Source organism: Wyeomyia smithii, chromosome 3 (genome assembly GCF_029784165.1).
Source record: "Wyeomyia smithii strain HCP4-BCI-WySm-NY-G18 chromosome 3, ASM2978416v1, whole genome shotgun sequence".
Lineage (NCBI taxonomy): Eukaryota > Metazoa > Arthropoda > Insecta > Diptera > Culicidae > Wyeomyia > Wyeomyia smithii.
In genome coordinates, this window is record NC_073696.1 from 135,112,925 (window position 1) to 135,185,013 (window position 72,089).

At 36.4% G+C, this 72,089-nt stretch overlaps 1 protein-coding gene across 1 annotated transcript; it reads right to left on the minus strand.

The window, feature by feature from the left end:
* Positions 1-8,956: 8,956 nt before the first annotated feature.
* Positions 8,957-56,471, minus strand: LOC129732085 (uncharacterized). Its single transcript, XM_055692591.1, has 4 exons — positions 56,114-56,471; positions 27,315-27,437; positions 9,573-9,834; positions 8,957-9,508 (listed from the first exon to the last, which is right to left on the minus strand). The coding sequence occupies exons 1-4, from the start codon at positions 56,214-56,216 to the stop codon at positions 9,358-9,360; spliced, it is 639 nt and encodes a 212-aa protein (XP_055548566.1). The 5' UTR covers positions 56,217-56,471; the 3' UTR covers positions 8,957-9,357.
* Between the last annotated feature and the right edge of the window lie 15,618 nt (positions 56,472-72,089).

A 72,089-nucleotide genomic window follows, 5' to 3' on the forward strand; every position in this document is an offset into this window, starting at 1 on the left:
CTGTTGATTATAGTTTCAATGCCGCTTCACAAAGTCAGTTTCAGTGTTATCTATTTGCCTCCTGACTGCAAAGCTGATGTTACTGCCATGGAAAATCATGTCCAATCCATTGGATCTGTTTTGTCTTCTATAAACCGAGACGATCTCGTGCTGCTTTTTGATGACTACAACCAGTCTGGATTGGTTTGGAGCCGTATGAATAATTACATGCCAGTCATTGACTACATCCAATCGCAAATTTCAGCTGGGAGTTCTACCTTGTTGGATGGATCCAGCCTCCACCACCTGTCGCAAATAAATTATGTGACTAATAGTAATGACCTAGATCTACTAGATTTGGCTCTGACTAATAATGATACCCTGTGTAAACTTTCTGAGGCAGATGAGCCGTTAGTACCCCTAGACTCCAACCACCCTGCGCTGGCTATCACTGTCCAGCAAATGTTACCTGTTCAATTCGAGGATTGTGCAACCGAACAAAGTTTAGATTTCCGCAGAGCTGACTTCGACACTTTTAGCCCTTTGATCTCCCAAATTGATTGGCAGTTTCTGGAAAGCGGGCCTTCCCTCGATGATGCAATCAGTTATTTTAACGACACGATCAAGAACTCACTCGTTCACTGTGTCCCTCCTCGCCGGTCGGTACCAAAACCTCCATGGTCCAACACTCGCTTGCGGCAGCTCAAATGACAGCGGTCGTCGGCACTGCGCAAGTATTGCAAAATGTGAAACCCGTAAATGAAACAGGAATTTAATCGTGATAGTAATTCTTATCGAATTTATAATCGCTAGAGGGAGGGGAGGTGATACCGTTACGTAACTGTGATGTTCGCTTGAAATTGCAAATTCGGAGGGGGGGGCAGCCCTAGTAACAATATTGGTTTTATCAAAGTTTTATAGCGCTTAATACAGCCAAAACAGCGCTATAAAACTTTCATAAAACCTGTTTTGTTACTTGGGAGGTCACGTAACTTTGGGGGGGGAGGGAGTCGCATCGAACGTTACTTATCGGTACATAGGGGGGGGAGGGAGTCTGAAATCTGGGTTTTTAGCGTTACGTAATTTGTATACGATGCCTCACCACTTCTCAACCTTGCTCAACACTTTCAACAGATTTTTCGTAGCTCTACGGCTACAGCAGCAGAGATTGGCTCAGTTTTAGATGGTATCCCCAGAGACGTCATTGACTTTAGCTCATTCATAATAACTAACCGCTAAGTGGAAGCTGCAATCGACAAAATGAATCTCTCTTTCGCTCCTGGGCCTGATGATTCCTTCTTGCATCCTGAAAAAATGTAAAGCGGTGTTCGTACGCCCACTATGTTTACTACTTAACTTGTCGCTTCGAAAATGTGTTTTCCCAACCAGTTGGAAAATATCGACCATGTTTCCGGTGCACAAAAAAGGTGACAAACGCAACACGCAGAATTACAGAGGCATAACTTCTCTTTGCGCATGTTTAAAAGTATTCGAAATCGTTTTTTATGATTCACTTTTCGCTAGCTGTAAACACTATATCTCGATCGATCAACATTGTTTTAATCCAAAACGTTCTACCGCTACTAACCTCGTTCAATTCACTGCAATGGGCCTACAGAATATGACCGAAGGAGCCCAAACTGATGCGGTTTATAATGATTTAAAAGCTGCATTTGACTGCGTCGACCATGGTATCCTGCTCGCTAAGATGGAGAAACTTGGAATGGCTCCCGCTCTGGTGCAATGGCTGAGGTCCTATTTGGTAAATCGTACACTCTACGTGATGATTGGATCACAACATTCTGCTCATTTTTCAAATGTACCAGGCGTTCCGCTGGGCAGTAATTTAGGACCACTGCTCTTTGCCTCGTTCATAAACGATGTATCTTTAGTGTTGCCAGAAAATTGCCGAATGTTGTTCGCCGACGATGTCAAGTTATTCAAGACAATAAGAAATACTGCAGACTGTCTCGAACTCCAGCGACTAGTCGACGTTTTTCTAAAGTGGTGCTCCATTAACCGGTTGACAGTTAGTATCCTGAAATGCTGTGTGATTTCACTCCATTAGAAAAATGTTCGGAAATATTCAGCTATACTATGCTTGGTCAAACTCTGACAAGGGTTAACCAGGTCCGAGATTTGGGTGTTACGTTGAATTCAGCCCTGTCCTTCAGGCCACACTATAATGAGATCATAGCAAAAGTGAACCGACAACTCGGTTTTATTTTCAAGGTAGCTTCAGATTTTCATGATCCACTGTGCCTCCGATCATTATTCTACTCTCTGGTGCGATCTGTCCTTGAAACAAACTCCGTAGTGTCAATTCAACGCAAACTGGATTGCAAGAATTGAATCCGTGCAAAGTAAATTTGTACGGTACGCTTTACGTTTTCTTCCGTGGCGAGACCCGCAGCAGCTACCGGCGTACTCGGATCGCTGCCAGCTTTTGGGCATGAAAACACTGCAGCAAAGACGTTTCGATACACAGGCTGTGTTTGTCTTCAAAATTTTAACCGGTGAAATCGACGACCCGAACATTCTGCAGCAGTTAAATCTGTATGCTCCGGAAAGGTCTTTGAGGCGGAGAAACTTTCTTTCGCTGCCGCATCGCACTGCATCATATGGGCAACACGACCCCATTCGTTTCATGTCAGCTAGCTTCAACGTCGTAGCAGATTCACTCGATTTTAACATCTCGGTAACAACATTCAAACAAATTCTTCGTAGACGACAGGTTTAATTGTTTTTAAAGCGTGTTTCAATTGTTCTTAAAGTGTCTCTTATGTTTGTAAATAATAATCTGCATTTTAATAGTAATTTATATTATCATTAGGACCACCAATGTGTCAGATGATTTAACAACAATAAATTAATAAATAAATAAATAAATAAATAAATAAAGAAATAAAGAAATAAAGAAATAAATTCCCCATCCGTAAGTAGGTATTAGGGTGGGGAATCGTTTTATGGAAAAATCACAAGAAGGTTGTATGCAAAGCCACGACCGCAAGGTTGAAGTAGAATACTTTTACAAGAAAGATAACCTGGCTGCTTGCGTGTCAGTCATTTTTTCTAGTAAATAAACGTTGACCGTTCATTGGCAGTATTGTAATTTCTTTTTGTCTGATATTTTGAATGAAGTTCATTGGATATTTTAAAATTTTGTGCAAATGAGAAGTTGAAGTGCTGCAAAATTGTAATAAGCGCATTTAACGACATCATTAAACGGGAACGGAACAAAGGCTACGGTTATGCAGAACGCGAATGCCGGCGCGATGCGATTCGCCTTACCGTGGTGAAATGTACAGCTCTTTTTAAGGCGAAGTAGAGCTATACATTTCAACAGATTTCGTCTTGCCGAATCGCATCGCGCCGTTATTTGCGTTCTGCATGACCGTAGCCAAACACTAAGCGACGCAGACACGTAATAATAGTCAGAGTATGCATGTAGATGAAGATAATTAACTTTGGATTAAAGCGCAAAACGAGAAAATATTAACCCTTCAAATAATCATTTGTGTTCTTCAAATTTCAGTTGTTCAATTTAATATCCGATGAAATGTTTATTTATTATCTGATGAAGCTCTTATATAGGCCAAATGATGCATTCCCAATTTACTAGGTCCATAACTCTGCCGACCGTGCTTGGGAAAGCGCGGTATAACGACAAATCAGAGGTCGAATTTTGTTTTGACAAGGCTTAAGAGTTTTCAATAGTACAATAGTTCGAATGATAAAATTGCAATTTCATGCATTTGGTAGGAATCTTAGAAGATTTTCTAATCGATTGCTGCAAAAACGAAGGCAATCCATCGAAAACTAACGGATTTATTAGCATTTGAAATTTTTCTCACTTTTTTCAGTTTTAGATTTTCATTTTGCATCCCTATGTAGCCGAACTTCCTGAGAGAAGTATTCTAATTCAAAATTAAATCTTCATTTATTCATTTGTTGTCCTTATAAGGACAATTGTTCAATTTATCATAGGATGTAGTGTTTATCTTACATCTCTGTGTTACCTTGATAGTGAGGACTAAGGCGCACGGTCAACACAATGAGAAAGGTGTTTTCACATTGAAATCTAGACACGGCTTTACTGGAGGAAGTGTTGGCAAATGCATCTACCGCTAATACCACCGCTATCATACGAAAGCGCGTCGTTTCATGTGGGGAATATCAACAACGAAAAATGACGCGCGTCTCAGCATAACCCGAACTGTTTCGCCGTGCTGCTCCCATTTACCTTTACATCGGCTACCTATCTACCGGCTATCTACCGCTGAGGCTGTCACTGCACTGCTATTGGTACCAAAAGAAAAGCTATTAACTCTTCAAATAAGTGTTTTATTTGTTCTCAAAAGAACAATTGTTCAATTCAAAATCGGATTTACGCAATCGCATCTCTGTAATATTACCGACAATAATATTCTTCTGAACAAACTGATACAACTGTTCCATTAGGCCTCTGCCATAATAGACGCGAAAAGCGACGCGAACCGATTCGCTCAGCTGTAGGTTGATGTACAGCCATCAGTAGAGCTGTACATCAACCTACGGCCGAGCGAATCGGTTCGCGCCGCTTTTCGCGTCTACTATGGCAGAGGCCTTAGAGAAAGTTGCTGGCTGATGTATTCACTTCATGCAAGCCTGCTGATGCTTCCCGCTACCACACTGAAACAGCATTTTAGTGAAGGGAGTGTCGTTGCATCAGCTGACCCTGCTACTATCGATGCTGATATACCCGCTGCAACAGCTACGCTATGCATAGCGATGCCACAGTTGTGGCCACTATACTCTGGCCCAACTGCTGAGCAACTGCAACGCTATCCGTAGCCATGCCACAGTTGTGGCCGCCATTGGTATCCGCTGTACCTGCATCTGCTGGCCCTGCTGCTATCGATGGTGAGATCCGCTGAAACTGCTACGCTTATCCGCAGCCATGCCACAGTTGTGGCCGCTATCCGCTATCGATGGTACCCACTGCTCGCTCCCGCTGCTGCTAAGGGAGGACTGCTGTCGTCGCTGTTCAGAACTACTATGAGCGGCTTCGACTAAAACAGGCTCTTATATAGGGATGAAAATAGGAATGTATTATTTTACGTACATGGTGGAATGATATAACTTGATGTGAAACTTCATTCTGGTTCAGAGCGATCATTTGATAAGCTCCACCTCTTTTTTCAGTTTCTAAAGTTTTTCCTCAGTTTCGTAGCACGGATGCACAAAAATGATTTCTTGTAAACATTCTGTCGAGCCGGACCGATAGCACTCTCATTGAAGCAACAAAATAACATGTTTTGTGTCGTGTTGTGTAGCTTCGTTGAAGAAAATGTTCCCGTCCCCGTGTCGCATGTAAGCAGATTATTGCGCACAGTAGACAGTAGATAGTGTATCCAGCGAATAAACACCGATGGTGCTCTCACACACGCAACGGTTTTAACCCGTATCTTATTGCGGTTTGTAACATCAAGCGATTCCGTTTGCTCGCTGTTGCGTGTTGCATCATGTTGCAACTTGGCAGCTGGGAGACGACGAAATTCTGTTTATGCTGATTGATTGAATCGACTTCATATTAGCTCTGCATAGTCGAACTAACTGCTTTTGTGAATGCGTACTAACAGGGCAGTTTATTATTCAATGTCGGTTATGCTGATCGCAGCCTTTGCGCTGCCCCTACAGTGGGGGGTTTACTAAATAAAGTGAAAATTAGACAACTACAACAGAATTTGATTGCATCCCGCACAGAATGTCTGCTTGTGTTGATGCCAGAAAATTATTAACCTTCAATTATTTTTTTATTTGCCTTCAAAAAAGCATTTTGCTGTTCAAAATCGGTTGCTAATTACAACCTTTGAGCTGCCCTGACATTGGGGGAATTGAGATACACGGACAACATGCACTGTGGAAGCTATTTCACATTCAGTAAATTAGACGGGTGCGACAAATTAAATTGCTAGGATGCAACACAGAATACTTGCTTGCGTTGACAAAAATTATTAACTTTCAATGACTTGTTTATTTGCCTTCAAAAAAGGCATTTTGATTTCCAAAATTGGATTTCCTGATGGCAATCTTCATGCTGCCCCAACACGGGGGGAATAATTGCTGTCTGGCGACACACGCTGAGAAAAACCGCGCTGCTCCTGAGACGTGGTGACCAACCACAGAGCTAGTGCTGCTACTGAGAAGGACGACTGCTGTTGTCGCTGTCTAGAACTATTATGAGCGGCTCCGGCTGAAACAGGCTCTTATATAGGCCAAATAGCATGTTTTAAATTGCAAGGTATATGATCCTGTCGACCGTGCTTGGGAAGCAAGCATATAACGACCAATCAGAGGTCGAATTTTTCGTTTTGACAAGGCTTGGCTATTTTCAATAGTACAATAGTGTGAATAATAAAATTACAATTATCTTCTTTTGGGAAGAATCTTAGAAGATTTTCCAATCTATTGCTGCAAAAACGAAGGAAATCCATCGAATACTAACTGATTTATTAGCATTTGAAATTGGACATATTTTTCACTTTTTTCGGTTTTAGATTTTCATTTCACATCCCTATGTAGCCGAACTTCCTGAGAGAAGTATTCTACTTCAAAAATGAAACTCGATAGCACAAAGACAGAACCAAGTTTTTTTGGTTCCATTTAGGGCCCCAAACAATCCTAAACTTACCGGAGGCCGATTGGTTTTGTCTCCGCTTGGCGCATTGCATTTCAAATTTGTATGGAAATTTGTATGGGAAAACCCATTTTTTTGCATTTTGATCTCTAGAGAGCTCAGAAAGGCTTAAATCATACGTTATAAAACTTCAAAAGGTAGGTTTTTCGATGCTTAACAACTTTGCCGAAGACACTAAGGAGCTACGATGTCCATAAAAAATGCTATAGCTGTTTAAAGTTGAGTATGTTAAACTAAATACTGAAAATCATGTTTCCTGCCAACACTACCAGTGTACCGCTGTCAATCAGATTTCTATCATAATTAACCTCTGCAACATGTAAATCCTACTTACGCCCTGAATATTGACCTCAATTTGTTTGCCTAGTCTAGCTCAGTGTATAAATTCGATACGAAAGGTTACTTCTGATAGCAATCCTACTGACGCCGGTACACTGGCAGTGTTGGCAAAAAAAATGATTTTCAGCATTTGATTCGACATACTCAACTTTGAACGGCTATAGCATTTTTTCAGGACATCCTAGCTCTTCAGTAGCTTCAGCAAAGTTGTTAAGCATCTAAAATACTATACTTTTACGTAGTGTAGTGCATTAATAATGCTGGGCTGAGCTCCCCAGAAAGGGAAATGCAAAAAACTGGGTTTTCCTACACAAATTTCCATACAAATTTGAAATGAAATGCGCCGCGCGGAGACAAAACCAATCGGGCTCCGGTAAGTTTAGGATTGTTTAGGGCCCCAAATGGAACTAAAAAAACTGGTTCTGGAAAATTGATCACTTTTCCCCACCCTAATAGGTTTATTCTTAACCAGTGAATCTAATCACGCCTGAAAAAATTTTGATAACATTTTTGCAGCTTTGGAAACAGTGAGCTTTTTAAACATTCGTGACAGAATTTCCGAATGTCTGCATTCATTTCCGGCCATGTGTAATGGAGTTTAATCGCTGTAAGAGTTTTCTCAAATCAGAAATGAGCTTTATCATGTTCCTTGCCGATAATTCCGCTTCACTGATCTTTGGGCAGAAGCTACTTCCAAGTGAATCTTGAGCATAGAGAACAAACATTCATGTTCATATGAGGAAATTTGAAAATCGTGTGTGAAAATTTGAATCAAAATACGTTAACACACTAACGACATCTGTCTTGTGGTGCCCCATTTGCACTGCATGAATATTGCCGTATCAATATTTTACCGATATTAGTGCTCGGTTTGTAAGTGACGAGAGCGCCACATAGCGGGAGCATTACCATTTACTGGTAAATGACGGTTGCAAGTTTCTACACATCTTTTGAATTTAAGATGAACGTCTGTTCTCTGTGTCTTGGGTCACTTTGCTTGCCGGTCGGTTAACCTTCGGCGCATTGGTAAGCTCTCTCGTCTGTAATTCGAAACTCGCTGTGCTTTCCTGGATTGTTAAAACAACTGCATTGAGCCCCATTAAGCATTTTATTTGTTGGTCGTTTTTTGGGTTTACTGTTTCCAGGAAATCTGGGCCAGCGTGAAGCTTCCACGTTCGTAATCTGCTCTGCTGCTGCTGCTGGGAGTATCAACGAATTTCTCCTATTTCTGTTGGTGCTGTTTCTAGCACGCTGCGCGCACCCTGCTGTGTGCGTTGGATGCTGTACGCTATCGCTATCCGGGCTGGCTTAGCTGACTCGAGATGCCTAAAATATCACACATATGTCTGAATGTAGCAAAGTGAAAACCGATCGCCTATCTAAGGGAAATGTTCCTTGCTAACTCGTTCGAAATTTACATGTGGTGATTACCTTACACTTTTTTAGTACATGACCGAAACTAGTTCAAAGTTACTCCTAAGAAGTAGGACTTTAGCCAGACTAAAGTGAAGTATAGGGGCCTAAAAGTCCTCAGTCACGTTACCGGAGCCTGTTTAGCGTATTGCGCTGAAAGCATGAAGGTCAAAATAAAGGGAAGATCGTCTTCTTCTCGCGATCGGTTTTCATCTATGCCAACTGTCCCTGTCCAAAGGATAGAGAGGAATTGATACTCTCTTCCACTGCAAAGGTTTATAGACTTTCTCGGCTAGCTCAATCATCTCGTCGTAACAGCAGCATCAACCGTGAAAGGTGAATAGCGCACTTGAGCACCGGGGATTTCAATATTTGAATATTATGCCAATTACTATTCTGACTGTGGCCTTGCTTGCGGTGATTGAATGATTTGTGATTTGAAAAACCGATTTCTTAAATATTTAAAGTGAAACTTTTATTTGAAACATGCAAGTATCAAGAAACTAATTAATATTTACAAACAAATATTCTATTTAAATTTGATGCACAATTACTCGCTACAATATTCAAAAGCTACTTTATGAGTCGATAAAAGATAACATCTAGGTAAGATTTCACCTTCGGTACTGATCAAGGCAGGAGGAAGTAGATGGGGTAGATCCCAATAACTTCGCCATTTGTATCAACATCCAAGAATAGTTCGATCTGCATGTTATCCATTTTTTACGGAAGCGTTTAGATCTATCGTTAACAAATGGTAATAAATAATATGTAGAGGGGGCAAAAAAGAGTGTGTGTTTGTGGATTACAATTTACATAAACTAAACTCATTAATAACAATATTTATTGTGCGTTTAATTTTACTCTACAATAAATACTTAACCTGATCATCAAAACAATTAAATATTATATAATTCGCAATATGATTCGTGAAACAACTCGAATACCTATATTACTGCTTCTTCATAATCATCAATATCCTCGGTACCAGCGTCAATCTCTGCTTCAAGTCCAGGAGGTCTAGTCAATGCATCAGAACTTTCGCCAGGTTTGAGCACTTTAATTCCTTTATCTCCCATTCTTAGGCAATTGAATTGACTGAAAATAAATATATGTATGGATAGAATAACAAATTACGATTACATAGAACACGAATAAACACCGTGAAAAAAGTTCAAATCCCTCGAAGCTTCCGTTCATTTCCATGCAAACGTGCATATTGCGGCCAACGAAAAAGAGGTCGTAGAATCGAGCACAAACTTCAACAAAGTCCAGTCTTGGAGGGTTAACACAAACTGGTGGAGGGTTCCTCCCGGTAATTTTATTTTTATATAGAACACGATTGTTGATGAGCATTCTAAAATCAAATGCAAAATCCTCCGGAATGTATGTAAGGTTCATACAACCACGCATGCTAAAGATACCTAAAAAAGGCAATTCTAATAGTCACACATAATAAAATTTAATTATATACACTAAATAGTTTATGTTGAGGATCGCAGGAAATAAAACAATGATAAAGATAAACGGATCCAGTTTCGATAGCGTTTTTTTTTTGCAAATAGCGTAAATCATAGTAGACTACATCTTAAAAACTATTGCTAACATCAAACATATAGTTATGAAATTCGTGTTCAATTTTTTTTCTAAGAGCATTTCGCGACATCGTTAAATCAATAACTTCACAATATTTATTAAAAAAGACTCATCATACTATTAACTGGCCCGGCCATGGCGTTTTCTGTTCTATAAGAATTTAATACAAATATTTTTCGCGTTCTTAATGAGCGCGTAGGAGCATAAAAATTGAGTTTTCCTAGCAAATTTTTCGAACATATGCGTCGTGAGACTAAATCGTTGACAAGAGTTACCAAAGCCATTTCTCTTCTTTTTTCAAGCGTTTCTGTATTAATAAGCATGCACAGAGCCGGATTTAAGGGGGGGGGGGGGGCAGGGGGCCCAGGCCCCTAGATTTTTGGGACCCTCACAAAACAAGAAAAAGTTCTTTTCTCTATCAAAAATGAGATTCAATCAAAAGTTCAATTTACAGTAAGAAAATTTGAACAGACCATTTCAATCTGAAACTTTCCTTCAGTGTTATTTTTTCGCGAGCGCCAATATCACAACTACATCCATAAGAGTTTACCTTCGATTCTCTTGGAATGACACACATGAACACACCATTTGAATCGAACCAGCGCGCATGGGAGATCAAGCAGGAAAGAAAATAATCCACAAGTTTTTTTAATGCATTGCTGTTGATTCCGAAAATATGTTTACCTGTCCGAATCAGGGATACTAGATTTGCGTTGCAGAACGCAGATTTTCAGAGTCCGTGTGCAGATTTTATTGACCTGCAGAAGTGTGTAGTTTTTTCCTAGTTTCTGTAGATTATTGCCAGCGTAGCTTTATATTTGCGCAGTCTTTCTCAAATTGTGTGCAAATTTTTGCTTGCGGATCGCATTTTTTTTTTTTCAAATTGCGGTAGGTTTTTATTTTTCAGATATCAAGAAAAAAATTCCGGAATTCGAGCAGTTGCATACATTAATTTATTTAAGCCTAATGATCTCGAACGCAACTGGAGAAAGGTCTTTATCGAAGATGAAACTGATTGAAAATAGGTTGCGTACGACTATGAAAGGTGAAAGGCTGTCAAACTTAGCATTGTTAAGTTGAGAGTACAATATTCTGAAGGAGCTGAATGTTGATTATTCAATCAATAAGTTCTCTGCAAAAAAAAAACTCGTAAGAAAAAATTCTAGCAAATTTTTGGTAACTTTTCAATAACAAATAAATGTTTTTAACTCGTACGATAAAAAAACGGGTTTGTTTTATTCTGGGGCCCCCACTGTAAACTGGGCCCCGGGCCCCCACAATCGTAAATCCGGCTCTGAGCATGCAACGCGATTCATAACAAGGGAGAGGAAATGAATTCCAACCTAGTTTTCTTAGTGCATATAACAAGAACTGTTTTTGTACGGATTCGATTCTATTGGAATGGACGTCTTGATAAGGCGACCGAACAACACTACAGTATTCTAAAATAGATCTAACATATGTAACAAAAAGAGTTTTTATAGTGTACGGGTCTACGAAATGATAACTGAACCTTTTTATAAAACTTAGTATACTGTTGGCTCTATTGATGATCGTATTGTAGTTTATTATTACTATTATTATATTTGATGTCAACAGATAAAATTTTTACCCTAATGACAGATTGAGATTAACTAACAGTACAATTAAGCTAACAGAAAATTGTCTTAAAGCTATTCTTATTGCTAACACGAGAGACATTAAAATCGAAAACAGCATAGCAACGATTAAACACACGGGACATACTGCGCATTGGTTCATTTAGTCCGTAATTAGTCCTCGAGGGCTGAATGTGCAGAAAAGTGTGTGAGCGAGTATCACGGCGCCGTGTGTTGATGTCAAGTAGACCCAAAAGATAGCGACAGTCGATGTTTCCCTGCAGTAGATCGCCAACAAAGCAAGCTTTAGCTACATTTCTTCTCGCTTCTAACTGCTCTAGGTTGATGAGTTTGCAGCGATCGGCATACCTAGGTAAGTTGAAGGGGTCGCGCCAAGGGAGTTTACGCAAGGCGAAGCGAACGAATTTCCTTTGAACGGTTTCAATCCTATGTGTGTCGTTTTGGTAATAGGGAGACCAGATTACCGCAGCATATTCGAGTACTGGACGTACAAGAGCGCAGAATAGTGCCTTTAGGCAATAAGTATCGTGGAATTTCTTTGAAAATCGAAGAATGAAGCCTAACTGGGACGATGCCTTGGAAACGACGTGCGAAACGTGTTCCTTGAAGCTCAGTTTTGAATCTAGCAGCACTCCCAAATCTTTTACTGTCGTCTCACGCTTTAGCTCAGTACCGAATAGCGAATAGTTGTGATGGAGAAGAGTGCGCTTACGGCCAAACGAGATTGCTGAGCATTTAGTCACATTAAGAGACATCCGGTTGATGCAGTACCAAGCACCGAACAACTCCAGTTGTTGTTGTAGGAAGAAAGCATCAGCGTGATCCTTTATGACGAGAAATAACTTGAGGTCGTCAGCGTACGATAGCTTGAAACATTTGAGAGTGTTGCTTACGTCATTCATGTAAAGAAGAAAGAGGAAAGGGCCGAGATGGCTCCCCTGAGGCACTCCAGATGAGACAGAAATTGGCGATGAAATAAAATCACCAATCTTCACCGACATGTTCCGGCCGATAAGGTAAGAACGCAACCAGGTCAGCAAGCTATTGTCGATGCCCATACGGTCAAACTTCGCCAGGGCTATTTCGTGGTTCATTTTGTCAGAAGCAGCGGAGAGATCGGTATAGATGGCGTCTATCTGATGTCCATTTTCTATTTCTCGTATGATAAATGACGTGAAAGTGGCTAAATTGGTTGTAGTTGATCTCTTAGGCATAAAGCCATGCTGTTCCGGCGAAATGTTATGCGAGTACCTTGAGAATAATGTTTCAAGAACAATAATCTCGAAAAGCTTAGAGGTAGCGCCCAATGCTGCTATACCGCGATAGTTTGAAACCGTGCGTTTGCAGCCTTTCTTGTGTACAGGAAAAACAAAAGAATCTTTCCAACAAGTAGGAAAAATACCAGATGATAACGACAGATTAAATACAGTTGTTAGCGGAGTTGCGAGCGGGCCAAGGCATCGTTTCAAGATTAGCGACGGAATTCCATCTGGGCCGCAACCTGTCGAGGATTTGCTTTGTTTACCTGCCTTAGTCACCATTTCACTAGTGATGGACATTCGTAAGCTAGAGGAAGAAATTCTAGGTACGTTATTAGCGGCAGTAACGATATCTTCAGCACTTAGGGTCTCTCTAGTAAATACGCTGCTAAACTGCGAACGAAAGAGGTTTGCGATACCGGGGATTGAATCCGCTTCGTTTGTACCGTTGGTCATGCACGAAGGCAGTCCAGATTCTTGTAGTGATCAAAGAATGTTAACTTAGAATCCAAAGTCGCTCCTAAATCCCTAATTTGATAACACCTTTCTATTATTTATGAAGAAAAAAAACACCTTTCTACAATTTGATGTCCAAGAGTGCAACTAGAATGTTCAAGATTTCTTTTCCTTGTGTAGGATATAATATTGCTTTTTTTTTTACGTTGAGATCAAGAAGACTTTTTTTACACCAAATGTAGAAAATGTCAACGTCTTGTTGGAATTGTTGGATGTCTGATTTGTTTCTTATTCGCGTGTACAATTTCATGTCATCGGCATAGATCAAAACGTTGAGACGATTCAACACAAGGGAAACGTCATTAACAAATAAAATGAAGCAAAGGGCCTAAATGTGAGCCTTCTGGAACTCCAGATGTCATTTTTACTGGTACAGAAAGGTGTCCCTTAAACCTAACCGTTTGTGTCATATTTGTCAGATAAGATTCAATCCATCTAAGTAGGCCTGACTCAAATCCCAGTTTTTTTTTAACTTGAACATAAGCATGGAAATATCTACTCTGTCAATAACTTTGCTGAAATCCGTTTATAGAGTTTCCACGAAGTTGCCTCTGTCCATAGACGCAAGAGAGAAATCAACAAATTCAAGTAAGTTGGTAGCCGTAGACCTTCCTTTGTAAAAACCATGTTGGTTACACGTTATGCGGTTCTTGACCTGATTAAATATTTTTGCCTTTCTCCTAGAAAGGTATAGCAATCACTTGCAAAACCGAAGATATAAAAGTGCTCCAAAGGGCCGAATGGCATATATCACTCGACTCAGCTCGACGAGCTGAGCATTTTCTGTATGTGTGTGTGTGTATGTGTGTGTGTATGTGCAGATTTTTATTCTCACTCACTTTTCTCAGAGATGGCTGGACCGATTTTCATGAAATAGATTGCAAAGGGAAGGTCTTGTTGTCCCATGAAACTTTATTGAATTTTATTGTAATCGGATTTTTAGTTTAGAGGTTATGTATCAAAATGTAAAAATCATGAAACATCATTATCTCAAAAACCACACAACCGATTTGAACAAAATTGGTTTCAAATGAACGGGCTACCTAAAAAACTCTTAATTTTTGAATTTTATATAGATTGGACATGTGGTTCAAAAGTTATGAACAGAAACGTGTTCTGAAGACTGTTTAATCTCACTCATGTTTCTCAGAGATGGCTGAACCGATTTTCATAAAATCAGTGTCAAATGGAAGGTCTAGTTGCCCCATAAGACCCTATTGATTTGTTTTGCAATCGGACTATTACTTTGCCTGTTATGTTTAGAAATGTGAAATCCAGCTATTAAAAGGAACATATTTTCGAATACTACTTGGACTCACTCACTTCTCTCAGAGATGGCTGACCCGATTTCCACAAAATTAGTGTCAAATGATAAGTCTAGCTGCCTCATAACACCCTATTGAATCCTACTGTAATCGAACTGTAACTTCGTCTGTAATGTACCGAAATGTGAAAATCACGAAACTTCATTATCTCAGAAATTACACAACCGAACATAACTAGTGTCATACGAACGAGTCATCTCTCAAACTTACAAATATCAAACTTCATAACAATTTTTTTTCTTCATCTAAATAACACTTTGGTATGTAACTCAAAAGTAATGGAAAGAAAAGAAATTCAAAGACTATTCAAAACTATACCTGCTTTGATCGATATATGTGGCCTCAACATAATTTAAATGTGGTGTCGTACTATTTGAACGGGAAATCAATTTCTGTCATCTGGGCATAATTCTGGTTCCGAAAACATTCCTTTCACTGGTATTTGGTCATTTACGGCTGTTTGTCAGACATCGGAAGTCACCATATCAAAATTCAAGATTGTGTCTGTGATTAATTTTTAGTCCATCTTTCTGGTTCCGGAGATACTCATATTTAATGGGAATCGTCCATTTCAGGCCGTTTTCCAGAAACCGGAAGTTGCCATCTTACAATTCAAAATGTTGACCTATGTAACAAATTTGTTTCTACTAAAAACATTCACCTGCCAAATATGGTTCCATTTAGTTGGTTAGCTCTCGAGATGTGCAGAAATTTATGTTTCATTTCCTCTTCCAGAGAAGGAGGGGAGTTAACTATTATGGACATATTTGTTACCCCTTAAAACATCCACATGCCAAATTCGGTTTCATTTGCTTGGTTTCTTCTTGAGTTGAGCAGAAATTTATGTTTAATTTGTATGGGACCCCTCTCTTCCAGAAGGGGGAGGGGTCTCAAACTATCATAGGAACCTTTATCGGCACCAAAACCCCCTACATACAAATTTTCACGTCGATCGGTTCGGTAGTCTTTAAGCCTATATGGATCAGACAGACAGACAGACCGTACTGCATTTTTATATGTATAGATTACAACATCAATATTTTAGAACCTAAAGAGTGAATATACATTTATTAGATTGAAGCGTTCATGTAAATCTATTCAAACAAATAAAAGTTTGAATAAGAATGGCTGGATCTGACCGCTAGGTGGATTAATTTAGGTTTTGGTTTACGATAGCTTCAAAATATTTGGGGATACATGATATTATTGCAATGCCACGATAATTTTTGATGTCAGATCTCTTACCTTACTTGAAAATCGGTATAAGAAAAGGTTTTTTCCAGACTGATGGAAATTGTCCGGACGTAAGGAATAAGTTGAAAAGCCAAAACAAGGGTTTTACGAAAGCAGGAACAAGATTTTTCATAAGTGAGGGTGGAATTCCATCTGGTCCTGGACCTTTTAAAGCATCCAGTTCTTTTAGTGTTGCGAGGATTTCTTGAACTTGTTTATTTGTTCATGCAAGTGCGAAAAGTACTCAAAGTCCCTGACTGAGTCGCTATTTTTATAAACGGTTTGAAAAAACAACTCGCAAAATTGTTGCAGATTTGCTTTAAGTCAGTACTGTCAAAGTCTTCATATTGCATGCGAGATGGGAAGTTATTAGACTTCATTTTATTGTTTGCAAATTTAAAAAACTGTTTTGAGTCTGATTTAATGTTATTTTCTACCCTAGTGTTGTAATTCTCCTACGCTATAGATATTTTACTATTTTATAGATATTTTTACTATTCAATTCATTACATATGTTCAAATATCTGTCTAAATTTCCTTGGTCTTTAAGTATTTTGTTTTATGAGCTTTTTGTTTCCTGTTTTTTGAATTTTAAATTTCTCTGGTAAACCAAATGGGATCTATTAAGCTAGCCATTTTTTTTGATTTTGGTACAGTTGAGTCTAAAACACTGTTCAGTGATGATAAAAAATTATCAACCGCTTTGTTCATATCTGTTTCATTTTTTAGAAGTGATTGCCAGTCGATGGCAGTTAATTTACGATTGATTAGTTCAAAATTTGCTTTAGTGAAGTCATATTTATATTCAGGCTCATGATCAGAGGGTCGTGATCTCTCGGTATCAATCATTAGCGAGTACTCAATTGCAGTATGAAATTTTTCATTTTTCCATAGGGGATATTCTGCTATGTCAACACTAAAATCTTCCATGCAATTGGTAAAAAAATAAAAAGTCTAAAAAACAGTTTTGCTCATTTCGGATTGAGTTAACCTGATGTAATCCAAGTTGACTAAATCCGTCAAAAATAATTTGCAGAGTTTCCTTTTCTCCTACTACAGGAAGTAAAAGCGATTTATTATCATCATTTACAGTAAAATCAGCTTCATTCTGGTTGAAATCTCTGAATTTTTGAGTTAGTGTTGGACTCATCATTCACTAGTTCTACCGTCCTTAATTTTTCATATGATTGCTTTTTGGCAAAGTGGAGTGGAAAGTAAACTGATACGAAAATATGGATTTCACCCTTCAATTAAATTTTAACCCAGACATCTTCAAATTCGGCATGTTTCTGGGTTATAATTTGCTCAGAATCATGCTGAACCCCAACAGCCACAAGCACTCCTCCACCTGATTTCTAATCAGATAGTGATAAATCACGATCGCTGTTGAAAACTTCTTCACTTTGAATATCTACGTTCCAGTTCGTTTCCGTTGCTAGGATGGTTGAGTATGAACTTCCACTTATTCTGTTATTAATGTGATTAATTTTGAGGGCACTGCGCATCCTGTTGAAATTTTGAGCATATATTAAAACGTTAATGACACATTCCAGCGTAACGCGACACAATGAGGAACCGACTTTGGTGTACATTTTAGGCTGGATATTATAAATTAGCTTAAAAAGCATATGATTAAACAGGTCGTAAATAATGCCAACTAAATGTATTTTCTTATTACGGGTTGGTTTAGCAATTTAGATAGTTGTATCATGCACTTCAACCCGATACATTTTGTAACGCGACACCATCGCTGAATTTCGGTTTTTCAACCTTCGATGGCATACGTTCAGATATCTGCTCTGCTGTAAGTTCTTGAACCCTAGTTTCTTCTAGACATTTGTTCCGGAGACAAAATCCAACAAAATGACATATTACAACATAGAAAACACTGAATTTTCGGCGAAATGTTCCCAAAAACATTTTGGTGTGTCAATGGTGTCGCGTTACGCAAAACAGTCTCCTGCAAATGGTGTCGCGTTACGAAAATGGGAGCTTTGTAAATGTGGGCATCATGATTAGTTTTTAGTCATACTATCTTCGGCAAAGTTGTTGTTTAGGTTAATACCAATAAGTTTATGCTATGACATTTACATTTAGTTCGAAGTTACGACGATGGGGGCGTTTCAGATTTATATTATTTTACCACTAATCGTACTGCGAATGGTTTCCTTCATAAAAAAGATTCATTCAGATTTTAACCTTTTTTGATACAGTTTTCCTTTAAGTCAAGGGGAAACAAGTAGTTTACTGCCGTTCCAAGCATAGTTGTCCCAGCGTGCATAAGGTTTGTGCAGAACTAGGACAACTATGATTGGAACGGCAGTTTATGCAAAGCTATCACTCCGCACCCTCCAATTTTCGACTGGCAAACAAAAATAGCTGTATATTTATGAAACATTGGGCCCTTTTACTGAACCTTGGCGAGCAACTCGTCTCGTTTGGATTTTTCTGCTACAATTTTACTCAAAATTGCACTCAAATTGCAAATTTGTTGAAGTTTCCAAGAAAAATAATATCAAAATGTACTTGAAGTAAGAAAAAATATGTGAAAAACACGAATAAATCGGATTTTTTGGGGTTTGTTGTTGCTTTATTTGGATTATTAGGTAGTGTCGTAACCATCAGGTATTGAGTGAGTTTGGTAGGAATATTGTTAATTTATAATACACTGGGGTCTTTTTTATGCGGGTTATTTTTATGCGTTTTTTTTTATACACGACTTTTTTACGCGATTTTTACAATAACGCGGATTATTTTTACGCGGTTTCTTGAAACAACGCGGATTATTTTTACGCGATTTGAAAGATTATTTTTACGCGGTATTGAATTAGTTTAGAATAAGTAAATCCAATAAAGTAAAAATCAATCTTATGGTTCATGACAATAAGATATTTTGTTTTATTAATCTAAATAATGCATATTTTTAATATATTTGCTATTATAATAAAAAAATAGGCAATTTCCGTTAATTCGGGAAGAAGGAACAAAAATACATTAATAATTGTACGACGATACGAGTCAGGGTCGTTGCGATTTACTTCCGTTCAAGAAACGAAAGCTTAAACATGTAGCAAAATTATTATAAAAAAGTTATTGTCATGTTCTTCAACGAATTTTCATTTTCAGAAGCACTAAAAACTCATTTTGTTGGTTTCGTTACCATTTTTATATCATTCTTCAAGTTTATATTTACTTACGTGCCATTATTTTTAATCGGATCTTATTATTGAATGGAGTTTTTTTTACGCGGTTTTTTTAAATTACGCGGTTTTTTTATAGGCGGATTTTTTCAACGCGGTACAACCAACCGCGTAAAAAAAGACCCCAGTGTATACCTAGAGTTTGATGAGTTTGAATGAATGTTGAAAAGTTTTTTTTTATTGCTTTATTAAGGTGGCTGTCAGCCACAAGCTAGTTCGCCACCGTGCACAGTGCGTTGAATGTAGGGTAAGACGGGACAAAAATCAAAACTACACGATTTTGTCGATTAAACATGTTGATGTAACAAGGAATGTCATTCGTTACCTTCAGAGCTACTAAATGCATAAAGGTCTTATGTGATACACTAAATCACAAGACTGTCCCAAACGCCAACGCACTCATCCTATACCAGAAACCGTTAATCTCTTTGTAAAAGTTGTACATTGTAACGAAACTGCGGTTTCTATGTTTTACTTACTTTTACATAATTGCAAAAGTGACTTATGCGCAATTATACCGAAAAAAAAAGATTTTTTGGTATTCTTTTACGTCTCATTTTTATTATTTTTTTATATATTCAATTACCAGAGTAACAAACAATTTAAAATTCTTCATGATGCATATTATATTATCAAGTCAAGTTTTGGGTCATCTTTAGACGAATTGGAATAGTTGTTTGAAACGGTAGCAGCAAATACTAATTCTTTTGGGGAGTTATTTTCAACGAGCTCTGCAACTCGCCATTTTTAATTCCGGTTGAACAGCTTTCAAAAAGCTTCTGAGGACACCCACGAGAAGAAATATGGTTGTATTCATAATTATTATTCTCGCCGAATCGAGGAAGAGCAATCGGTGACTCCAACCAAATTTCATGCTTTTTCATAAAATACTTTTTTATTCTATTGCATTTCTCCCATTTCGAGTTTCGGACCCCAATTTCGGACAATATACAGCAGAAAACTTGTGCAAATCTTATAAACATGCTCGACTGTGTCTTCTGGTAGAGACAGTATAGAAATACACATGATGTTTTTTTGCTTGCATTGTAGTTAAACCACTTTTCAAATATCTACCGCTTCACGAGCGATCGGCATTGACATACGAAAAATAAAAAAATCTCTCAGAGTTGCAGCTAATTTTTATATATTTTGTAGAGGACACTTCAAGCAAACTTTTGATGCATGTTTTAGAGAGGAACTCGGTGGAACTTTTTTTATAACGCTAACGAAAGTTTGAGTTCGCGTTTTTAAGAATTAATACCTTCACCAACTCATCATACCAATTCATCATACACGCAATCGAAACCAAGTCTCTCTATCAATGAAATATATTGCACTAACCTTGATTGTTATTTTCCATTTTGTGTTATTGGAATACACGAAGTAATTAAGTTTTACCAACGTTTAGAAAACGCGCGACAATATAGCACGAAATGGAAAACTAATGATTGCTCTGGACGCTGACGCTTGCTATGCTTGTATTAGTATTTGTGATGCTTCCCAAAGCTCACCAATACTTGTTCACAACCCAGGAGATATCTGTGAACACTTTTGGGTACTTGGTGCATCCAAATAAAAAAGAAAGAAAAACGATTTTTGTCTATGGCTCAACGCACTGTGCCATGTGTTGAAAAGGTATTATTCAGCAACTTCTCAAGGAACGAAGTGAAGTGTAATTGGCCTGGTTGTTTTCGTGTTCCGAAGGTTTAAGCATTGAAGAACAACGAATTTCCATCGTTTAATATTTAGGTATATCGTTTGGGTATAATACGTTATCAATTTTTGACTAGAAGTAAAAACATTACCAGAGCATATGTAGTGTACGTGAGGTTTGTGTTTTTATTCTCTGTCATGTGGCAATGATTATTGTTGATGTTTATTCGTAAATAACATGATTGGTTAAAGCAGTATTTACGCCTAAAAGCAGAGGAAACCTAAGAAACAGCATAGGTCTATTTGAGGTTAAAATAGTCAAATACACTGTTTTACACTATCTTTGAAATCATATTTTTTTTGCTTTTCCATAATTTATTTTAATTTCCAAGCACAAAGATATTTTTACATTTTTAATGTTATCTGAAAACCATTCTAGTAATTTCCCATGGGTTTCCATTGGCATTGAATATGTAATGATCTAATTCCAGTGAAAAGCAAACTCCTCACTTCAAGGTGGATATAATTTGATGCAGATGACTATTATTCATCATGATTCCATGTTGTATTATCAATACACACTGACAAGAGCTCAAAAACTCGTTTTTGGTGACTTTATAAAACACATAAAATTTTTGTAACGCGACACCATAACTTTGACACTATTGTAACTTTGAGTAGAATGCACCAATTTCACATACCAGCATATGCTAAGAAAGGTATCATTGAGTACTAAGAAAATCCTGAATACTACTTTTCTACAGTATGTAACATTTGCACAATACGAAAAAAATTATTATTTTTGTAACGGGACACCATAATAAGGGACCTGTTTTTCAATGACCTACCAATTGAATCTACAAAATAGCAGCAATAACTGCGTTTAGGCTATGAATACGTCCATAAAAACCCTTTACTTTCTGATGTATCACATGCCCATAGCTTCAAAATAGTATCAAAAATATGCTATTTTTTAAAAATAGTGTCAAAACTATGATTTTATTAATCTTTTATGAGTGCTTTAATTCAATCATTTAGTCAAGTTTTGCATGTAAATTCAAATGAAACAAACGTTTTCCGTGAAGTTCAATTCATCCTCTTTCACATACACAACAGTTCTGGGTCAAATATGCAGTTTGAAATTTTGATGTCTTGGCGTAGAAGAGTTAGGAATGTGTCTAATGGGTTCAATGATGGCAATTTCGGTCACGGGTTACTTTAAAACACTTTCAAAGCTTTGGCTTTGACATAATAAAACGTGTTCAAATTCTTTTACTGCCTATGAGGCGCCATCCTGATTTGTCAGCATTTTCTGCATTAAGTTCAGCTTGCAAACTTAGAGGTTTTTCAGGTGGAGTTTTAATATTCTGGTTGACAGCGCTTTTCAATTCGTGCTCTAGGTTCAATATCGCATTACCGAGAGATTTCACTTCAGATAAAACATTCTCCTTTAGCAGATTAGACGCTTCCTCTGCGGTGTGCGACAGATAGCTGTGTTCAGTGCAGTGTGCTGCCATTTTTACTGCAACACACGCGAGTACAAAAATTATTTTAAAGATGATTTACAAAAACTCACCAGAAATCGTTCGAAATTTTTTATAATCGGCGATTTCAACGCTTAACATCTCAAATGGAATAATTCTCGAAGTAATTCCAATAGCAAAATTTTATTCAATGATTGTTCTTCAGGATACTATTCTATTTTGTCTCCGAATAGTCCTACATGCTTTTCTTCTGTAAGAAACCCATCAACAATTGATTTGGTGCTAACAGATCAAAGTCATGTATGTAGTGATTTGATCACACATGCTGACTTTGATTCTGACCATTTTCCAATAACTTTTTCTTTATCACATGAATCAGTTTTAAACCCTATGAGCTCTGTTTTTAATTATACCAAGGCTAATTGGGAAAGATACAAAACTCATATTGAGAGAAATTTCAATAATGAGGTTGATTTGCAAAACGAAGTGAATATTGATTCCGCTTTGGAAGCATTATAATGTGCAATTGTTGATGCCAGGAATTATTCTGTTCCAAAGGCTCAAGTGAAATTTGATTCACCAATAATTGACGAAAATCTTCAACTTCTAATTCGTTTGAAGAATGTCCGCAGACGTCAATATCAACGTTCTCGTGACCCTGTTTTTAAAACTATTTATAAAGATTTACAGAAAGAGATTAAACATAGATTTACTTTTCTGAGAAATCAAAATTTTGAGACTAAAGTTGAAAAATTGAAACCATATTCAAAACCTTTTTAGAAGCTGTCGAAGATTCTTAAGAAACCTTCAAAGCCTATTCCAGTTTTTAAAGATGGTGAACGTTTTCTTGTATCCAATGAACAAAGGGCTCAAAGACTTGCTCAGCAGTTTGAGAGTGTTCATAACTCAAATTTGAATTTTGTGAGTCCAATTGAAAATGAACTTAAACGTCAATTTGATTCAATTTCTTCCCAGAATTTTTACCTGCAGAAATAATTGAAACTAACTTGAATGAGATTAAATCAATTATTAAAAATTTCAAAAATATGAAAGCACCTGGTGACGATGGAATCTTTAATATATTAATCAAACATCTCCCTGAGAGCACAATGGAATTTTTAGTAAAAATTTTCAATTGCTGCTTCAAAATTGCATATTTTCCCAAATTATGGAAAAATGCATAAATTACTCCAATTTTAAACCGGATAAGAACCCAGCTGAAGCTTCAAGTTATCGACCAATCAGTTTGCTTTCTTTAATAAGTAAACTGTTTGAGAGAATTATTCTTAACAGAATGATGTCACACATCAACGAAAATTCAATTTTTGCAGATGAACAGTTTGGATTTCGCCATGGGCATTCCACAACTCATCAATTGCTCAGATTTACCAATATGATACGAGCTAACAAATCTGGAGGTTATTCCACTGGAGCTGCTCTTTTAGACATAGAAAAAGCATTCGACAGTGTTTGGCATAAAGGTTTGATTGCGAAATTGCAAACTTTTAATTTTCCAATTTTCCTAATCAAAATTTTAAAAGATTATCTTACTGATCGAACTCTACAGGTTGTCTATCAGAGTTCAAAATCTGATAGATTTCCTGTCAGAGCAGGTGTACCTCAAGGTTCAGTCTTGGATCCAGTCCTGTACAACATATTCACTTCAGATCTTCCTGATTTGCCTCCAGGATGCACAAAGTCATTGTTCTGCGATGACACAAGCGTTTCCGTAAAAGGAAAAAGTCTTCGTGTCATATGCAGTCGATTGCAGAAAAGTTTAGATATTTTTTCTTCCTACTTGCAAGAGTGGAAAATCTCCCCCAATGCTTCTAAAACTCAAATGATAATTTTTCCGCATAAGCCTAGGGCTTCTTTCCTCAAGCCAAACAATAATCACGTTGTCAAGATGAATGGGGTTATTTTAAGTTGGTCTGACAAGGTTAAGTAATTGGGACTAATTTATGATAGAAAACTTATTTTTAGAGAGCACATTGAGAGTATACAAGCCAAGTGCATCAAATATACGAGATGTTTATGTCCTCTTATTAACAGAAATTCTAAACTTTGTAAAGAAGAAACATTTGATTTACAAACAAATTTTTAGACCAGCAATGCTTTATGCTGTTCAACAAGGAAGAAAACGCTCCAAAGGATTCAGAATAAAATTCTGAAAATGATTTTGAAGCGTCCTCCTTGGTTTGGTACACTCGAATTACATAGACTTACTGGTGTTGAACCATTAGAAGCTATGTCAAATAAAATTAATAACAATTTTCGACAAAAATCGTTGCAATCCTCAATTGCTACGATAAGCTCTCTTTATAGCCAATAAGTTAGCAATTAAGTGAGTTGTAAGTTTACTTCCCCTTTTCTGACAAGTAGGTTTAAATCCCTACGAATGATAAGTCCTAATTGCGAAAGCAAACAAATCCTAACAATTAAAATTACAAATTTCTAACAGTGTTGAGAAGTCACCATTTGTGATTGGACACACATACTCATTATTTACTAATATTTATCATAAATACTTAAGCTACTAACAAATCCCACCCTTAAAAAAAAAGTATTGTTTGTTCGAGCGAGCAAAAATAACGGACCTATTTTCGAATGCTTCCTTTGCTCTATAGAAATTTAAGAATGCGAAATTTTCTGCGCCTCTCATTTCGTTTTATGTGACGTCTTTTATAATGTATTTGACTCATTTGACTCCATTGTAACAAGTGTTATTTTAAAAAATAAGCTTAAGCGAATATAATACATAATTTATCAGCATTAGCTTCGAATTTCTGTCAGAGCTAAGTTAAGTAGTTTCATGTTTCATCTGTAATAATAGTAGGTTGTATTGACTTAATTTGAAGCATGTTAATACTCGATCAAAGGATGGTGGGATTTTTACGCGCATTTGGGTGCCTCGCAAGGAATTTCTCAAATGGACTTTTCCCCATCCTCCTCTCCCTAAATTTCATTAAGACCATAAAGGTCAGATATAATTCAATAAATACTAATATAGGGTAGGGAACATATTCTAAGCAGCTTTAGGAACCGCCTGTTTATTCAGACGAAATACTCGAAATGTGTTGGGTGAAACTCAAACAGTAGTATATCAATCTGTTCGTTATCGTTTTCTCTGTCAGAACTTGCTTTCAGATTGTAAAACTAAGTTAGCAAACTTTAACAATCATCAATCAAAGTTACCAATCGAGGGACACTATTCCAATCATCCTGAACCTATTTTAAGCAGTTTCCATCTGTTTTGCAGGCGTTTTTTTTTCAGCACCCGAAGTGGCTCCTGAATGGCTGCTATATAGGTCGATTTGTTTCAATTGCAATTGTTCACAGATTGCTTTGTGATTAACGGTATTTTCTATATCCGTAAGACAGCTAGACAACCAAAGTTTTCGTTTCCATCATTGAAATTGTCGATATTGATCAAAATGCAGGAGTTTGAGGCCTGTTTTCTTCGACTGATTAAAATAGGCGCTACTGCTTAAGCCGTTCCCTACTCTACTACGTTTTACTGGAGTGCTATCGCAAAAAAGGAGCAATGCGAGTAGTATTTGCAGCAAAAAAAAAAAATACTTTCGCTATGAAATGCTATGCATTTGCCGCACTCCATCAAAGCTAACACGTCATAGTTAAGAGTGTATGTGTGAATCGTGTATCGACACACTTTGAGTTAGCGAACCTATACATTAGAGAAATGACAAGACACTCACCGTTAAGGCAACTGTCAACATCAAAACGGATAACGGCAATGCAAAATTATACAGATCGCCCGTTTTGATGTTGACAGCTGCCTTAACGGTGAGTGTCTCGGCGTCTCTCTGGTGTATAGGCTGACTACTTTGAGTCTAGAATACTTGTCCATTAACGTACCCTGATCGCACACGACGTTTTTCTCACTTACGTGAGTCCCGTAATAGGACTTTATTCACTTCATTCATAAGAATTGTGGCTTGTTTCCCATGCAATAACTCGATATGTTCACGAGGGTGGGACAAAAAATAAATTCTAGCTCCCATGCACACTACAGCAGCATGCTGTAGCAGTGTTGCTGGAGAAATTCAATGGTGAGCCGTTCGTCAGACATTCAATCAGTTTGGAGTGAATAACTTTTTCTGCAAGCATTGCAAATTCCTACAAACATCATGTATCGATATATTTTTAGGAGCCAACTGGACATCCCTAGAGAATAAGTTTTGAAAAAGTGAATTTTCCCATATAAAATCGTATGGAAACTACAAAAATCGGGCACAAAAATATAGTCCTACCGATCTATCTGAAAAGTTACACGGTTGTTATAGGACCCATAAGGAACACGGAAAGTGCATGGGAGCGAAAAAATAACACCATCGCTTTTTTCCCATATAACCGTGTCCCAGTCTAATGTTCACGTTTCGTGACGTTAATTTGACAGAAAATGTAACTGTCAAATTGTCGCAAACGCAGCCGTAACTAAACACAATAAAAAGCGAGTAGAGTTAATGGCGTAACATGAATCAATAAAAGATTATTAGACATGAAGAATAAACGGTTCGTTTAAATAACACTAAATTTGAATTCATTAAAGAGATATTTTTATTCAAGGAGTAAATGTAGTAATGAAGAAAGAAAATTCAATTGACTGAAAATATGATAGTAGAAACTACGAAAAATATAGTTCAGCAGGTGGTACTATCATATTTTCAACTAATTTAATTTTCTATCTCCATGACTACATTTACTCCTTGAACAAAAAATTGAAAATAGCATGACTTTGCTTAGAGTCAAAAAAAGGAAAGTAGGTATTAAAGAGATATATCGAGGCTAAAAACAAATCCTGAATCATACCTTCATATCTTAAGAAAGCAGCAATAGGTATCTCAGCTCTACCGTTCTTTATAATACATTATTTAGTTCAATTTGGGTCAGTACGAAGTTGGCCAAAAGAGCAATTTTTCTTAACTTTCGTCGGCCAGTGTAATTGCACTTATGGTCCAATATTGACCACCTTGGAATTAGTCAGAGTACCCTACATACCTGTACAGCAACTGCATATGCCATTTATGCATTGGCAACCATTCGTCAACGAACCTCCTTGTGGGTTAGTTGATAATGATGGTATCTGCTTCGATAGCGATCTTCCTCTTGTATTGCTCATTTCTGTAAAGATAAATAACAAAATGCCATCGTGTTAGTGAAATAACTTTAATATCAAGCATCATAGTAGAATGGAATCAAATATTGACAAATATCACAATTTATTTTTACAAAAAATCGAATACCGCTTAAATTGTCTACAGATACATGTTTCGATTATTACTTGTAACCAACCATCATCTCATAAACATTACACAATGAAAAATTGAACGGCCGATCGATGAACACGTATGTGAATGTATATTACGTAACGCGTGGCGAGCGGAAAATTAAAGTAATTGGGGTGTTTAGCTATTCACATATTTTTGATTTTTATATATCTAAAAGCTAAACGAGGTTAATTTTCTGAGCAAAACGTGATTTTTTTTGAAATTTTATATCACTGTCTTTCGATTTTTAAATGGAGAATAAAAATCGCTCCAAATCGATACAATGACAGTTGGTACAAAAGCGAACTGTCATTGTAGCGATTTCAAATAGATTTCGAGCAGTTTCAATTCGTAATTTAAAAAATTAAAGGGCGATAGAAAATTTTTGAAAATCACGTTTTGCCTTAAAAATACAGCTCCTTCATATGATATAAAAAACTGATATAGTTAGTATAGATAGTTATCTAAGACCAATAGCAATGATAAACTGCGTACTCACTACAGCAGTTTTTGATAAAATTTCTCGACAAAAGAAATATAGGGTAGGGAACGGCTTAAGCAGTAGCGCCTATTTTAATCAGTCGAAGAAAACAGGCCTCAAACTCCTGCATTTTGATCAATATCGAAAATTTCAATGATGGAAACGAAAACTTTGATTGTCTAGCTGTCTTACAAATATAAGAATTACCGTTAATCACAAAGAAAGCTGTGAACAATTGCAATTGAAACAAATCGACCTATATTGCAGCCATTCAGGAGCCACTTCAGGTGCTGAAAAAAACGCCTGCAAAACAGATGGAAACTGCTTAAAATAGGTTCAGGGTGATTGGAATAGTGTCCCTCGATTGGTAACTTTGATTGATGATTGTTAAAGTTTGCTAACTAAGTTTTACAATCTGAAAACAAGTTCTGACAGAGGAAACGATAGAGAACAGATTGATATACTACTGTTTGAGTTTCACCCAACACATTTCGAGTATTTCGTCTGAATACACAGGCGGTTCGTAAAGCTGCTTAGAATATGTTCTCTACCCTATTACCTGACAATATTGTTGGCTTTAGAAAGCGTAGATCAACAGTGACGAGTGCCATATTTGTTTTAAATAAAATAACGAAAATCAAACGCAAAAGAGGATAGCAGCAATCATCTTCCTGGATTTGCCCAATGCATACATCACGGTGAATACAAGAACAATGGAAGCAATACTGCAAAAATATTATACACCACGTTTTTTTTAATAGGAGGGTTTGTTAGTAGCTTAAGTATTATGATAAATATTAGTTAATAATGAGTATGTGTGTCCAATCACGAATGGTGACTTCTCAACACTGTTAGAAATTTGTAATTTTAATTGTTGGGATTTGTTTACTTTCGCAATTAGGACTTATCATTCGTAGGGATTTAAACCTACTTGTCAGAAAGGGGAAGTAAACTTACAACTAACTTAATTGCTAACTTATTGGCTATAAGGTGAAACGGGACGTGGTCGCGATCAACTCGAATTTCGCAATCTAATTTTTTCTTGATTTATGCAGACTACGTACATGAAACTTTGATCAATTGTTTTCACAACTGTTGCATGCCTGAAGTAGCAATTTGAGTGCTGTTTATTAGGTGGAAGCCGAATTTTTTGCGCTCAAACTACAAAAGTAAAAAGAACTCTAAACTCAAAATTGTTTAGGAAAAGGCCACAATCCCGTTTCACCATAAAGAGAGCTTATCGTAGCAATTGAGGATTGCAACGATTTTTGTCGAAAATTGTTAATAATTTTATTTGACAAAGCTTCTAATGGTTCAACACCAGTAAGTCTATGTAATTCGAGTGTACCAAACCAAGGAGGACGCTTCAAAATCATTTCCAGAATTTTATTCTGAATCCTTTGGAGCGTTTTCTTCCTTGTTGAACAGCAACTTGAACAGATCGGTACAGTAAAAGCATTGCTGGTCTAAAAATTTGTTTGTAAATCAAAAGTTTGTTCATTAAACAAAGTTTAGAATTCCTGTTGATGAGAGGATATAAACACCTCGTATATTTGATGCACTCGGCTTGTATACTTCCAATGTGCTCTTTGAAAATAAGTTTTATGATAATATTAGTAAATAATGAATTTGTGTGGCCAATCACAAATGGTGATTTCTCAACACCGTTAGAAATTAGAATTTTAATTATTAGGATTTGTTAGCTCTCGCAATTAGGATGTAAATGTAAATCGAGTAAATCGAGTGTACCAAACCAAGGAGTACGTTTGAAAATCATTTTCAGAATTTTATTCTGAATTCTTTGAAGCGTTTTCTTCTTTGTTAAACAACAACTTGACCAAATCGGTACAGCATAAAGCATTTCTGGTCTAGAAATTTGTTTATAAATTAGAAGTTTATTTTTTAAACAAAGTTCAGCATTCCTGTTAATAAGAGGATATAAACATCTCGTAAATTTGATGCACTTTGCTTGTATACTCTCGATGTGTTTTTTGATAATAAGTTTTTATCCGTTGTATTGTGCCGTGTCAAATAAATGTTGTGCGAACAAAAAAAAACGTTTTTTATCGTAAATTAGTCCCAAGTACTTAACCTTGTCTGACCAACTTAACCCCACTTTTCTTGACAACATGATTATTGTTTGGCTTGAGAAAAGAAGCCCTAGTTTTATGAGGAAAAATTATCAATTGAGCTTTAGAAGCATTGGGAGAGATTTTCCACTTTTGCAAGTAGGAAGAGAAAATATCTAAACTTTTCTGCAATCGGCTGCATATGACACGAAGACTTTTTCCTTTTACGGAAATGCTTGTGTTATCGGAGAACAATAGCTTTGTGCATCCTGGAGGTAAATCAGGAGGATCAGAAGTAAATGTGTTGAACAGGACTGGACCTATGACTGAACCTTGCGGCACACCTGCTCTGACGGGAAATCTATCAGATTTTGGAATCTGATAGACAACATGCAGAGATCGATCAATTAGATTAAGTTTTTTAGTTTAAAATAGTTTATTTGACACGGCACGATACATTTTCTGTTTTACTGAGCCAAATACAATTCGTATTATTGCTACGTTAGCAGGAAAAAGAGGGAGACGCTTTTCTTATTTCTCGCGGCCGACTACGAGCTAGTGAGGATTCAAGGTGAGAGGAGAGGAAATACAATTTTGACTCAAAACTATTGGTTTTTCAACTGGTAGAGCAATAATATTCTTGTTTGTTGCTGGTGTTGGTGTTGGTCTTCAGCATAGTATATCTGTATTCGTAATCTGACAAATAGACAAGAGAATTTCAAATTTTAATTTAGAAAATCTATACCGAGCGTCTTAGCAGAGTGAGTAAGACTGTATGTCACAGTCGAAATATATATTTGCGCGGACTGAATTTCAATATTTATTTCCAAGAAAAAAAATTTTCTAGTAGAGTATAAAGGAAACCGATAACTATTTCTTTGATTTCTCAAATTTTAATGTCAGAATTTTTCGGAAAGCAGTATAGCTGTGTCATGTACTGCAGATCACCGCTTCCCAGAATGTCTCTAACGGTTGTTTTCCTCTGGCCCCGAAGGGAATCTATAAGCTCGGACCTAACACCACAGAATTCGGTACAGTCCCTTTGCCCCGGCGAAAGCCAAATTGAGTATCTGAAAGTAAACCGTTTGTTTCGACCCATTTGCCTAACCGTAAGAGGATTATTTTCTCCATCAATTTCCGGAGGCAAGAGAGCATCGCAATCGGCCTATGAGAATTGTGATCAGAAGCAGATTTCCGGGTTTTTCGATAAGCAATGACTTTTACCTCCCTCCAGTCGTGCGGAACAATGTTTAGCTCAAGAAACTTGTTGAACAAGCTCAACAAGCGTCTTTTTGCAGAATCGAGTAGATTCTTCAACAATTTGAATTTGATTCTATCCAACCATGAAAGGAGAGCCATTCCGTATTTGCTAAAAACGCGCCGCGAAAGGTCTTCTGTTCCGGTACAGAGTCCGGACAGACCTTTTTGGCAAAATCGAGTATCCAGCGACCTGAATACTCCTCACTCTCATTCGAAACGTTACGATTCCGCATACGTCTGCTGGTATCCCAAAGAGTGCTCATCGCTGTTACCCTCGACAACGCGTTTACAAACCGCCGTCAGTATCCGCGTATTTTTTCTTTCATCAAGCACTTCATCTGCCTGTCCAGTACCTCGTACCTTCGAAGCAGGTTAACGATACCGTACTTTCGGTAGTCCTTATACGCTGAGGACCTTCGCGCGTACAGTTCAGAGCACTCTTTGTCCCACCACTTGGTGGGAGGACACCGTCTAATTGTTACCCCGGGCATCGGTTTCGTCTGAGCTTGAGTCGCAGCGTCGATGATCAAGCCAGAAAGGAACGCTTATTCTTCCTCCGAAGGAAGTTCCTCGTGAGACTCGATGGATTCCGTTATAATCGTCTCATAAGACTTCCAATCAATATATCGACTAAGGTCGTATGAAATATTGATTGGGTCCGGGGAAGTTGAACCATTAGCAATTGAGATAACGATTGGTAAGTGATCACTACCGTGGGGATCTTTCCACCGGCAATCCAACGCTAGTGATGTCGAGCAAAGGGATAGGTCGAGCACGCTTTCACGTGCTGGAGGATTAGGTACACGTGTCGCTTCCCCAGTATTCAAAAGTGTCGTGTTGAAGTCGTCGATTAAATTAAAGAAGATCGGTTGTCGTCGTACAGCGACCCCCATAGCGAACAGTGAGAATTAAAATCTCCCAATATCAAAAAAGGCGCAGGAAGCAACTCTGTTATATCAGTAAGCTGCCTCTGTTCAATCGGCGCGGATGGAGAAATATATAGTGAAATAAGGCATAGGTCTTTTCCTGAGAGGGAGAAACGAATACTACACTCAAAACAGAGATCACGCACATGCGTCGTTTTCTGATAGCGTGTAACTATCTTCTTGGTGTAACGCATGCATGACTCAAACGAAGTTTTTAGTAACATCAGGTATTCGCGTTGACGGTGTTGCTGATATTTGTTTGGTTTTTGCGTGCCAAAAAGAAGGAAGGAAATATTTTTGCTTTTGTCGTCACGCACATTTTGACAATTACACATGAGAGCTCACATAAGTGCGAACAGCCTTTAAAATCTTTTTCAACGCGAATAATGTGCAAATTTTACAGACTATTTTTTCGAGCCTGTTTTTTTTTTCAATTTGCCGATGTATAAAAGTTTTTTCAGAGTTTTGAGTTCGACCGTAGTGAAGTACACTGAAGTCGCTTTTTACGCGGGGGATACGTGCCGCGTAAAAAAAAACAGCGTTAATTCTGCATTCCGAGTGAAGGGAAACCGAAATCCACGCAAAAAATACCGCGTAAATTCCGGAATCCGCGTAAAAAAAACGCGTAAATTCCGGAATCCGCGTAAAAAAACGCGTAAATTCCGGAATCCGCGTAAAAAAAGCCGCGTAAAAGCGACTAAGGTCTAAGGTATGTTCGAAAATGTAACCAACGCCCTAAATCCAGAGAAGCGCAAGTTTAATAATCGAAGTACGCTAGCATGATTATTACTTAAAGCTTATGAAATTTATTATTTTACGTAAAAACAAACCAAAATATTTTGTGAAACGACAATGCATGCAAAACCTGTTTGCGATGAATATATTTTCGAGCAACTGAAAGGTATCAGTTATACGAATACTCATCGCAAAAAAAGACTTTTTTCCTTGGTTTAAATTGACAGTCGATGACAGCTCATTCTTGTTCATTTTGACACTTACACAGCTTCGTATCCGTTTCTCCCTCCCAGGTCTTTTCCATTCATATTCGACTTCAATATTCGAGATCGTGGAGAGGTCGATTCAGAAAAAAGAATAGCACTTTTTGATCCGTGTGAGTCTCGATTTCGACTGATTATGTTAAAATCGTGGAAATTGAGTTGATCGTTTGATTTGAGAAAAGTTTCACAGAGCGCAAACGCGTCACAATTGTGTGTATTTATCAAATAAGAAAATAGATCGGATTTGGGGATGATACTTCTGCAATTCCACTGTAATACAGTGATAAAATTCCTAATCTCTTTCGCCGTATTAGTCATCGAAAGATATGAGAGCTAAAATGAGGGGCTGAGTTGCTGTTAGTTGCTTAAAAATGTTTTCACTGTAGGAAGAAGGGCAAGAATATTTTAAACAGGATCTGATATGTGGAATGTTTCAAATATCCAGTCCACAACATCAGAAACAATTCTTCTCCTCCTAGATCCTTCTGGAATGGCATAAGAACACCCTTAGACGGGATCGTCAGATGTACCCTCAGCAGTCTCCTCCAGCTGAACCAGCATGAGGGGCTTACCAGCGGTTGGTGGTTGGATTTCCTTCGGCAGCGTCTGCACATAATGTGCACTCTCGTACCCCGCTGATATTTGTAATATTTGTGATACACCCCTGTGATAAATAAAAAGTTATTGGAAGATGGTCAAAATCAAAATCAGCATGTGTGATCAATTCAATACATACATGACTTTGATCTGTTAGTACCAAATCGATTGTTGATGGATTTCATGCAGAAGAAAAACATGTAGGACTATTCGAAGACAAAATAGAGTAGTATCCTGAGGAACAATCATTGATTAAAATTTTGCCATTGGAAATACTTAGAGAATTATTCCATGATCGATGTTTAGCGTTGTTCATTGGAATGGTAGATACGCTGCCGCAATAAATAAAATTCCCAGTTCAGTTTGAACTTCAATTCCTTAAGTTTCAATAACTTCCGTCTCAAGATGGGGAAGAGCACGATGTTTGATTCGGCGTTGGATAACAATTGCTACTCCACCGTCAGAACCCTGAATTCTATAATATCTAGGAACCACGTAATTGGGATCATGTTTTAATTTAATGTTAGGCTTCAAAAATGTTTCACTAATAATTGCAATGTGCATATTATTTACTGTTAAAAAAATTAAAACGCTCATTCTCATTGGTTTTCAATTAGAGAGCATTCCAATTTAAAATTTTTATTGATTTATTTAAAAATTTTAAATTCGAAACAATTTTAATTGTAAAATTTGTTCCAATTTGAATTGCTTCAAACATAGAATTTGCCTGCAACATGGCGTTCATAAGATCGAACATTGTGTGTTGCAGAAAAGAAAGTTTACCTGCCGTAGCAGGCCCCAGGCAATTGACATTAGAAAAAATATTTTCGGTAGAAATATTAGCTGGGGTAATCTTTTTTTTTATTTTCTACCGTCTTTTGTAGACCCCCTCATTAACAGTCATTTTCGAACTACCAACATTAGACGAAATAATGTTCGAACTACCTGTTATCTGTGCATACGTTGAACGGGTATGCAAAGGAGTGGAAAATTTGGGCGGTACCACTGGTACGCTTTAAGAATTTTGTTTTGAAGTTTGTTTTGATTGGGAAATTGAATTTTCTTGCCATAACAATGGCTAAACGGACAGGGCGTTCGTAAAAATTTGACATATGGCTGCCTTTACAATTGGCACACATGTGTCCCTTTTTGTGAGAGTTTCCACAATGACGACATTCTTGGCCCATGTTACAGAAATTAGATCTATGACCATATCTTTGGCAAGTACGGCATTGGGTGATATGCTTTTCACCTCCGACAAACTTCCTTTAATTTCCCCTTTTCACCCGCACGCTATATAAAGCATGTGCTTTTTCAAAAAAAATTAGGTTGTTAACCGCACTGCGGTTAAAATAAATTAAATAGTTTACAAGGGAAACTCCAGTTCTCTGGCTGTTTTCACCTCGTGATTTTTGTTTCATAAGAATTACTGGGATATTTATTTATTTATTTGTTTATTTATTTATTTATTTATAATTTATGTAACTCAAGGAATCTTCCTTATTTATTTGTTACACAATGGAAAAAGTTTAATTTTATATCTGTATATAACTACAAGTTTCTGTATCGAGATTACATTACATTTTACAATTTACTTTACTATTTCATTGCATGCGATCAAGCTCCCCAAGTAAACCCTTTCGGAAGCTAACTACATTTTCAGTTGATTTTAAAGATGTAGATAAACTATTCGAGTAAACAATAATGCCTCTCACAAATATTGATTGTCCATAGTAGGCGGATGAATGTATCAGCACCACCAAACTCATTGTTCTAGTATTACTCGTAAACTGGAGTTTGGTAAATAAGTAATGTGGTTTCCTAGATTTAATAATTTTGTTAATGTAAATGCACGTTCTATAACAATAGAATTTATCAAATCGACACCCTATGAGCGATTCGTGGTAAGGTGACATACTAGAATACCTATTCAGATTGTACACATATCTGACACATGAGTTTAATGCAACCCTTAACCTGTTAAGTGAAGCGGATGAGACATTTGTGTACATAAATTGTCCATATGTGAAATGTGGAAGAATCAGCGACTTGAACAATTTTATTTTCGTAGTTCTGTCCAGCCTTGCTGCCTTGCTGCCTTGCTACCATATTCAGACGCTTCAAAGTGCCGTAAATTCTGCCACATTGAGAATTTATATACGAATCCCAAGTCGAATTTGAGGTGAATATTACACCGAGATTTTCTAATTTATTGAAATACTCGACAATCTGACCATCAAAAATCAATTTAGGTGGAGTAAGTGAATTTTTATGTTTACTAATAAACATCGCTTTGGTTTTAGAAGGGTTAACCAAGAGTAGATTGCTTTTAGATCATCGAAGAACCTTTTCTAGATCATGATTGATTTTACGGGCCATATCTTCTATATGGATATTACTAGCGACACCTAAATAAAATTGGACATCATCGGCAAATATGTGAATGGCACAAAACTCCAGAGATGATGGCAAATCATTTATAAATAGAGAAAAGAGTAACGGGCCCAACACCGAACCTTGTGGAACTGCTGATTCAATTGCACTGAATAAAGACAAAGTATTATTGTGAACAACAGTCTGAAATCGTCCATTCAGGTAAGATCTAATTAGGTTAGCAGCGCTCTGACTAAAATTGAATTATGATATTAATTTGTTGACCAGTTTACAATGAGATACACGATCAAATGCCTTAGCAAAGTCGATAAGCAATAAAACAGCTACTCCTCTTTTGTCGATAACGCTAGCTATATCATCATGCACCTTGGTCAAAGCAGTATTCGTACTATGCTCACTGCGAAAACCAGATTGAAGTGGATGTAGCAAGCTGTTTTCGTTAGCAAAAATGGGTTATTTGACGTTGAACTAGTTTTTCAAAGGTTTTTGAAGTAGCACACAATATACTTATAGGGCGCAGATTAGTGATGGAAGCACTGTTTCCCCTCTTTTTGATTAAAACTATTTTTGGTCTTTTCCAGGCGCGCGGATATACTGAGGTTTTAAAAATAGTATTAAATAAATGTACATAAATAGGCAAAGCTAAGGGCAAGATGATTTTCATAAACTTTAGTGGTAGATTGTTTAAGCCAACCGCATTTGATTTGATCTCGAATATTGCATTAACTATTTCGTAATCGTACACTTCATGAAATTGGAATCCGTCGGAATTTGAAGAGAATTGAGCTGAAGAAGTGTCGGATGTATAGTTGGAAATGAAATATGCGTTTATATCATTAGAATTAAAACTATCTTCAGTAGACAACGAAGCATGTTTCCCAACTCCCAGATTTTTAATATTTTTCCACAGATGACTACTTGGCAGATTTGTATCAAACAACCATTTATCACATTCAACTTTAGTCTTAAAGATCATTGAGTTTACTTTATTTCTAAGTCGCTTATAAGAGGCTTTATCGTCCTCATTCTTAGAAAGCTTCCAAACTCTATATGCTACGTCTCTATCGATCATTGCTCAATTGCAACATTAAACCAATAGTTCCTCTTTTTCCGTGCAGATTTTGCAAATGATAATTCATAAAATCAAGCATTAAGTCCGAATCACTCATACTAAAAAATAATTCTCAATTAACACTGTGAAAATCATTACTCAGTTTAACAGGATCGAAATTGACGTAGTCACGGTAATCGAAAGTATCGTTTGACAGAGTTAGAGCATATTTTAAGGAGCAAAAAATCATATCATGATTGTAAATACCGGGCATTCATAGTTGATCAAATTTAGCAACCATATCTGGGGAGTCTGTAACAAGCAGATCGAGTAAGGAACAACCAGATCTGTGAAAAAATGTAGGCTCGGAATTGACACATATATACGATGTTGCAGCAAATAGTTCACTCAAATTGCGGGAACGACTTGACAGCTTCAATAAATCTGTGTTAAAATCACCAATGAAACCTAAATTAATCCACCGAGCGGTTAGACTCAGCCTTTCTCATTCAAACTTATTATTTGTAAAATTGATTTATATGAATGCTTAAATCCAATAAAGGTATATTCACTCTTTAGGTTCTAAAATATTGATGTTGTAATTAAAGTATAAAATATGAAATTTGACGTAATGTTAGTGCTTAAGAAATAGCGAAATAAAAGAAATGACTCTTAATTTCGAACAATTTAATCACGAGCGATTCCGGGAACGTAAATAGTACGATACCACATTTGAACCATGTTGAGGCCAAATATATTGATCAAAGCAGGTATAGTGTTGAATAGTCTTTGAATTTCTTTTTTTTTCACAACTTTTGAACAGCAGTTTAAATTGTTATGAAGTTTGTTATTTGTAAGTTTGAAAGATGACTCGTTTGTATGCCACTAGTTATGTTCAACTAAGTCGTGTAATACTTGAGATAATAGACTTTCGTTGTTTTAACAATTTAATACATAACGGTTGCTTAAGTTTGATTACAATCAAATGAAGAGGGAACGCATAGGGCAGCCAAATTTTGAAACCACGTGTTCAATCATAACCCATCAGTTAACGCTTAACTAGCCCGTTCATCTGATATCAATATTGTTCAAATCGGTTGTGTAGTCTCTGAGATAGTGATTTTCACATTTCGATACGTTACAGACGGAGTTATAGTCCGATTACAGCAAAATTCAATCGGGTGTTATGAGGCAGCTAGACCTTTCATTTGACACTAATCTTGTGGAAATCGGTTCAACCATCTCTGAGAAAAGTGAGTGAGTCCAAGTAGTCTTCGAAATATGTTTCTTTTCATAACTGGATTTCACAGTTTTAAACATAAAAGGCAAAGTAATAATCCGATTGCAAAACAAATCAATAGGGTCTTATGGGGCAATAAGACCTTCCATATGACACTGATTTTATGAAAATCGGTCCAGCCATCTCTGAAAAACATGAGTGAGATTAAATAGTCTCCAGAACACGTTTCTTTCCATAACTTCTAAACCACAAGTTCAATCTTCATAAAATTCTAAATTTAAAAGTTTTTTAGGTAGCCCGTTTATTTGAAACCAATTTTGTTCAAATCGGTTGTGTAGTTTCTGAGATATTGATGTTTCGTGATTTTTACGTTTTGATACATAACCTCTAAACTACACGCAAAAGTTGGATGGTGCGAAACCAGTACATAATTGTGCGTTCTTAGCGCAATTGTTGATGTAATTCGGAACCAGTACAATGATTGCGTGTTGGGCATAACGCAATTAATGCTCTAGCGTTTCTTGAATGTATTTGGCAGCTCCAAACTACTACACCCAAACAGTTTCAACTGGTATCAAGCAACATTGCAAAGCGAGCGAGAAGCAAAACCTTTCTCCTCCTTTCTGCTTGAGGACGAGACATATGCTACGCTTTTCAAGTCTTTTGCACACACGCTTTCGAGATACGTTTTCTTCTTCATGCATTCCTCTGAATAGCAGCAAGAACGCAACGACAGTATGAGTGAGAGACTAACAACACTGGTATCAAGTATGTACAGCACGGTTGTCTCGCTCATTTCGTGAAGCAACGAGATGTCGCCTTTCGCGTCGCATAGTCTTGTCGCACATACATGGAAATTCTACAAGCGAGAGGAAATTTCGCTCGTCGCTTGAGAAAAAAGCGCGTGCAGTCACTAATACACTCGACGTGAGAAATAAAGTGTCGGTGTATGATACATATTCTGATTTCATTTTATGTCAATGTATTCGCAGTACAACTGTTGCGTTATGCATTTCACACATTTATTGTGCGATTTCTGTGCAACATTTGTGCGAATCGGGAAGACACAATGATTGTACAAGACTTCAACTTTTGCGTGTAGAAATCAGATTACAATAAAATTCAATAGGGTCTTATAAGGCAACTAGACCTTTCATTTGCAATTAATTTCTTTGAAATCGGTTCAGCCATCTCTGAGAAAATCGAGTAAGATTGGGAGAGCGTTACACACACATACACACACATACACACATATATACAGAAAATGCTCAGCTCGTCGAACTGAGTCGAGTGATTTACGACATTTGGCCCTTTTGAGCACTTTTATAGCTTTAGTTTTTACAGTGATTGCTATACCTTTCTAGGAGAAAGGCAATAGGAGAAAGGCAAAAAGTGAAATGATAGAAATGACTTTTTATTTCAACTTCAATCCTGAGCAAGGCCGCAAACATTGAAATAGTACAATATCGTAGCTATAGTTTTGAACAGTCTACGGGTTACGTTTCTTTCTATAACTTGAAAAACCGTTAATGGTTGAATAATTTTTGAAGTAGAATACTTCTCTCAGGAAGTTGGCTACATAGGGATGTAAAATGAAAATCTAAAACCGAAAAAAGTGAAAAATATGTCCAATTTCAAATGCTAATAAATCGGTTAGTATTCGATGGATTTCCTTCGTTCTGGCAACAATAGATTGGAAAATCTTCTAAGATTCTTCCCAAATGCAGATAATTGTAATGTTATTATTCAAACTATTGTACTATTGAAAGTAGTCAAGCCTTGTCAAAACAAAAAATTCGGCCTCTGATTGGTCGTTATATGATTGCTTCCCAAGCACGGTCGACATAATCATAGACCTTGCCATTTCAATTGTGCAATTTGGCCTATATAAGAGCCTGTTTCACTCGAAGCCGCTCATTATAATTCTAGACTGCAACAGGAGCAGTCATCCCTTAGCAGCAGCAGTGGATACAGCAGCAGTAGCAATGCAGCGGATAACGGCCACAGCTGTGGTATGGCAACGGATAGCGGCGGAGCGCGTCTCAGCCAGCATCGATAACAGGACCAGGTGATGCAGGGCAGCGGATACCTATGGCAACGGAAGCTTCCACTACTGTGACAACGGGGATAGCGCAGCGGTTGACGTTGGTCTCATCATCAATATAAGCAGGGCCAGCTGATGCAGTGTGGCATTTTAGTGAAATGTTGTCTCTGAGCGATAGCAGGCACACCAGCAAATGCATCCAATGGAAAGAACGTTCTGGAAAACTTTTCAGTGTTTATTTTCCCCCAAGGAATACTTTATTCGCACTGTCAGTGATAACGCAAAGATGTAATCGGCATCTTATCAAACATTGAATTAAACAACAAATTGTCTTTTTCAGGATGAAATAAAAACCTAATTGAAGAGTTAATATTTTCTCTTGAATCAATTTACACTTTCAAGAAATTTGGAACAGATATATATTTGGCTTCATCTCCGTGTCTCAGAACGTACTGAATTATCTTTTCCTTCAGTCATGAGCACAACATCCGAAAAGCTCTCATTATCAGCATAAAAAATAATTTTTCGCATAATTAAAATTCAAAAATTATCAAGTTCAAATGATGACAAGCAATTATATTATTGAGAATGGTCAATCCTTGTTTGAGCGCAAAATTCGACTGATCTGATTAGTCGTTAATATGATTGTTTCCCAAGCACGGTCGACAGAATCATAGACCTTGCCATTTTAAATTTGCTATTTGTCTGCATAAGAGTAAGAATGGGAATTATCGACTAAAATGGTTATCGATAGTTATCGATAATTCCCTACTACTATCGATAGGTTTTTCATCCCTATTTAAGAGCCTGTTTCAGTCGAAGCCACTCATAATAGTTCTAGACAGCGACAACGGCAGTCTTCCCTTAGCAGCAGCAGTACCAGTGCAGTGGATACCAGGCAGATAGCGGCTACAGCTGTGGCATTGCAATGGATAGTGCACTAGTTGCAGCCTATTTCAGCATCGATAGCAGCTGGGACAGCGGATACCAATAGCAGCGTATAGCGGCCAAAACATTGGCATGGCTATGGATAGCGATAGCAGCTGATCCAGTGAGGCACTTTAGTGAAATGAAGTCTCTGTGCGATAGCGGGCACTAGCAAATGCATTCAATGAAAAGTTGACTCATTTTGACAACACATGAGCCGTCTAGTTTTGAGTGTTGAACCAGCATTTCACTGTTTATTTTATCACAAGAAATACTTTATTCGCACTGCCAGTGATAACGCCAAGATGTGATCGGTATCTTATCCGATATTGAATTGAACAACAAATTAAAAAATGACTGACACGCAAGCAGCCGGGTTTTCTTTCTTGTAAAAGTATTCTACTTCATCCTTGCGGTCGTGCCTTTGCACACAACCCTCCTGTGATTTTTTATTATGAACCATAGCTAGATAAAATGTTCAGCAAAAATATGTAATTCAGTTTCGCTAATAATTTTGTAGAAGGTATAAAATATGTAGAAAATGCAGTAAAAAGGTTATATTTAAAATTATGATTTGAGTGAACTTTGCATATAAAACTTTTTATATCTTTTTTAACATAAAAGATAGAAATCCAACACCTTCGACAAAGTTGCTAGTAAAACCATTTACCACAACTTTTTCGAAGACACTAGCTATCTATCTAACTGTCCTGAAAAAATAAATTTTCCATATCACTTCTAGGTGAATTAATCATTAAATCGTACATTCTAAAAGAAGCACAATAAAATACATAGAAACTTTTCCAAATAAAGTATACAGTCATACCTCGATATAAGGCAACCTCGATATAACGTAACTCGATATAAGAGCAATTCTCGCTGAAACTAGGCCACTAGGTGCACAAGGTCTTTCAAATTTGATATAAATGCACATAGTTATTGGAAATAGAGAAAAAATGATAATGCCATTTTTGTTTGATCGATTTTGTTGACCCCTTGGTCACCAAGGGGCGAAACAGTTTTCAGAAAAGTTGAAATTTTAGCAATTCCTAATGTATTATTTGAGCTGTATCTCTAAAATTCGTTATGTAAAGTACAACAAGTAGCACTTTTTTGTAAAGATTATATCAGAAAAATGCAATTTTGACTGTGTTTGCAACTACCGATTTTCGATCTGAGACCAGCATTGGAGAGCTGAGAAAAAATGCTATAAGATGCAAAAAAAAAAATTTGGTGAGCATCTGTGTTAACCCATCAGTTGAAGCTATTTTCCAAGCTGATTTTCAAAATATTCATCGTACATCGCGCGATCAACGTAGTAACCTGTCTACTGAGACCAAGTGGATGCACATGTTATGTCCATATATGTCCATATATCATAATCGATTGATGCTACAACTAGTACGCCACTACTGTTTTTTTAAGTTTAGTGAGAATAATGAGTACAACACTAGCATGTGTGATACTAACAAAGCGATAGGTTTTTTATTGCTGAGCAGTTCCACAAAAAATGTCCCAGTTTTAATATATCATTTAAATCGTCATTTTTAATTTGGCTGAAACTCTGCATAGACGTTTCTATAGGTAAAAAATGTCATTTTATGCTATTGGTTTAATTTTTTGGAGCACGACTCATTTTTGAGAAGCTACTGAAAATGCTATTTTGGGAAGGTATTGATGATTACAAATATTTTTAGGGCCATAACGGTTTGTTTGATCGGTATGACGTCTTTGACAAAGTTGTAGATAATTCTTTTGTCTCTCCGAAAAAAATATACACTCTATAATATTTTTTGGTTGCATTGTTTCAGTAATTTTTTGTAGTTTTTATAAAAAAATAGATTTAAAAAAAATTAGCTTTTTAGATAGATATCGGCTCTATAATCGTCAGATTTTACCTATGATCGCCCGGGGGGTAAATGATTTCCTAGAGCGATAAATTTTTGCATGATGGTTTTTCATAATGCAGATTATCTTCCTGCGAAAGATTAATTAGTAGTTAGTAGAAGATCTATGTCTTCATTGCCCCCCCCCCCCGGGCGATTATAGCTAAAACCTGACGATAAATTTACATTTTTCTCTTACCTTTTTTTCAATAAAAAAAATCATTTTTAAGTGTATATTTTTTCGGAGAGACAAAAATATTAACTACAACTTTATAAAAGACGTCATACCGATCAAACAAACCGTTTTGGTCCTGAAAATATTTGTAATCATCAATACCTTCCCAAAATAGCATTTTTCGATAGCTTCTCAAAAATGATTCGTGTTGCAAAATATTAAACCATTAGCACAGAATGGCATCTTTTGCCTATAGAAACGTCTATGCAGAGTTTCAGCCAAATTAAAAATGATTTCACAGTTTTAAACATAAAAGGCAAAGTAATAATCCGATTGCAAAACAAATCAATAGGGTCTTATGGGGCAATAAGACCTTCCATATGACACTGATTTTATGAAAATCGGTCCAGCCATCTCTGAAAAACATGAGTGAGATTAAATAGTCTCCAGAACACGTTTCTTTCCATAACTTCTAAACCACAAGTTCAATCTTCATAAAATTCTAAAGTTAAAAGTTTTTTAGGTAGCCCGTTTATTTGAAACCAATTTTGTTCAAATCGGTTGTGTAGTTTCTGAGATATTGATGTTTCGTGATTTTTACGTTTTGATACATAACCTCTAAACTACACGCAAAAGTTGGATGGTGCGAAACCAGTACATAATTGTGCGTTCTTAGCGCAATTGTTGATGTAATTCGGAACCAGTACAATGATTGCGTGTTGGGCATAACGCAATTAATGCTCTAGCGTTTCTTGAATGTATTTGGCAGCTCCAAACTACTACACCCAAACAGTTTCAACTGGTATCAAGCAACATTGCAAAGCGAGCGAGAAGCAAAACCTTTCTCCTCCTTTCTGCTTGAGGACGAGACATATGCTACGCTTTTCAAGTCTTTTGCACACACGCTTTCGAGATACGTTTTCTTCTTCATGCATTCCTCTGAATAGCAGCAAGAACGCACCGACAGTATGAGTGAGAGACTAACAACACTGGTATCAAGTATGTACAGCACGGATGTCTCGCTCATTTCGTGAAGCAACGAGATATCGCCTTTCGCGTCGCATAGTCTTGTCGCACATACATGGAAATTCTACAAGCGAGAGGAAATTTCGCTCGTCGCTTGAGAAAAAAGCGCGTGCAGTCACTAATACACTCGACGTGAGAAATAAAGTGTCGGTGTATGATACATATTCTGATTTCATTTTATGTCAATGTATTCGCAGTACAACTGTTGCGTTATGCGTTTCACATATTTATTGTGCGATTTCTGAGCAACATTTGTGCGAATCGGGAAGACACAATGATTGTACAAGACTTCAACTTTTGCGTGTAGAAATCAGATTGCAATAAAATTCAATAGGGTCTTATAAGGTAACTAGACCTTTCATTTGCAATTAATTTCTTTGAAATCGGTTCAGCCATCTCTGAGAAAATCGAGTAAGATTGGGAGAGCGTTACACACACATACACACACATACACACATATATACAGAAAATGCTCAGCTCGTCGAACTGAGTCGAGTGATTTACGACATTTGGCCCTTTTGAGCACTTTTATAGCTTTAGTTTTTACAGTGATTGCTATACCTTTCTAGGAGAAAGGCAATAGGAGAAAGGCAAAAAGTGAAATGATAGAAATGACTTTTTATTTCAACTTCAATCCTGAGCAAGGCCGCAAACATTGAAATAGTACAATATCGTAGCTATAGTTTTGAACAGTCTACGGGTTACGTTTCTTTCTATAACTTGAAAAACCGTTAATGGTTGAATAATTTTTTTATTATGAACCATAGCTAGATAAAATGTTCAGCAAAAATATGTAATTCAGTTTCGCTAATAATTTTGTAGAAGGTATAAAATATGTAGAAAATGCAGTAAAAAGGTTATATTTAAAATTATGATTTGAGTGAACTTTGCATATAAAACTTTTTATATCTTTTTTAACATAAAAGATAGAAATCCAACACCTTCGACAAAGTTGCTAGTAAAACCATTTACCACAACTTTTTCGAAGACACTAGCTATCTATCTAACTGTCCTGGAAAAATAAATTTTCCATATCACTTCTAGGTGAATTAATCATTAAATCGTACATTCTAAAAGAAGCACAATAAAATACATAGAAACTTTTCCAAATAAAGTATACAGTCATACCTCGATATAAGGCAACCTCGATATAACGTAACTCGATATAAGAGCAATTCTCGCTGAAACTAGGCCACTAGGTGCACAAGGTCTTTCAAATTTGATATAAATGCACATAGTTATTGGAAATAGAGAAAAAATGATAATGCCATTTTTGTTTGATCGATTTTGTTGACCCCTTGGTCACCAAGGGGCGAAACAGTTTTCAGAAAAGTTGAAATTTTAGCAATTCCTAATGTATTATTTGAGCTGTATCTCTAAAATTCGTTATGTAAAGTACAACAAGTAGCACTTTTTTGTAAAGAGGAATGATAGGGCTTTCATTTGAAGTGATCAGAATTTAGGCCGCCATCTTGAATTTGGCCACCATCTTGGATTATATCAGAAAAATGCAATTTTGACTGTGTTTGCAACTACCGATTTTCGATCTGAGACCAGCATTGGAGAGCTGAGAAAAAATGCTATAAGATGCAAGAAAAAAATTTGGTGAGCATCTGTGTTAACCCATCAGTTGAAGCTATTTTCCAAGCTGATTTTCAAAATATTCATCGTACATCGCGCGATCAACGTAGTAACCTGTCTACTGAGACCAAGTGGATGCACATGTTATGTCCATATATGTCCATATATCATAATCGATTGATGCTACAACTAGTACGCCACTACTGTTTTTTTAAGTTTAGTGAGAATAATGAGTACAACACTAGCATGTGTGATACTAACAAAGCGATAGGTTTTTTATTACTGAGCAGTTCCACAAAAAATGTCCCAGTTTTAATATATCATTTAAATCGTCATTTTTAATTTGGCTGAAACTCTGCATAGACGTTTCTATAGGTAAAAAATGTCATTTTATGCTATTGGTTTAATTTTTTGGAGCACGACTCATTTTTGAGAAGCTACTGAAAATGCTATTTTGGGAAGGTATTGATGATTACAAATATTTTTAGGGCCATAACGGTTTGTTTGATCGGTATGACGTCTTTGACAAAGTTGTAGATAATTCTTTTGTCTCTCCGAAAAAAATATACACTCTATAATATTTTTTTGGTTGCATTGTTTCAGTAATTTTTTGTAGTTTTTATAAAAAAATAGATTTAAAAAAAATTAGCTTTTTAGATAGATATCGGCTCTATAATCGTCAGATTTTACCTATGATCGCCCGGGGGGTTAATGATTTCCTAGAGCGATGAATTTTTGCATGATGGTTTTTCATAATGCAGATTTTCTTCCTGCGAAAGATTAATTAGTAGTTAGTAGAAGATCTATGTCTTCATTGCCCCCCCCCCGGGCGATAATAGCTAAAACCTGACGATAAATTTACATTTTTCTCTTACCTTTTTTTCAATAAAAAAAATCATTTTTAAGTGTATATTTTTTCGGAGAGACAAAAATATTAACTACAACTTTATAGAAGACGTCATACCGATCAAACAAACCGTTTTGGTCCTGAAAATATTTGTAATCATCAATACCTTCCCAAAATAGCATTTTTCGATAGCTTCTCAAAAATGAGTCGTGTTGCAAAATATTAAACCATTAGCACAGAATGGCATCTTTTGCCTATAGAAACGTCTATGCAGAGTTTTAGCCAAATTAAAAATGACAATTTAAATGAAATATTAAAACTGGGACATTTTTTGTGGAACTGCTCAGTAATAAAAAACCTATCGCTTTGTTAGTATCACACATGCTAGTGTTGTACTCATTATTCTCAAAAAAAGCAAAGCCTTGGTGCTACATTCCGATTCGGAACTCGACCTTCTGTTTATTATACACAGACTTCGCAGCCAACTGTTAAGTGTACAGGACAATTGCGGGGCCAGCGCTACGATCCTACTGACACTAACAGTCTCTCCCGTGCCGAGGCTCGAATCTACGACTACTGGCTTGTTAGGCCAGCATCGTACCTCGAGACCAGTTAGGAGGGTAATTATTCTCACTAAACTTAAAAAAACAGTAGTGGCGTACTAGTTGTAGCATCAATCGATTATGATATATGGACATATATGGACATAACATGTGCCTCCACTTGGTCTCAGTAGACAGGTTACTACGTTAGTCGCGCGATGTACGATGAATATTTTGAAACTCAGCTTGGAAAATAGCTTCAATTGATGGGTTAACACAGATGCTCACCAAATTTTTTTCTTGCATCTTATAGCATTTTTTCTCAGCTTTCCAATGCTGGTCTCAGATTGAAAATCGGTAGTTGCGAACACGGTCAAAATTGCATTTTTCTGATATAATCCAAGATGACGGCCAAATTCAAGATGGCGGCCTAAATTCTGATCACTTCAAATGAAAGCCTTATCATTCCTCTTTACAGAAAAGTGCTACTTGTTGTACTTTACATAACGAATTTTAGAGATACAGCTCAAATAATACATTAAGAATTGCTAAAATTTCAACTTTTCAGAAAACTGTTTCGCCCTTGGTGACCAAGAGGTCAACAAATTCGATCAAACAAAAATGGCATTATCATTTTTTCTCTATTTCTAATAACTATGTGCATTTATATCAAATTTGAAAGACCTTGTGCACCTAGTGGCCTAGTTTCAGCGAGAATTGCTCATAACGTAACTTTTACCTCGATATAACGTAACTTTCACCTCGATATAACGTAACTTTGAAAATGTATTGAAATTGAAAATAAATGATACAGCAACTGTTTTCGGGGTATAAATTGCTTCAAAAAAATGTTTGCAGTAAGTTTTAAAATTAATGAAACTAATGCGAAAATTGTCCTAAATGGGCATAAGAAAGGTTTAAAAATACTAACAGGTGATGGAAAATAGGTTTTCACGCATCCTTCAGTAATAATTCACAGTCTTTCATCAATTAGAAAAAAAAAATTTCTCTAAATGGGCATAAGAAAGGTTGAAAAATACTGATAGGTGATGGGAAATAGGTTTTTGCACATCTTTGAGTAACCGTCTTGCAACAGTCTTGCATCAATTAAAAAAAAAAAATTTTTTGCTTGTTGAAAATTGTGCAGATTTTTATTCTCACTCACTTTTCTCAGAGATAACTGGATCGATTTTAATGAAATTAACTGCAAATGAAAGGTCTTGTTGTCCCATAAGACCCTATTCAATTTCATTGTAATCGGATTTTTAGTTTAGAGGTTATGTATCAAAATGTAAAAATCATGAAACATCATTATCTCAAAAACTACACAACCGATTTGAACAAAATTGATTTCAAATGAACGGGCTGCCTAAAATACCCTTTACTTTTGAATTTTATAAAGATTGAGTTGTGGTTCAAAAGTTATGAAAAGAAACATGTTTCAAAGACTGTTTAATCTCACTCATGTTTCTCAGAGATGGCTGAACCGATTTTCATAAAATCAGTGTCAAATGGCAGGTCTAGTTGCCCAACAAGACCCTATTGATTTGTATTGCAATCGGACTATTACTTTGCCTGTTATGTTTAAAAATGTGAAATCCAGCTATGAAAAGGAACATATTCCGAAGACTACTTGGTCTCACTCACTTTTCTCGGAGGTGGCTGACTCGATTTCCACAAAATTAGTCTCAATTAATATATCCAACTGCCTCATAACACCCTATTGAACTTTACTGTAATCAAACTGTAACTTCGTCTGTAATGTACCGAAATGTGAAAAGCATGAAACTTTATTATCTCAGAAACTAACTATTTGATCAATATTATTATCAGATGAGCGGGCTATTTAAGGATTAACTGATGAATTATGATTGAACACGTGGTTTCAAAATTTGGCTGCCCTATACGATCTCATTTCATTTGATTATTATCGAATTTAAGCAACCGTTATGTATTTAATTGTCAATAAAACAACGATAGTCTATTATCTCAAAGATTACATGACTTATTTTAACATAACTAGTGTCCTACGAACGAGTCATCTCTCAAACCTACAAATAACAAACTTCATAACAATTTGATATGTGGTTCAGAAGTTATGGAAAGAAAAGAAATTCAAAGACTATTTAAAACTATACCTGCTTTGATCGAAATATGTGGCCTCAACATAATCGGCCATAGGATATGATCAAAGTCAAATAACAAATCGTTTGAAATGATTGGTTTTATCGAAATGACAACATCCTCGATTTTTGGCTTCTGTACATCGCCTTAATTATAAATATATTCATATTGGTTGGAACCGGAAGTCGCTAACCTAGAATCCAAAATGGGGTCTGTGGTCGATTTCAGCCATTTTTGGCTGTTTTCCAGAAACCAGAAAGTTGCCATCCTACAATTCACAATGGTGTCTGAGGTCATTTTTTAGCTTCTTGTAACATTCTGGCTCCAGAGATACTCATATTGGGTGGTATTTCATCACTTTGAGTTGTTTTTCAGAAACTGAAAGTTGTCATTTTGGACTTTAAAATTGCCTGTGAAATCAATTTCTGTCATCTGGGCGTAATTCTGGTTCCGAAAGCATTCATATTGAATGGTATTTGGTAATTTCCGGCTGTTTGCCAAACACCGGAAGTCACCATCTTAAAATTCAAGATCGTGTCTGTGATCAATTTTTAGCTTCTGTGCATCTTTCTGGTTCGGAGATACTCATATTTAATGGAGATCGCCCATTTCAGGCTGCTTTCCAGAAATCGTAAGTTGCTATCTTACAATTCAAAATGTTGTCTGTAGTCGATTTGTGGCTCCAGTGCATCATTACGATTCCGGAAATACCCATATTTCATAATGGCATTTGGAGACAATTTCTGGATTTTGAACGTCATACTGGTTAAGGAAACACTCGTATTAGGTGGTATTCGGTCATTTTCAGCTTTTTTCCAGAAACCGGATGTCTCCATGTTAGAATTCAAAATGGTATCTGTGGTCGATCTTAGCTCCTGTGTATCATTCTAGATCCGGATATTATTATATTGGGTGAAAATCGGCCATTTTGGGCTGTTTTCCAGAAACCGTAAGTTGCCATCTTGCAATCCAAAATGTTGCCTGAGGTCGATTATGGAACATATGTGTTAGCATTAAAAACATTCTCCTGCCAAATATGGTTCCATTTAGTTGATTAGTTCGAGAGATGTGCAAAATTTTTTGCAGAAACATGTGCTTGCTGAAAAGGGAGGGGCGTCGAACCATTATGGGCATCTTTGTTACCTCTAAAAACATTCACATACTAAATTTGGATGTATTTTCTGGCAATTTGTGTTTCATTTGTATGGGACCCCTCCCATATAGAAAAGGAAGGGGTGTCAAACCATTATGCACATATTTGTTTCCTCTAAAAACATTCACATGCTTCATTTTGTACCATTTACTCGGTTAGTTCTCAAGTTGTGCAGAAATGTATGTTTCATTTGTATGGGACCCCTCCCTTCCAGAAGAGGGAGGTGTCTCAAACTATCATAGGAACCATATCGGCACCAAAAACCCCTACATACAAATTTTCACGTCGATCGGTTCGGTAGTTTTCGAACCTATATGGATCAGACAGACAGACAGACCGGCTTGCATTTTTATATGTATAGATTACAACAATAATATTTTAGATCCCAAAGAGTGAATATACATTTATTGGATTGAAGCGTTCATGTAAATCTATTTTTACAAATAAAAGTTTGAATGAGAAAGGCTGGGTCTGACCGCTAGGTGGATTAATTTAGGTTTTTCTGAAAAAAAAACATGTTTTGGGCACTAAAAGTTGCATAAAAAATTTATTTCGGCAAAGTTGAACTTCGAGTATCAAAAAACGATCGCTTAACGACTGGGGAGTTTAAGAACGAACATAAAAAAAGATGAAGAAAATCGGTTCAGTAGTTTTACCGCAATTATAAACACGGCATTCGTTTGTTGAGAAACACCATTCCGAGATAATGAACGCGTATAAAATTTCAAGTTTATCTTATGTGGCAGTGACGAGGCACACTCCAAATCGCTCTAGCTTTCTCTCTATTGCTCAGATATTTATGAAAATTTGTGAAAATGTTCTCAAGAAGTGGTACCTTAGGATAATGCAATAGTTTTTCGGATAACAGCAGCAGCTGTGACAACGGATAGCATTAGCAGTTGCAGCGGGTATCAGCAGCGTTAGTGCAGGGCCAGCTGATGCTGCAGCACTTTCTTCAGTAAATGTTGGGACGGTTATATATTTGGTTTCATCTCCATGCCTCAGAACGTACTGAATTTTTGACGTAGGACTACGTCTAACCGCACTATATCGAGATACATTCCGCGAAAACTAAAACCAAGATGTAACGCCGGAATGAAAGATTTCAAACGGTTATACTGATGTAACCACATGATGGATCACAATAATCAATATGTCGTTGGATTGATAAAATGATGGACAATTTTGTGATTCTTCAATTTTCATTGTCACTTCATTGTTAAACAGTGAAAATTGAATAAAAGTTTCAAGGTCAAATTTTCACCAACAATGTACCAATCATATGCGAGCACGCCTAGCACAGACTTCATGAATAGACACCAACTGCATGCTGTGATATCCTGTATAGCAGTGGCAAAAAAAATTTTGACAGAATCTCCCCGTCCCAATAGGTCAACTAATGTTAGTTTCCATGAGCCTAGACTATTTTGATGTCTTGAAGGTGAAGCTTTCTCGGAAAGTTCATAACCACCTCCACTATTAGACAGTATGACGTTCTGCTGTTAATAAATATGTTAATGTTAATAAAACTGATGTCTTGAAGGAAAACATGCTGGCACAGGCAAAAGTACTGCACCGAGCATTGTATGAATAGAGCGCTGGTCATTCGTCTTTTATCAGTGCAGAAAAACTCGATATTCATTTGTGTGCAGCCAAGCCAAGTGAAAACTACATTGCCGCTGTTGACGCTCGGTGGGGCGTGGAACACAATCGAATTGCCGTTTGAATTGTCTTCTTCTTCTTCTTGTTTCGTATAGCAGCAAATATCAGAATTCAATTTGATTTTTCGGGTACCGCAGAATACGCTGCGCCGCCGGGGACAACAAAATGCGTTGTTTATTTTTGAACTCTACATTCTGCTTTTTTTCAGATTTATTTAAATAACTGAATATGGTATTTGAAAGACAATAGAAAACCAAAATGCTCCGTACATATCTTTGAATAGTTAGTTAAACGAGCTGTACTGATGATTATATTTTACTAGCTAAATGAATTTAGTCCAATATGACAATATTAGTTGCATCCTGCGGTGGCGATATAGAGGAAAACCAAATTCATTTCATCTTGATTTTAGAGTTCCGACATTAGTATTTGTGTTTTTCAATTAAAATTTTTTTTTTTGAATTTGCATTTACAAGAAAATATTACTTTCCATAACCTTACTTGTAATTGAACAACGCTATGCAAACATTGATTGCCGTGGCTAATGTTGTGCATCACTTTTGCCCAGTTTATTTTCGAAAATAACAGACATATAACCTTCAAATATGATATCTTCGTTGTTCTTTGGTATCTTGAAACTAATCAAATTTTTCTGATTGATTCTGTATACTGATAAAATGTTTAAATTGACCTGAATTGAATGTTAACATGTTCATAAAATTCTATGTCAATTTCAAATTTTCTGTGAATATACATTTTCTACTAAAACTGTCATTCATTATCTATATTTTTTCCACGAGCTTGTAACTGCAGGAAAAAAATTGATGGGACATCTTTGCCGCTTTGTGATCGGTGAGTGAGCCAACTTTAACAAGACAAATAGATATAGAAGGAAGAAGTTTAATTTCTACTAAATCGTACTCAATTAAATATTTTATAGAAGGTTGCCTTTTCGCTTATTAAAGAAAATTCGCTGTATTAGAATGAAAGGTATTCATCAATAGTCTGGAAACCAAATTAAGGGGGAAATTTGGGTCTAGAGCTCTATAGCAATATTTTAGAGAAAAACTTTCTTCAACAAAGTTGTTACATATGATAAAGCGCTTATTGAAAAAGTATCAAAAATTGGGGTGACCAAAATTTTCAATGCTATCAAGTATCTAACATTTTTATTTTGTAGATAGAAAACCTTGTTCTACAATTTTATAGCTCCAATAAATTTAAGTAACTTTGTAAAAAAAAAAGATTTTCTCTAAAACATTGCTATATAGGTCTAGACCCAAATTTTCCCCTAAATTTGGTTCCTGGACCATTGTGAATGTTGAAGAGAATATTTTTTCTTCTAAGGTAGAGTGGTACAAAGAAATAATCAAAATACAGACCCCGTTCGATTTTGGCAACACGTCAGAATATTTTCTGTTGCCAAAATCGAACAATGCCAAAAATGAACGGTTCCTTTTTCATGACTTTTTTGACTTTTTAAGTGGTCAAAGACGACCTTAACAGTAGAAATGGCCACCAATGAACTAGTTTTAGTTCCAAGTCGTTTAAGGTGTCGCTTGATGAATTCGGGCTGACGACCTAGATACTTGATATTACCACCCGAACCAAAATACCTTCCTTTTGGAAGATGTTGAGTTTAAATTGGTTAAAATAAATCAAGCAAACTACAAAAGTAAAACGAGCTCAAATCAAACATAGCTTTAAAATAAAAATATAAAATTATTGTAGTCCTACGTCAACTATGCGGTCGTGTCTTGGATACCACCCTCCTACTATTTTTTTTCCCTTCACTAATATGCATTACCCGAACAGCTTTTGTTATTATCTGCATAATCAAACCTCATAAATTTTCAAGATTAGGTTATCGCATAATTAAACCTTAATTATCAAGCTTTGATGTGCAAGCAGCTATACTAATAATATTAGTCAGAGGCGAATGCCAAATTAAGCAGAGCCTCTTTACAGTAAAAAAAAATTAAATTAGTCAATCCTTGTTGAAACGCAGCTTTTAAATGGTCTGATTGGTCGTTACATGATTGCTTTCCCAAGCACGGTCGACAGAATAAAAACCTAGTAACTTGGAATATGTTATTTGGCCTATATAAGAGCCTGTTTTAACCGAAACGCAGTGCGCCTTAACTAAAAGTAAAATTCTACATTAATCTGCATGCACTCTGACTGTCAAAATTTGTTAGCATTGTATAGTGTTTTTTTTTATATTCCTGTTCAGTGACGTATGTGCAAACTGAAATTCGGTAACACTTCAACTTCTCTTTTGCACGAAATTTTGAACATATTCAATACAAGTAATGTAACAAATAACCTTATATAGTTCTACGTCAACCTTGCGGTCGTGGCTTTGCATGAAATTATTTATTTAACTGGAATTTTGCATAGAGGTTCTTATGGGCTGTAGATATCAATTTATAGAAAGCATTGGTATTTTATATTTGAATCATGACTAAATTGTGGAAAAGGATTAGGAAGAAACGGTATTGATGAATACATATATTTTATAAGACATAACAGTTTGTTTGATTGATATGACGTCCCGGGCAAAGTTGTAAAATATAATTTTGGTTTAATGATAAAAAATATTTGTTTGTTTGATCTCTTCGATCTTCACCGAAGTTGCAGATAGTAATTTCGTCCTTCTATAAAAGTATACATTGTAACAAATAAAAAATTGGGAATAAATAAAAGTTTTTTTTTATTGTGTATTTTTCCAACTTTAGTTATTTTTATTGATTAGCTCACAGTGCGTAGTTTCTGTAGATAAATAAAAACAGATTCATTAATAGTAAGTTCACCATCAATGTTTAAAAAATCTTTTGTAGTTTTATAAAAAAATAAAACATATTTTGGAAGCTTTTTCGAAATAATTAATTTTAAATTCTTTTTCGATATGTGTTCATTGAAAGAAAAAAGTTCTTTTTGCGGTGTATAGTCATTTCCGGATAAACAAAATTACTATCTACAACATTGCTGAAGACGTCCCACCAATCAAACAAACCGTTTTACTCTAAAAATATTCGCAATCAACAATACCCTTTCTTCATAAACCCTTTACACAAACTACTTGTGGTTAAAAAAATACCAATAACATGAAATGAAATCCTTAGCTTATCTTAGAATATCTGTGCAAAGTCTCAGCCAGATCGAAAATGGAAGATTAAAATAGTTGCTCGTTTTTAGTAAAATTTCACTATAAGCGTTTTTGTAAAATGTGACTATCTTTAGTTAAACACAGTTTAAGCAGCGCTTCATCAAAATTTCCGCCTGGAATATGTCATTACATAAATTCGTCACATATCGCGATAGTGTAACGGATAGAAAGTGGATATCTAATCAATATCGAAACACTTGCATTAGGTAAAACTAATATTTTTGATAATAACACCTTCTTCACAAGTTGTCACTTGAATAATACTAGAAAAATATTCGCAATAATAGCTCAAAAGTTATTTAGTTAGTGTTATCTAGAGTATTATACAAAACTGGTTTTTGGGAATTGGATTGATGAAATCTCGAAACTCAAACTCACCTAATATTTTTATCGAATTTGATCTTGACTCCAGCTCCAATCCTTTTTGTACCACACCAAACACTTTGCTTACACATAAAATCAACATTATTACTTCTTTCATTATGATAAAGTGTACCTGAATTTTACAGCTATACAACAGACCAAGGGAAAAATGTGTCGTCTCCAATGAATGAAAACTTAATAAATATAGTGTTCAACCATGCTAACTGTCGCTGACAAAGATTTACTTTCATTTTCTTTCACTTAGAGCGGAATACAGCCGTGCATGTGTTTTCGTAGGAAACAATCCGGTTACGATGGGAAGTGAAATCAATGTTGACTGCGGCTTGTGACACCCTTACTACAAACGTGATATTTGAATATTGGATAACTGTTTGGATATTGCTATGAAATCTATAGTGCGTATGTTATAGGTTTCACTAACACAAGTATTGGAGATACATATACCTATTCAGTGTTTTTTTTAGCTTTGTCTCAAAATTACAATTGATATAAAAAAAACACGGAATCATCCACCTAGTAGGTCAAACCTTTTCTCTCTATTATTTGTTAAAATAGTTTAGCACACACGCTTCGATACCCAGTTCAAAAACTTTATTTCTCAATTCGTTTATTTTCAATTTTCTGTTCTAAATAGTATTTTTTGGGAAACCAAAAGCATAACTGTACCAAATACTTCTAACGAAATTTTTTATCGGTTTCACAAGCATACCCATAGCATTTAACATACGTACGCTCACATTTTTAATGCACACACACTGAAAAAACAGGTGTAGTAAACTGACTGTGATTCTGGCGTTTATGTGTACCATGCAAAATAATGATAGAATTAACCGGAAAAATTGTTATTTTAATCGCATTATGGTAGAAAATCTAATTTCGGTGCCAAAAATGTCATAGTAAATTTGAACCTGGCCTACAAAAAATAAGGGTTTTTCTAGTGAAAAACAGTATTTTATAACAATTTTTCTGCAAATATTTGTACTCAGACTACTAACCAGCAGAAATCATCAAAGGTTAGTAATTGTTTAAATGTTTTTCTGGATATATTTAGGTATTTTCAATAATATGTATGTGCGGGTAAAACGGACAGCTTATGGTGATGGTGAAAAAATTGTGTTAGTTTCCATTGCTTCGTGTTTATATCAGAAAAACGCGAAGGTAAACTCGGACCGATGAACAGATGACCGCGGCTAAACGTACCGTTGAATGCGGAATGTCCGTAAAAAAAGCTTCCGCCATTTCTCAGTTTCTTGCGGATAAGGCCATATATTGTTATTAATTCTACGACAAACGGTTAAAATTGAACTGTTGGTGAATGCATAAGTGTGTCACGTACTATGGAACAACATTTTACTATCTGTAAAGGGATCATTAATGTTCACGCTCAAGGTATTACCACCTCCCTATGTTCATTTTACCCACCAGTGTCCATTTTATCCCAAAAAAACTGTTTTCGAAAATGCTCATGAAAAGTACGAAAAAAACTTTATTTGAGTTAGTACTTCTTCTTATTTTTTGTATCAACCATTAGTGGCTCAGTTTATGTGCGCTATTGACTCATAGTTGTAGTGTTAAACTGGGGAGGAAATTGGAAAATGGCTTAGGGTGTCCATTTTATCACCCCGTTCCCTAGTACTTAGAGTTTTTACCCGACTAGATTTTCTGTTCAGGATTACCATTTGCGTAGTAATTTAAGTATGCATTGAATGTTTAGGATTCGGTTGCCATTTTGAAACCTTCGAAACACCGTGATATGTTGTGTGTTATCTCAGATGTGATATTTATTTTTGATTAACGCTTGTAAGGAGCTGAATATAACTGAATATAAAAAAACTCAATTTTTGCATACAAAAATCGGCAAGAAGAAGCTTTGAAAAACAGACAAAAAGGCTGCTTACATACAAAAGCGTTGCCAGGTCATTTCTTTTAAATCTGGAAAAGGCAAAAAAAAATCTGGAAAAAATCTGGAAGTCATTCGTGGGGTGAAAGAGAAATTCTTCGGATAAAAGTCTTGGGGTACGTAAAATTTGAGGTGACAAAATTGCAAAATTTCGCGCCAAATTTGAAGTGACGACCTTTTTGCGGAACAGAGAAAATAAAATCTGGATCATTCTCGAAAAATCTGGATAATTGGACATCAAATCTGTCTACCTGGATACATGTTCAAAAATCTGGATAATCCAGCTAAATCTGGATACCTGGCAACGCTGATCACTATACAAAAGTTTGTACCTTTAATTGAGAGTTTAAAGATACCGTCTGCCAGGGTGAGATTGAGCCACGGGGTGAGATTAAGCCACGGGGGTGAGATTAAGCCAAAACTGGAAATGTTTGTATGTTAAATTACTTGAGATTCCTAGAACCTAATACCTCAAATTCAATACTTTATGAATCATGACATATTTATTCACAACTTCAGAAGGAATATAGATAACATCAGGGAACTGTTTCACTTAAATAATATTTCAAAGTACAGGGTGAAAAACATGCGCAAATAACGTTATCCCAAAATGTCCCAGGCAAACCAACCCGATCGAGAAATCACATCAACTTACTGTTTAGTTGGTACGTTAGGATGTCGTCTCGAATGTGTTGAGGAAACATTATGCATTGAATCTGTGTTGGCTCAGAAAATAATGTTTTTCCAAACTGTACACTTTTCGAGCCCTTTTGTGGTGAGATTCTGCTAAGTTATAATGAACGGTACAGTGTGCGGAATTCATATTCACGACAAAATCATATCAGTATACACCATAACACTTGCATTGTTTACATAGGGTATGTTATCTAGCTATGGTACACGCAAAACTTTTCCTTATTACTTTAGAAGCAATAGCGCAAAATCGCCTTTAAGGTAACAAACCTATTACTTAAAAGGCAATAAAATTCTTCCCCAGTCAAGTAACAACACATACTGTCATATATTTAGCACGTGTTACGGGAGTACGACTATCTAATAATGGTCGTTTCAATCACATGCACGATTTTTTCTGTCAAAAACTGCTCCCTTTCCATCTCAAGAAAAAAAAATCACACACCGTCGCATATGTTGCACATGTTACAAGTTCCTTCAATCTCCAATTCATCCGGTGAGCGTGTATTAGTTCGCTCGTTATATGCATACGGAGTAGAGAAAGAATATGACAAGAGCTGCCAAGCAGCATTTTCCCCGTCATAGAGTATGCAAACGTTGATGATTTCAAAGACTTGGAATGCGTCTTCAATTGACATCACGATCTGTAAACTGCGTTAGAGAAAAACAAAAACATTCGCTTTCTTGCAAGCTATCCAAAACACATACTCATTGGTTCATGGAAACTCATTTGCACCTGTTTGAAAATACAAAATTCGTGCCCATCCAGAACAATATTTGCAACTTCGGCAACTGTGTTCAGACAGTATAGCATATTTTCATTTCAAATAAACACTGCGGGACGAAACGAAAGTGTTTCTAATTAGACATTTGAGGTTGACGGGTGAGATTCTCATTATGTGTTTATGAAGAGGACAAAAATTAATCTGATCGTTGCATCAATACAAATGCAGCGAGTGAAGTTTTGCTAACACATGCATTGCGGTGCTTGGCTGTATGTTCTCCTGCAGAAACACATACAAGCGTGTGGCCGTCATAATTTTTGTTACCTTTCGGTTATTACTATTTGTGTATAATGCGCAGTCATAAGACACAATAAGTAATAAAAAATTGCCCCAAAGTAATAAAATGTTCCCCGTTTGCGTTGGGTGTACTATTTGAAAAAATGACTAAAAGCTTGATAACAGTAAGCTAACAACCCAACAAACAATTTTGTTGGATAACGGCTTGTTAAGCTATAGTTCAGCCGAAATCCACTGAATAATAGCTTGTTAAGCTGTAAAACAACAAAATTGTTTGCTGGGAACTGTTAGATGTAAATTTACAATGACTGATATTACTTATGGAATGTAACAAAATTTTGTACATCTATTCTACATAAACTGATGACTTTTAAAGCGAGAAGGGAGGGTTGTGGGTACGTTTCCAGCGGTTTTGAGATCTCCAATGGAATACACAGTGGTCAATGACACATAATTATTAAAACGAAAAGTCTTCTCAGGCATTATGTCCTAACATTTTCCCTTTCTAAGCTACCTGGAGACGCCACTATATGTATAGAGACTGTCTATAAGCCACGTTCTCATAACTGGTTACTCCAGATATCGTCATACATTTTTCTATAATTCATAGAAAACGTAGTTTCTGGTCAATCCCCTACAGCCCCTTAATAGTCCACGTTGTTTATGGTCGTCCCTATACTTACTGATTTATCATGTTATTCATGTGAATTATTCGTAGATACGCTACTGTTACAAGTAATAAATTCAACTTATTGTTTTTGGCACAATCTCACCCCATAGAAGGGGTGAGATTAGGCCAAAGTTCATTTAATTTTAGTAAAGTTATATTTTATCGTAACTTAACCATATTTGCGGCAGTCGTTAACTAAACATTTAAGTGTGCATTGGCGTGATTTGGATCAAATTCATTGCCTAAATGTGTGCATTACAAGCTAAGGAACAATAATATATTATTTTTTGGCACAATCTCACCCCGACAGACGGTAGCTATTTCATCGTATGGAACTGCCACTTGCGTAAAATTGCATAATTTGGAGATGGTTGAGTATTCCCAAAAATATCGAAATAAGTCCAATAACTTTTTTACTTTAGGAGATAAAAAAAACAATTTTCAGCTAAACATGCATTTTTGGATGCCTGATAACTTTGTAGAAGATTTGAAAACTCGGAAAAATCTGAGAAAAAGGTTTTAACGAAAGTTGAGATTTTCAGTGCCTCTTCACAGAAAACTTTATGTTGCTCGTAATGTGTAAGAGATAGAAACATGATGTCTTCCACAAAGTTTTTTGACTCAAGATCATCTAAAATTTTGCCGAAGACACCATACGTCTATCTCGATCTGATGAAAAAGTAAATTTTCTATCTCACTGTTAGGTGGATTGATCGCTCATCTTCCTACATCAAAAGATGCATTTTGAATATCCTGAAACTTCTCCGAACATACGTTATGGCTATAATCAGCATTTGAAAAACGCTATTTAATTAATCGCACGAAAACGGTAAAATAATACACTGTGCAGTGTTGCGCGCGAAGCTCGCTTATTACGAAAACGAACGAACGATGAGTATTGTCGCCCAAGTAGAAAGTCGAATTCCGGACTACTTCGTGGTTAGGGCGAAACTAGATAGGAAAACAAGCAAGGATTCGCCGTTATCACGTAGTCCGGAATTTTTCGACTAGCGACATTCGATTTTTCTCTCATACCGTACATTATACTTAACGTTTGAAGTAATGCGCTGTACACACTTAAAACTAGATCTCGAGCTCGGCAAAAAAACATCCGAGTTCACTCGGCAACTTTGGATTCAACCGGTATTTCAGCAAAAAAAATGCCGGTTGCCGACAGTTGTCAGATCATTTTGCCGAGACTTCGTCCAAAAAACTAAGCTTGTCGAATCTCGTCTCTATTTTTTGTCGAATTTATCGTTAATCACTGTTGATGCCAAGGTCAGCAAAAACATTACTGGTATCTCGGCACAAATTTTACTCGTTGCCGTGTTTCGGCAATACAGCTGTCATTCTCATGAAGGAGTTGCCGCAATTTTTCTTAGTGCAAATTTATGCGTGTTACGGGTGAGCAAACAGGAATCAGATGCAAGTTTGGCTGAAATTTGTGCAAATTACAAGTGTTTACAATCCGGTAGCCGAAAAAAATGTAGTACAGTTTGGTGGGAAGTGGCTGGAACCTAAAAAGTGTAGTTTCAAATCGTGTGAATACAATATTGTATTTGTTTTAGGGATAATCATTAGGCGTAATTTTAGATTAGATGTTTAGCTCAATGCCCTACTGGCGAGCAAGATAAAGATAAGTATTCTAGATTTAATATGAATAAATGTCTTTACTTACTAAAACTCATCGAGCTTATAATTTATCTTTTGAAAGAAAACTACCTGATTCACAGCAAAACTATTTTCTGCGATTAGATTCCTCTGAAAAAACGGCTCTTTACTGTGCCGAACATTCAGCTTATATAACCGAAAGGTCGTTGGACTGGTTTGCCGCTTCTCGGCTGGATTTGCCGAGAGCACAGTCAACTGTGTACCGCGATTCTCGGCATAAAATGACATCTGTCAAATATTGATTTCCGAGATTCTCGGCACAAGAGATTCACCCGAGATGGTTGCCGAGCACTCGGCTGTCCAAATCTCGGCACAAACAATGCCGAGATTCGGCGAAATTTTTTAAGTGTGTATAACAAATCAGATGCGCTATACAGTGCACTACTTCCGACGTTAAGTATAATGTACGGTATGAGAGTAAAATCGAATGTCGCTAGTCGACAACTTCAATTTTCAACTTAATGCATTATATCTTTCAGTAAAAGCATCGCGATTCGCTGCTTACAACGCGCATGAAAAAGCATCTACCATTCGTAGCGTCCAGCTGTTAGTTTATTACTAGGGATACCATCCGTCCTGATTTAGCAGGACATGTCCTGATTTTGAGACCCTTTTTCGACGTCCTGATTAATTTTTCATTTTTTAGCATTTGTCCTGATTTTCATAAGATTTTTAGTTTTGTAGTGTGATAATAATATGCAGAATTTTTCAAAATCAATAACTTTTTTGATTTCAGAACACAACGGTCACTACGGACGATTCTGTTTTTGGTTGAATCTTAGTGAAGTGATGAGAGAAATCTTTTAGGTATTGTAACCGTTAAACATCTGGCTTAACGGGAAACCCTACTCTGGAAGGTCAAATATTATTTTTTTCCCAATGTTTAGAGTAAAGTGAAGTGTTCGGTTATTTTGGATATTGATTAAGGTGTATTTGAGCATTTATTTTGCATGTCGTGGTTGCACATATAGTGAGTATTACGTTGTTGGCAGCTGAGAACGTGAATGCTCTCACTAAATCAGTACCTAACTGGTGGTAAGTTTTTCTCAGCATGTATTGAACCCATTTGGCTGAATGGATTATTTAACTTGTTACATAGCCGTTTTTGAAAATTCAAAAAATTGACACAATGGCGGCAATTTTAGTAAAAAAAAATAACTTTTTTCATAAAAAATCACTTTAAACAAACATAAAACATTGAAAAAATAAGATATTGAAAAACGGATATGTAACCAGTAGGATAATCCATTATTACATGCTGGAATAAAAATTTCAGCCAAAACGGCTCAGTAGATGCTGAGAAAAATTTACCACAAGTTGAAAAAACATGGTTTCGCGAGAAACGCTGCCAATAGCGTAATACTCACTATATTTGCACCCACGTCACACAAAATACATCTTCAAACATCCCTTAGTCAATAGCCAAAATACCCGAACACTTCACTTTACCCTAAACATCCAAAAAATCACATGTTTTAATTTTTCGACTTTCTTGTTAACCCCCCCTAAACAGTTAGTTCAATTTGAAACAGTTTACATGTGCTAATTATCTGCCTATAAATTCAAAGCTGCCTAATAATATTGGATCGTTTGAGAAATATGTTGAACAAGTAAAGAAGTATTTTAGTGTTATTGAAGTGCAAATTACATTTGACGTGGTGTTTTAATCTAATCTTTGAAGAACAGCTTAGCTTAAATTTGTACCGAAAAAAGGTGTCCTGATTCTAACTTCGACCAGATGTTATCCCTATCTATTACCAAAACCCGAGCACGTCGGCTGACGCGGTGTTTTTGAAAGTATACATTGCGTTTCCGTAAATCACGATATTTACCGACCGAACGAAATCTTCGACTAAACGGTCCCAATAAACAAATATCTGGGTATACCCCGCGAAGTCACAACATTTCGGAAACATTCATATGAGCAAAACTCTCTCGGGCCAGAAACGCGTTTACACCGAAGAATTATTGTTTAAGTTGAAACCCGAAATAATGACTCGCGACTTTCGATTTTTTAACCTTATACACAATGCGCATAATGTCGCATCTAGTGCGCTGTATAGCGCATCTGACGCGCAATACAGCGCACTAGATGCGACACTATGCGCATTGTGCATAAGGTAAAAAAATCGAAAGTCGCGAGTCGATATTTCGATTTTCAACTGGAACAATAATATTATGTACACTGAAAGAAATCGACACGACATTATAAAGTGTTTTGCACTTGAATTCGCCCCACTGATCAAAACATATAGAATTCATATGCGAAACACTTTAGAATTATTCATCGTGCAACACCTCATTTTCAAAAGGAAAACACTTTCAATTCTGGTGTTATGACATATAGACATAAAGTGTTTGGATTTTGAATCTCAAATGAATGTTTACCCAGCTTCGAATGATTTTTATTCGATTTTAAAATGAAAACAGTTTTACATGGATATGATTGCATATAATATTTATTATTTACAAAATTAAAATTTCGCTATAAAAATCATCACCAAATATAAACTATCTTTTTCTGTTGAAGAAGCCTGTAAAGCAAACAAAGATTTAAATAAGTTTAATTTAAATAATTGATGTTTTAGTAAACAAATACTTGCCTCTAGCGTAAAGATGTTTTCATCAGAATCTTTGTGATCTTGGGCTGGAATGACGAAATAAGATTAGAATTAAATTTTTTTACGTGACATAAATCACATACCTTCCAAAAATTTACAGATGTAGTCTGGGAAATCCTCAAACTTCTGAGCCGTATGACACTCGTTGACTTTTCATCTGTCGCCATTTTTCTACTTTTCAGCACAAACGACACTTCATTTGACATATAAAAACAAAACAAATCAACTGAAAGTGTTTCGCACATGATAATCACTGTGATGAAACAGTGGGGCAGATTCAAGTACAATTCACTTGAAAGGGATGTTGGAATCATACGTAAGTGTAGTGCGGCTCATGGATGTAAGTTGATGTGTGCGACAACTTGAAATGAAAGTGAAAAATGATTGAATTCGATGAAAGAAATTCTACAAATAACAATGCAGAGTCATTTTCATATCCAATTGATGAAACACTTGGATGGAGCGTGCCCAGTTTTTTCAGTGTACGATCGCTCTATTCTCCTACCGACGCAGACACTCGGGGACACGACATTTCACGCCTCTCTTTGTTGTTGATGCGAGTGTTACATATCAAATAATCAAATAGTAAAAAAAGCAAAGTCTCATGCATTCAAAGCCTTAATAATTAAAAAAGGAGGGTATACATATTGGCCAAAATATTGTTCTCAGTTTATTGACAAAATTCCGAACTAGTCATAATTGGGACAGTATATGAAACTTCTACTCTAAAACTAGAAAAATCGAAAAAGTAAAGCATGATCAACGCTGGGCTGCCAACTTTCATAAATCACACCATTACTCTCTGGGTGGAAACATCTCTTGCTAAAAAACACCTGCTTGAAGACTGACCGCGCACAACCGTGGTAATTGACGGGTTCTAGTAATGTCACACGATAAGTCAGCTCATTACTAAGTTGAGCGATGAGTACAGCACGAATTCCACTAAAAATCAAATGAACTTCGACGAACTATTTTTAAAGAGAATGCATCACGAATTCATTAGATCTATCGCGACATTTATCGACCGAGCGAAACCTATTCCGATGTGGATCACATTTTCATAAAATAAGTAGGCGCGCTTACTTTGGTTAAACGTCCACCGTGAGGCATGAATAGATATCCACGTAAAACTCTTATATAAGCAAACCTCACCCGGAACGAAGACGTATCCATATCAAAACATTACGCATGAAGTTCACAGATGAGTCGTATTCATTTAACCCGTAGATACCCAAACTTCGAATATAAATAGATGTTCTTTAGTAAAAACTCTTAAGTTCATTTAAACCTTTGAACATATCATTTTGGCGACGAGGATCTCAAGAATCCACGAACATGGCAGAAGATAGAGTTGATCAGCAGCCGCAACCGGGAATTCAAGCTATGATTCTCAAGATAGCCCAAATTTTTCAGCAGATGGCGGCCCAGCAGCAGCAGCCTCAGTATCAGCAGATTTTGGAGTCCCTCTCATCGAACATCACCGAGTTTGTCTTCGACCAAGAAAACGGAGTAACGTTCGGAACTTAATTCTTTTGTGCTTAAACGGTTGATGTTAGTCAAAGAAATGTTCATAAGAATTGTTCACAATAATATAACGGAAATGTTAATAAGAAAATTTTTTGATCATGGCCTACTATCATAAAAATAAAAAATCTAACTTTTGATACAGCGAAGATACATAAATAGCTTCTTCAGCAAAGTTGTAGAACTTTTCAAAATATGAATCTTTGCAGAAGGTATTAAATTTCTATGACGTTTATTTACTGAAATAGAAAGCATTTTCGCTGTCATCCCCCTCAAATTTAGTTTTTCTAGCATAACTTTTTAAATATTGTTTTTTAAAGAACATAATGGTCTAGACAAATATGACCAGCATAAAAACACAGGTTTCTTTCGAAGACAGCATGTTGGTACAATCGTTCTATACTGAGCTAGAGCGTGTTTTCATTAAATTATTTCCCAGATTTAAATGCGTATAGGGGAGAAAGAGGCAAACCGGTGCACATCATCAAATACTTTTTCTAAAGCTTAGACCTTATACTATAAGCTAGTTAAACTTTGATACTTGACAATTCATAAATTAATGAGTAGAGTGATATTTTAGGTATGTATGTTTCCGGGGTTTTCTATACAAAAATGCACAATATTAAAAAAGTTATGCTAGAAAAACTAAATTTGAGGGGGTTGACAGCGAAAATGCTTTGTATTTTAGTAAATAGACGTCATAGAAATTTAATATCTTTAATAATTAAATTTAATATTTAATAATTTTGAAAAGTTCTACAACTTTGCTAAAGAAACTATTCATGTATCTTCGCTGTATCAAAAGTTAGATTTTTTATTTTTATGATAGTAGGCCATGATCAAAAAATTTTCCTGTCAACATTTCCGTTATATTTTTGTGAACAATTCTTATGAACATTGTCTTTGGCTAACATCAATCGTTTAAGCACAAAAGAATTAAGTTCGTCAAATTACCTTTTCCGACCACTGTGCGCTGGTTTAACCGCTACCAGGGCCTCTTCGAGAACGATGCAGGCCAGCTGAATGATGCGGCGAAGGTACGTCTATTTCTCCGGAAGCTGGACACCCGTTCGCACAGCCGCTATATCAACTACATCCTGCCAAAGCTTCCCAAGGACGTGAAGTTTGAAGACACAGTCAAGATTCTCAATAAAATCTTCGGGCATCAAACGTCAACGTTCCGGAAGCGGTTCATGTGTCTGTAGTTTTTTTTTCCTGTATGGATTTCCTCACTGCGACCAGAATCGTAGATCTATTGTGAGATATGCCCGGGTGTCTGCTGTATCCCGCACTTCTGTTATTAGCAATACCGCTATTGAGAAGTGGCATGCTTTTTATCATAGTTTTTCAGTGCTTGTGTGTAATGTGATACTCTTCCTTTCACACGCTTACTGTTCTACTATACCGATGCTCGTTCTTCTTACCAAATATCACCAACTATAATTCCCTGGAAAAGTTTCGTTGTGCGTCCTTCTAGCCAGTTTTATTAATAAGAGGGACTTATGATTTTGTTATTAGGAAGTCACGCAAAGGTGTTATAGATTTCAGCGTGAAGGAAGGGTAAGTGGTGGGGAGCCTGAGAATGAACCCATACTTAAAGTCCAGTTTTGATATCAAATGGCCTGACTCTACTAAGATTCGAACCCACGACAATTTGCTTGACAAAGCGGACTCTGTAACCTTGCGGCTACGCAGCTCCCCTTGTGTCTGTAGTTAGTGAAATGCGAATCTGAAGATATTATCAGCTACGGCGGCAACGTCAATCGAGCCTGTGAAGATTTTCAGTTCCAGAATCTAACACCGGATCATTTCAAGTGCCTCATCAGCAACACTCATCAAGCAGAGAGCACTCAACCGCTGTTCAACCATTGTTGGCCTCAGCCAGGTTTTCACTCGACGTAATGTGCTGAACGAGCGTTCGATCGTACATGTTTCACATGGCAGAGCTGGTGCAAGTTCAATTGCTTTCTCAGTCGCAGGAAAGAAAGAATGGGCTTCAACTAGCAAGTCTCTCAGATACAGCTCTTCCAAGTTCTTACGGTTTGCTCTCATGTTGTTGCAATGTTGACACCACACTTCCACCTCTCCAACAAAATTGTCAATTTCGTAAGAAATTACGAAAGCTTCGGTTTTGCGCTTGAACTCGTATGCGTATTACGTTAGCGGGATACAGCAAGAACAAGGCAGGCAGGTGCACTATCTTCACCGATCTTCCAATACTCCAAGCTAGTTGATGCAGGCGGATTTGCCCGGTACTTTTGCCGCTGCAATTTCCTTGGTGGATCAACTAAAAAACCTGTGCAGTTCCACGCAACATAGGGTAAGCATTTATATCAATTATTTTTGATCTGGTTGATACTTCACACAGATGTTTCTATGGGCTAAAGATGACTTTTGTGCTTTTAGAGTTATTGAAGACAAAATTCTACACCAATGTCAATAACTAGGGCTACGCCTATGCCCGACACGTCACCAACACTAATACTTATCCTTAAATTCCGTGTCCTCTCTGAATCACCGTGTTAGTGCAAGAAGCGCCGCGCGGGAGAGCAACGATCTTTTTGCACTTGCGTTTCTTTTGCTTTTCCAAGTTCACCCTGCATTCACTCACACAGACTTATGGCAAGCGCTAGCGGGAAACGCGCTCCGCCACCGAAAAACATGGCAGACCCCGTGAATCAACACTTGATTAGCCATATATGATTACACAGTGCAACAATTTTTTTGCTTTGGCTTCTATGTATGATTTTTAGATGTATTTTGACGCAAAATTTCCCGAGTTTGAACTCATTTCACCTTGAAGGGCAACAGTGGCGCCATTTCGAATTTTTGAGAAATTGGAAATTTTTGATATTTTTTCGACGCCATTTTGTTTTAAAGCAAACTATCAAAAAAAATTTTCACCCATCTATTAAAAAACAGATCTTAAATCGGACAAAAACTGAGCTCAAAACGGTGATCCTAGGAAAACAGTTTTAGCCTGGTTTTAGTATATGAGACAAATCGCGCCAAATGACCGATGGTCGAATATCGACCATTTTTAATTTGAATGAAACTTTGCACACGCATTTGGCTTAGCAAACTGAACATTTTTCATAGATAGAGAGATTTTTTACACCCATGCAGCGATGGAAGAAAATCGTTTCTAGCGATTTTTGAATACATATAAATTTCCTTTGTGATGCATTAACATCGCTGGCAGTGTGCGATATACATTTACTCTTTTCACATTTGCAAGCAGATCTATGTGTAAGACGAGTTACGAGGATTGCAAAGGAGCACCATGTAAATAGTATCCCTGCTGGCGTACTCTCTTTCTCTTCCTTCGCACTATTCACCTCTTCTTGTGACTGCTAACAACAACATCTGTATCTAAATGTGCACAGCTGAGTATATGGGGTTAGTCGCAACATGTACATATGATGAACAAAGATCATTCATGATCATTCAGCCAATAATTGAGATTTTTGTCAAAAAGAGAGTGAAAAAAAGTGTGTTGTCTCCTACTTCCATAATGAGTTTGTTTTGGTGGCAGGTTCAAGTTCCCAGTTGGTTTAGAGATCTTGCTTGTATAAAACGTGTGTCAGGACTCAGGATGAACAAAAAGGTAGAAAAGATTAATATATCCGAAAAAGTTCGGCAAGTTTTCGCAGTAGAGGATGGCGGTTTCAAGTGCACCGCGGCGGAGAATTGTACTTACTGGCCAAAAACTATTATTATTTCGAACTGCAATCGGCATCTCCGGGAGCAGCATCCCGTTGAATTTAATATTTTGAATTTTGGAAAACGGCTTCCAGATGACGAAGTAGAAAACCTTTTGCGCCGCAAAAGAATTAAACACGTTGGGCAACCGGATGAGTCCAGTTTGGAAACAAACATTTTAATATATATTCTTCTAAGAAACAACCGAATTGTTTTTTTTTAATCTAACACGATGAGCATTTTTATAAAATATGTACCTACCAGTTAATTTTTTTTTTTCAAAATGTTATTTTGGCTTGGCTGAAAATATGCATAGACGTTTCTATGGGCGAAAGATGCCATTTTGTGCTATTGGCTAATTTTTGGAACACGACTCATTTTTGAGAAGCTATTTAAAAATGCTTTTTTGGGAGAATACAGGTCGGACTTGATTATACATAGTCTACGATTTTATTTCACTAAATAGAATCGTATTTTATATATATAGGGTCAGAATTCGTGAAACGGATCACTAAAAATCGCGATGTCTAATTTTTTCAAATAAGTATTTCACTCGGGAAGTTGATTTTGTAATTTTTATTGAATTTGAATAAGTTTTTAAGTTGTTATTGTCATTTGAAATTTAGGTCAAAATTGTTTTTAAATAGACATAGCTTTAAAAATAATGCATCGAATTTGATGAAATTTTCACAGCAGATGCATCCGAATTTGTAGTTTACGAGAATATTTTTTTGGAGAAAAAATAGTTTTTCAATAGTAACTATTCAAAACAATATGTTGAAAATCTATGTTCTGGGGCACTGAAAAATCTGGAAAAAATCACAAGTATTTTTGACGAAATTTCGAAACTTCTCTGAAAATTTCGCGGTGGTGTTATATTTTGATCTAAAGATATGGGCCTTCAAAGTTGGTGCCGCAACGACTAATGACTATAACAACTTCCCGAGTGAAACTCGAAGTTTTTAATACTTATTTGAAAAAAATAGACACCGTGATTTTTAGTGATCCGTTTCACGAATTCTGACCCATAATCAAATCAGAGAAAGAAAAATATTTTTTTTATTCTATATAAATGATTTGTTGTTTTCGAATAAATAAGAAGAATTTTATGTTTGACTCATTCCCCTAAAAGTCAATATTACATTTCTTACAAAAATATATATCTCGTGGTTGTTCCTGGTGTAATTGCAGTCAGATCTAAAGAAAAATTTTGATTAGGGTTTATTATTGATTTGCCAACTCGTTTTTATTTAATTTCTCAAACTTTTAAAAATTTAAATTATTCTTTTATTTTTTAATTTTTTCGAATTTGTTTCAATTTTTTTTTGTATTTTCAGTATGTATTATTTTATTTGGGTATTTTTTTTATTATGAAATTTTTTTAAATACAGGTCGGACTCGATTATCCGGAACATCAGAAATTTTTTCATTCCGGATAATCAAGTTTTCCGGATAATCGAAATGCATTGGCCAAAAATTGCAGAAGTATCGATACTTGAGTATCGATAATTTCTCCCTGGTTGTATCGATGCCAGGTTGATATTGAGGGCGGAGCATCGATACCAGCTGTATCGATACTCTGCCTGCTACTTGAAACAGGTCTATGAAAAGCTACCATTTTTTCTTGATCATTAATACGGAAAATCAGAGATGCCAGGTGTTTTTGGAAAATTTAAGCAACTATTCGAAAAACCGACAATATCTGCTTATCTGCGTCTGTAAAAAATTTGCCTGTGATTTGAAAAAATGCGTTCGCGCAGGCAAAAGTCTGCAAAAATTTTCACAGATATTGAGAAAGTCTGCGTAAACATAAAGAAACTCTGACAAAAATCTGCAGAGACTCTGGAAAAAATATAATTATCTGCGAATCAATAAAAATCTGCACACCGACTCTAAAAATCTGCGTTTTGAATACAAATCTGCATATTTTGTATCCCTGCGGCCAATAGATTAATGGTACCAGAATGGGACAGTGGTGACAGAATTATATGTCACACACACAAATCGATGCAATAGCATACGCGCGTCTGCGGCCTTATTTGAAATATAGGGCAGCACGATAATCCTGGCTTCTTATTCTCAATTGCCTGCCTTTTTACAAAAACTCGGCGCTTACGATTTTGCTCTGCACAGACAGGATTATCAAATGCGGCAGCATTTTTCTCGC

Coding starts and splice junctions, on each gene's coding strand:
- LOC129732085 (XM_055692591.1), bottom strand. CDS start 56,216: ATGAAAGAAGTAATAATGTTGATTTTATGTGTAAGCAAAGTGTTTGGT. Junction 9,835..27,314: donor CATATGCAGTTGCTGTACAG/GTATGTAGGGTA, acceptor TGCCTTTTTTAG/GTATCTTTAGCATGCGTGGT. Junction 9,509..9,572: donor GGATTTGAACTTTTTTCACG/GTGTTTATTCGT, acceptor ATTTATTTTCAG/TCAATTCAATTGCCTAAGAA.